The following is a 72,089-nucleotide window of genomic DNA, read 5'->3' on the forward strand; positions in this document are numbered from 1 at the left end:
CATCCTTAATGTACCCTCGTTTAAGCTAAGAAACGTGAGTTACCGTGAGAGGACACATGAGGAGGGCATTCCCTTAACTGCTCGCAACTGCCTTATAGCCCACTAAATGGCATGGAGTCTATGTGATCCATGGGAGCTAGGGGCAGCCACAAGGGTAGCAAAGATATTAGAAAAAGATTATTGGGCCGATGAGGACGGGAACTTTCCTTGAAGGTTCCGCCGGAAAATAACAGCTTCCGTTGTCTCCTATGGTGCGGCCCACGCACTCCTAGATGCTATAGATATGTCATAATCAAAAATATGAATGGGTATCAAACGATACATGTCCTGTGTTCCAAAAAACCAACAATACATGTTCTGTAATGCCCATGCATTATCTTGGTTGATGGCCGTCCATCTCTTGATGGCATCCATCGACGATAAAGCTGCACATGTCATCAATAGAGGATCCATTCTCTCTATTATTCGGTGCATGACCATCCGTATACTGCGGAGGATCCATGCTCTCTGTTATTTCGTGCTTGACTTTATCCCCATCCAGCCTTGTTGCCATTGGCTTTACCCTTTCACTGAAGTAGTGCTTTTCCTAATTAATATAAAAAAAAATTATTTAAATAAATAATTTAATTTTTAATTTATTTATCAAATTGATAAAAAATAATAAAACATCATTTTGAATGGCGTTTTATCATCGCCACATCACCCCCCATTTTCAACGTAGACAGCGTTAAAAAAAAAATAAAAAAATAAAATCGTCAAATAATATGGTATTTTTAAAAACATCATTTGAAATGGCATTTTTAAAAACGCTATTCCATATGGTGTTTTTAAAAACGTCATATTATTTGACGATTTTAATTTTTTTCTCAAAATAAAAAGAAAAAACAGTAAAAAATAGGAAAAAATAAAAATAAAAATTTTAAATTTATAAAAAATTAAAATTTTAATTTTGATAAAAATAAAAATTATCATTTAAAATTAGTATCCTCATTAATTTATTTTTAATTTACACAAATAACCTAATTTCAAAAACGCCATTCCCTTTAGCGTTTTCTTCCATTTTTTTCTTTTTTCTCCTTTTTTATGGTTTTTTTTAATTTTTTTAATTTTCTTTAATTATTTTTATATGATTTTTTAATAAATAAAATTAATTTAAAATGGGGATAGCAATTTGAAATGATAATTTATTATTTGAATTAAAGTTAATTTTTTTTTAAATTTCTAATTACAATTTTTATTTTTTTACCATTTTTATTTGAATTATAATTAAAATTTTTATTTTTTAAATTTAAAATTATAATTTTTATTTTTGAATTAGAATTAGAATTTCTATTTTTTTTCAATTCAATTTTTTTCCCTTTTTTCTTTTTTTATGGTATTTTTTATTTTTTTTACACCAATTTTTTTCTTTTTTTAGATATTTTTTTTAAAAAATAATTTGAAATGGGGAAAGTAATTTGAAATGATATTTTTTATTTGAATTAAAGTTAAAATTTTTATTTTTATATTTTTTTTCCTTTTTTTCACTTTTTTCATGGTATTTTTTCTTTTATTTTTCTTGAATTCAAATTAAAATTTTAATTTTTTTATAATTTAAAATTATAATTTTATTTTTTTTCCATTTTTATCATTTTTTCTGTTTTTATGAATTTTTTTAAGGTATTTTTTTCATTTGTTTGAAATATTTTTTAAATAAATTAATTTGAAATGGGGAAAGTAATTTGAAATGTTGTTTTTTATTTTAATTAAAATTAAAAATTTTATTCTTTTTAAATTTAAAATTATAATTTTTATTTTTTTATTTTTTTTAATTTTTAACTTTTTATGGCACTTTTTATTTTTTTATTTTTTTGAATATTTTTTTTTTAAAAATTAATTTGAAATGGAAAAAGTAATTTGAAATGATATTTTTTATTTGAATTAAAATTAAAATTATTATTTTTTTAAATTCAAAATTATAATTTTTATTTTTTTTCTCATTCTTTCTCATTTTTTATGGTATTTTTTATTTTTTTAATTTTAAAGATTTTTTTAGATATTTTTTTTAAAAATTAATTTTAAATGGAGAAAATAATTTAAAATTATCTTTTTTATTTGAATTAAAATTTGAATTTTTATTTTTTAAAATTCATTCAAAATTGTAATTTTTATTTTTTTTCTCATTTTTTTTTCTTTTATGATTTTTTTAAAAAAAATTAATTTGAAAAGGAGATTTTAATTTGAAATGATGATTTTTATTTGAATTAAAATTAAAATTTTTATTTTCTTAAAATTTAGAATTATAATTTCTATTTCTTTTTAATTCTTTTTTATGGTATTTTTATTATTTTTTTTACAACAATTTTTTTCAGATATTTTTTAAAAAGATAATTTGAAATGATAATTTTTATTTTTATCAAAATTATAATTTTTATTTTTTTATAAATTTAAAATTATAATTTTTATATATTTTTTAAATTTTTTTTGAAAAAAAATTAAAATCGTCAAATAATATGACGTTTTTAAAAACACCATTTCAAATGACGTTTATTTATTTATTTATTTATTTATTTGACGTCGTCTATATGAAAAATGAAAAAAAAGATTGGTGACGTGACGATGATAAAACGTTATTTAAAATGATGTTTCATCTTTTTTTATCAATCTGATAAATAAATTAAATATTAAATTATTTTTATAAATAATTTTTTTTATAAATTAATTAGGTAAAGCACTCTTCACTGAAGGATCCTTCGAACGATATGAGACATTTGTGTAACAGAGGATACGGAGGAGTCCGTCGTTAATACACAAACATCCAAGGGAGACCATGTGGAGGAGACTCTCTACCTCTCCTTTTAGCGGTTACGGATTTTTTTTTCGAATTCTTCGTCGTTACCGCACAAACATCCAGGGGAGGCCATGTGGAGGAGAGACTCTTCACCCTCCTTCTAGCCGTTGCCGATTTTTTTTCTTTTCATTTTCTTTTTTTTTTAAACCTTAATTAGTTTGGTTTTACCTGAGAGTACAACCTTATAACCTTTCTTTGGCACAGGAAAAAGGGCTCATAAGATGTGCACTATATTATCAAATGGGTAAACTTGCTTCAGTGGTCCTTGTGGTGGAGATGTGGTACCCCCTAGAATTCCAAGGATTTGAGACATTGAGGAGGAGGCTTACTTTTTTTTTTGTGCAGCCTACAAGGCTACAACCTAAAGCTCCCTTCTACGTTCTAAATGTAAAAGGTAGAAAAAAGAAACGGTAGATTTTGCATCCAGACATGCGTTATTATCCACAAAATAGGCTAATAGCGGTGGCGCCTTGTCTCATGTGTTCCGAAGAAAACCACGCCTCCATCAATTTTGGCCCACAAAGCCTCTTTGGGTCTCAAACGTGGCAATGATGCTTTTCTTTAGGCTTGTCTATGCGAGTTGAAGATGACAGCTAGATGGGCTGGGGTGTAGCAACACAATCTTGGGCCCGGATCAGGCCGGGCCTGTAGAGTTTTCGTGCTCCGCCTGGCTTAGCCTACTGAATCGCTATCCGGCTACCGCATTACATTACATTGAGCTATCGAAACGTCCAAGGACTTACCAAAAAAACAAAACGTCCAAGGATATCATATTAATCGCCCTCAAATTTTCAAAGCTTGTGCAGCTCTTCACCCTTGGAAATCTATGGTCTGGACTTCTTCTGCTTCTCCTCCTCTCTTATCAGTGGATATTAATGTTTTCGCTTCTCCTCCTCTCTTATCAGTGGATATTAATGTTTTTGTGTGCAAGATCTACTCTGATTTCTTCCCAGTGTATTATTAGTTACTATACGGTTCTCTTTCACACAAGGAAGCAAATCTAAATCTCTGCATGTTCTTTGCTATTGCACTATTGCAGAGTTCGGATAGCTGGACAGCAAACTTGACTAGGACCCATGTTTTAGGCTTAGCAGATCGGACCAGCTCGTAAGTGTGGATGCAAAGATTTTCTGGGTCAGATGTGGGTTAGGCCCATCCTGGTCTTCTATGTAGCATTTGGATAACTTACCCAAAAAAGTAAGCCAGAATGGGGGGATTTAATTATTAAGTGATCAAGTTTCCTGCGTTGGTATAAGTGGTCTCTGCTCGATCCACTCTCCTTTTAGAATCATGAATAGAGATATACAAACAATGTACTCAAGATCATGTATCTATGCCACGATCTCACAGACAAACAGCCACATAACAAACATGGTTACGGGAGTTTACGCTTTAAAAATATGGTTTATATATTTTGTTAATATCTTTACTTGATCATAATTCTCATGAAAATGTTCATTTTTGTATTCCATAATTTATAAAAGTAACATATCAAAGTTCCCTGAAACTCTGTATAGCTGATATAATGGTTATGACTTGGTTGCTGAAACTCCATGATAATTCATTCTCTTACTTGCCACTTTACTTTCGGAAAAGAGGAAGGATTTTTGCCACATTTTTTTTCCACTTTAACAAAAAAACAAAAAAGCATTTTTGTTTAAAATATTACTTTTCCACGTGTTCTGCTTTCTTTCATTTTTTGGTGTTTGTCCCTCGATCTCTCTGTTGAGTGAAAAATTCTTAGATAGACTTAGTCTACTATATGTATTGTAGATAAATCCAGTAAAAACTTTCTATATTAGTGTTTTGAATTTACAAATTTATAACTATTTCAACACATCAATATTTAACTTTATAATTATCTCAACGCACTATTTTTTAACCACTCAACATATCGCTATATGCTGTTGTGGCATCTTTTAATTGGCTTTATCTATATATGGTAGACTAAGTCTATCCAAGAATTTCTCTTATGTGGACAGTGTGGCCTGTGGCAAGGAAAATCAGCAAATGGAGAAATGATGAGGGGTGCTGTGCATGATGGCAAATTTATGCAGGACAAGATAAAAAATGCTCTGAGTTATAGACCAAAGAAACTTAACTTTATTAACTATCTGAATAGCAATCAATACTAGCCTATGAATTGTACCAATGGCCTCTTTCTTCCTGTTGTTTCAAAAACCTAAAAGATCAAAGCAAGACTGCAAATAACAAATTTCTGGACTTCTGATCACACTTTGATGTGTCAAAATACATGGCATAGCAATGGCATGGTGCACATGTTATGGTTTTTGCTACTGTATTTAAACAATTACTACCTTGATTCTTGATCAATTTGTGAGTCTAGCTCCTATCAAAACATTAACAAGGGATCCAGCTCTGTGAAAAAAGTTATTACAAGGAGGCACATGGCGTGCAATTCTAAAGCATTTTAAGGATAGATGTAGAAACTCCAAAAAAAAAAGGGATACTAGAAATTTCTTCTTTTTGGCAAAATTCCTCACATGCGTCACATGTTCATATTACAAGAACAAACATGAGCCAGGACAGAAGGAAGATCTATTTGGTTTTATACCTTTCTAGAGAGAGAAAAGCAAATGAAAATGTTGACTCATGGGCAAGGTTGGTAACTAGCCATATCTGCATTTACTAATGGTGCTAGCCTACAACATGAGTTATAGGAGACTTTACAACCATGGTAGATGGCAAATTTTATTAGTTGCACAATTCTAGACGTCGTTGATTCATCATGATAGATTATTTCTGTAGATTATTTGACATAATGGCCAATTAAAATGTCCAATGCAGTCAAGTTGAAGGAGGGAAAAAAAAAAAAAAATCTTATAGTTGACATCATAGGTCCTCCACTCTTGTTGGAAATTTATACCACAGGACTTTATCTACACAAACCTTTCTAGTAATTTTATACCATGGGACTTTTGTCTTATCTACACAAACCTTTTAAGTAAATATCTTATCCTGGACAATCATTCTACTTAATTGGAAGCATGGTCGCTTTCACTTTCTTAACTGATCACAAACTGTTAGTTTTACGAGCTGACGTCGAATCAAACTTTGTCTGCTTGGTATCTGTAAAGGCCCTCCCTTACAACTCTGCTTGCACACATCTTCTTCTACTCTCTCAGCATCACCTTCCACACTCTTAGCTTATCAATCTTGTAAATTTATTTCATTTTGTGAGCAATTTCCAATATCAAAATGGTCTTGACCTTCTTAATGGATGATATTCTGTTCACCGTCTCCCCACAAAGATCCTGGAATCCAGTGTTCTTGACATTGTCAATTTGATGCCTAAACTTTCACCGGAGTACAAAGGAAGCATTGAGATCGTTCAAGGAGATGAAGGAGTTGGCACCATAAAAGTTTTTTCGTCTTCCCGTAGGTAAAAATCCTCTGTTTGGCTTTGAATTACAGCCCTTATATATTTTCCAAAATTATTACAACTATCATATTAATAACTTTTGGAATGATGTTTGAGAGGCCATTGGGTGTTATAGACAGTTAACTAACTCCCATTGTTGAGCACTTTTTTAGTTCATGAATGCCGTCAAGAAAATAGAAATTATGTCTTTCATCTAAATTTTCTCTTGCATACGATAGTATTCTTATGTGCATTGGGGTCTTAATTTTTTCGAATAATATTGCTATCTTTGAGTAATAACATGGTATTTTAGCTACTTTTGTCCTTTATTTTCCGTTATAATGACCAATGATGACTATTATAATAGCTTTAATTTTATTCTCAAATATCTAGTCTAAGACAAGATTAGGTAAATGAAGTATATATAACTATTCTAAAGATTCCAATTTACCTGTCCCTTTTTTTCTTGCTTTTGAACCAAATACATTTTAGATGGAATTATATCCCATACTTTCATTTAGAAAAAAAAATCGTATCTTACATTGGGTGCCAACACGATGCAGTGTAGGAACAATCCAATATCAAATGAGAGGAATTTGAGACGAGCCGCATGATGAAAAGAACTCATAGGAAAAATAATAATAATAATAATTAGCATAGTACACCACCGATGTAAGTCCTGTAAGATACAACTTCTCTTATTTTAAGAGTAGTTACGAAACCTACTTGTAGGAGGAGAGGAGATATACATCATCCTTTCAAATAATTGGTTTTGCAGTTCATCCGGGCAAGATCCGATTGGTTATAAGACGCATTAGCCCCTTAGCCTTTTTATACTAATTTGATTTTTGTTCCGAGAAATCTAAAGGCTCGCGTGAGTCCCATCAGCCTCGTCTTACGTGAGAGCACGAGTGGCGCGCAGAAACCTCAGGAATTGGCGTCCATTGCCATTCGTAACCGTATTTATCTTTCTTTTTAAAAAAAAAGTCCCGATTTTTCCTCCCAACACCTGCCCCAAATCTATCCACTTCCTCCTCACATCCTCTTTAGCTCCTCACTCCATTTTTACGGTTTATCGCTCCCGAAACCTAACCCTAACGCTAGAGCAGAGCACCACCATGGGGTGCGATCGCCGCTCCGGCGTCTCCTCCTCTCCTCCATCCTCTCGCAAGAAGAAGTTCCACTGCTCGCCCTTCTTCTCCTTCTGCTTCGGCGGCGCCGGCGGCCCCCCGAAGGAGGCGCGGCCGGCGTCGCTGCTCCGATCATCGTCGACGTGGCTCCGATCGAAGGCGAAGGAGCTCCCGGAGCTCCGGGAGAGGTGCCGGCACCTCCTGTCCCGGATCGGGGGGCACCGCCGCCGCGCCGGTGGGTTCCGGTACGACCCTCTCAGCTACGCCCTCAACTTCGATGAGGGCGACGACAGCAGAGGATATTTCGAGGCGTTCCGGTACAGGAAGCCCTCTGGGCGGCTCTCTGTTTCGCCGGCGCCGGCGCCGTCCGGGACGAGGTAGGGTATGTAGTCGGAAATTTCTTAAAACCATACGGACTGACTTGCATGTATTGAGTATGGTGGCTGCAATGGGAGTTAGGGTTATTCGGTGTTGCCTGTTGGGCTAAGAGTATCAAAAATGCGAGCTACCGCCGGCTTTAGATGCTGCGCTGCCGTATTTTTCCTTAAATTCTGAAGTCGTCCGAGTTCATTACGGTTATGTTTTTTAAGTCTTTTTTCTGATTCTTTTCTTCCTTTTTTTTGTTTTTTTTCCCCTGCAGACTAGCACACGAAACCATTAAAGAAATAATGCAGGTGAGATCAAAAGGCACAAGCATGGATAATAGGTTTCAGTATGGACAAAATTAAAAAAAAAAAAATTTTTTTGCCTGTGAAAAGATAGTAATAATCCCCCGGTAGAAATTAAGTGGAACAAGCGAAGAATCCTATGATTGCAAATCTTGTGGATAGATTACTTTCACAGCTGCTATCTCTAGAGTCACTTTTATTTTCTGTTTTTATTTTTAGGAAGTGAGCTAGGTGAAGTGCATCTTTGTAGAATTTTTTAGTATGTGGACGTAAATAATTATCGTTTGAAACGTCAAATTAAATATGGGATTACGAGAAGTTTTGGGTGAAGGTTATCTCCATGGCCCACTCTTTGATGGAAATTATTATAAGAAAATTGATTAATTTTTTTATTGATTAATTTATTCATGTTTTTTTATTTTTTAAGATGAATAAATAAATTTTTTGTGCATAATATTTATTCATAAAATAAAAAAAAATTATCTATTTAAAAATTAATTAAATTATTTTTTTAATTATTAAAATAATATTTAATTTTATTTTTAAAATATCTCGTCATTATTTTTAATGCATTCATCATTCAATGAATATTAATAACTCAGTTTTTTATTTTCTTTAAAACTAAATATAGATAAATTTTTATAAATTTATTTAAAAAGTATAATATAAAAAATATAGATAATATATTTCAAAAAAAATTTTATTTATAAAAAAATATAAATAAATAATTTTTTATTTAAATATTATTTAAAAAATATTTAATTAGAAAAATATAGATTTTTAAATAATTTTATTATTCAAAAAAACAGACTCTCAACATCAATCTATAAATATGCTATTTCATTAATTTATTTAAAAATAAAATCAATAATAATACTAAACGGATCCTAAATTTCTCGTGTTATTGTAATCTATTTGCATTATTATTATGATATAGAAAAGGTGATTTTAGATGATGCCCACTCAAATGTGCCATCTTTTCTGTAATAGAAGAAAATATTCCTCCACCAGCTACCATTCTATAGCTTCTTAAATTCACTCTGCTAAGTGAGATAAGATTCTATCTGAAATTGGGTATGTATCGGATTTCTCCCATTCTCCTCGCTGCACCATCATGTGTCCTCCAACTGACCGTTCCAATGTCTCTGATCGTACAGCTCGATTCATCCGGCAGATATACAGTACCCTCACTGTCCTTGAAGGAGTCAAACTGCTCCTCTCTGCAACATACATGATAGGAGCATGCAGAATTTAATATCCACTACTGGGAAGAAGTAGATACCTTCTCAGATATCTTCGGAACATCTCCATCTGAATCGCTGTCGGCCGTTGCTACAGCAGTCACCGTCCAATTTTTGAGTTGAGGGCAATCTCTAGCTAGATGCTCTGACTCCTCTCACCGGTAATACCTGGTTTTGTTCAAATCCCTCCTAGACTTGGATCGCCCTCGTCGCGATCTCTTGTCGCTACGTCTACCACTTCCTGCTCCTCCAGAAGCCACCAAAACTAAGCTACCGTCATTTGAGCTTGAAGTCGGGTTCTCTCTTCTGAGAATCTCGGTCTGGAATATTGCCACGGTGATCTCGTCCATTTTGATAGTGCTATTCTCCACTAGAAGAACAGTCACTAAGGACTCGTATAAAGGTGGAAGTGATATTAGCAAAACCAGCGTCCTGATCTTCTCCTCAACATTCTCGCCAACGCTGAGGAAGTCGGTGAGGATCTTCTGGAAGTGGCTTAGGTGCTCCTGCACGTTTTGTCCCTCAGTCATCCGCAGTTGGTAAAACTGCCTCCAGAGGAAAAGAGTGTTGGTGATAGACTTCATCATGTACAACTCCTCGAGCTTTGACCACAGCATCATCGGAGAAGTCTCCCTTAGCACATGGAGCACCATCTCATCCGCTAGGTATATGCGGATGGTACTCACCGTCTGCATCTGTAGCCGTTTTCAATCCCGCATCTCCATATTGGTTGGCTTCTCATCGCACAAGAGAGCATCGATCAATCCCCATTGGATGAGCACGTCCTTCATCCTTGCTTGCCACAAGGAGAAATTGCTCTTACCATCAAATTTGTTGATCTCCATCTTGATTGATCATGTCTTCTCCATCTTCAATTTTGCTCATCACCGCTGCAATCTGCGTCCTTGTACCGCCTCGCTCTGATACCACTTGTTGGGTGGATGTCTGGCCAGGATACTACCTCTCAGAATTTTTTTAGTACCACACGATGCAGCAGGAAGAAAGAAGAAATAAAATAAAAACAATCAAAATACGTGGATCAGCCACAAAAGGGCTCGTCTCCACGGGGCATGCAAACTTCACCATGAAAATTTTTTTTTACAAAAGTAGATCTCTCCCTCAACCCTTGTACACTCAATTTTTTTCTAACTAGAAGTTCTCCTCACATAAGCTCTCTTTTTTGGAAGACCCCTCTGAACCTCTGAAACGACCGGCGTCTGCTGTCCAGGAGTCTTCTGTTCTTTCTCTCTCAGCGATGCGGTCTCTCTCTCTTCTCATGGGGTTTGAGCTTCTCGGTTCACGCACAGAACTTTCTATGCGTCCACAGGAATAGCCGAACCACTCACACCTTCTCTGTTGGCACAGGTCTTTTAAAGGTCTTAAACTGAGTTAGATTAGGATTCCCAATCCGAATCAAGCCCAAACATAGCTCAAATAACCCGGATCAAGGCTCCAGACCATCGGATCAAGATTGAAAACTCCCTGGGCCGTCCGATCACGATCGATCCACGAAATAGTACCATGGATCGCGAGAAATACCTGGGAAACATCCAGGCGGTCCACGCGGTCCGCCATGGACCGCCCGGTCCACACGGTCCACCATGGACCGTCCGGTCCACCGTGGACCGAGGTACAGGCCCAAGCGCAGTGCTTGGGCCGGCCCTCGCATGCGAGCCTGGGCCGCGCCCATGCTGGGCACTTGGGCCCTGACCACGTCCCATGGGCCCACACGTGGGCTGGGCTGCGTGCCTGGGTTGCGCGTCCCACATGTTGGCCCCGCCTAAGGTCAGACCGCTGCCGCTCCGCCGGCGGTCTTCTACCATCTCGGATCTCGTGCCGACTTCACAAGCTCGTATCTCCTTCATCCGAGCTCCATTTGGGGTGATCTTGATCTCGTTGGACTCTGTTTTTCGCCGCGGACCTCGCTGTGGGCTCAACGTGAACTTAATCTTGAGGCATCAAATCCTAACAAAGATGGATCTTACTGTGGGCTCAACGTGAACTGAATCTCGAGGTATCAAATCCTAACAAAGACATTAAGGAGGAGGCTTACCCTCCTCCTCCTCCTTCTTCTTCTTGTTTTTTTTTTTTTTTTTTTTGTGCAGCCTACAAGGCTACAACCTAAAGCTAGAAAAAAGAAACGGTAGATTTTGCGTCCAGACATGCGTTATTATCCACGACATAGGCTAATAGCGGTGGCGCCTTGTCTCTCGTGTGTTCCGAAGCAAACGACGCCTCCATCAATTTTGGCCCACAAAGCGTCTTTGGGCCTCAAAAGTGGGAATGATGCTTTTATTTAGGCCTTGTCTATGCTAGTTGAAGATGACAGCTGGGGTCCGGCAATACAATCTTGGGCCGAGGTCAGGCCAGGCCAGTCTAGAGTTTTCGTGCTCCGCCTGGCTTAGCCTATTGAATCCCTATCCGGCTACCACATTACATTGAGCTATCGAAACGTCCAAGGACTTAACCAAAAAAACAAAACGTCCAAGGATATCATATTAATCGCCCTCAAATTTTCAAAGCTTGTGCAGCTCTTCACCCTTGGAAATCTATGGTCCGGACTTCTTCTGCTTCTTCTCCTCTCTTATCAGTGGATATTAATGTTTTTGCTTCTCCTCCTCTCTTATCAGTGGATATTAATGTTTTTGTGTGCAAGATCTACTCTGATTTCTTCCCAGTGTATTATTAGTTACTATACGGTTCTCTTTCACACAAGGAAGCAAATCTAAATCTCTGCATGTTCTTTGCTATTGCACTATTGCAGAGTTCGGACAGCTGGACAGCGAACTTGACTAGGACCCATGTTTTAGGCTTAGCAGATCGGACCAGCTCATAAGTGTGGATGCAAAGATTTTCTGGGTCAGATGTGGGTTAGGCCCATCCTTCGCCTGGTCTTCTATGTAGCATTTGGATAACTCACCCAAAAAAGTAAGCCAGAATGGGGGGATTTAATTATTAAGTGATCAAGTTTCCTGCGTTGGTACAAGTGGTCTCTGCTCGATCCACTCTCCTTTTAGAATCATGAATAGATATACAAACAATGTACTAAAGATCATGTATCTGTGCCACGATCTCACAGACAAACAGCCACGTAACAAACATGGTTACGGGAGTTGACGCTTTAAAAATATGGTTTATATATTTTATTAATATCTTTACTTGATCATAATTCTCATGAAAATGTTCATATTTGTATTCCATAATTTATAAAAGTAACATATCAAAGTTCCCTGAAACTCTCTATAGCTGATATAATGGTTATGACTTGGTTGCTGAAACTCCTTGATACTTCGTTCTCTTACCTGCCGCTTTACTTTTGGAAAAGAGGAAGGATTTTTGCCACATTTTTTTTCCACTTTAACAAAAAAAAAAAAGACATTTTTGTTTAAGAATACTATTTTTCCACGTGTTTTGCTTTCTCTCATTTTTTTGTGTTTGTCCCTCGATCTATCTGTTGAGTGAAAAATTTTTAGATAGACTTAGTCTACTATATGTATTGTAGACAAATCCAATAAAAACTTGCTTTATTAGTGTTTTGAATTTACAAATTTATAACTATTTCAACATATCAATATTTAACTTTGTAATTATCTCAACGCACTGCTTTTTAACCACTCAACATACCGCTATATGCTGTTGTGGCATCTTTTAATTGGCTTTATCTATAGCACATATGGTAGACTAAGTCTATCCAAAAATTTCTCCCATGTAGATAGTATGGTCTATGGCAAGGAGAATCAGCAAAAGGAGAAATGATGAGGGGTGCTGTGCATGATGGCAAATTTATGCAGGACAAGGTAAAAAATGCTCTGAGTTATAGACCAAAGAAACTTAACTTTATTAACTATTTGAATAGCAATCAATACTAACCTATGAATTGTACAAATGGCCTCTTTCTTTCTATTGTTTCAAAAACCTAAAAGATCAAAGCAAGACTGCAAATAACAAATTTCTGGACTTCTGATCACACTTTGATGTGTCAAAATACATGGCATAGCAAGGGCACGGTGCACATGTTATGGTTTTTGCTACTGTATTTAAACAATTACTATCTTGATTCTTGATCAATTTGTGAGACTCGCGCCTATCAAAACATTAACAAGGGATCCAGCTCTGTGAAAAAAGTTATTACAAGGAGGCACATGGCGTGCAATTCTAAAGCATTTTAAGGATAGATGTAGAAACTCCAAAAAAAAAGGGATACTAGAAATTTCTTCTTTTTGGCAAAATTCCTCACATGCGTCTCATGTTCATATTACAAGAACAAACATGAGCCAGGACAGAAGGAAGATATTTTTGGTTTTATACCTTTCTAGAGACAGAAAAGCAAATGAAAATGTTGACTCATGGGCAAGGTTGGTAACTAGCCATATCTGCATTTACTAATGGTGCTAGCCTACAACATGAGTTATAGGAACTTTATAACCATGGTAGATGGCAAATTTTATTAGTTGCACAATTCTAGACGTCGTTGATTCATCATGATAGATTATTTCTGTAGATTATTTGACATAATGGCCAATTAAAATGTCCAATGCAGTCAAGTTGAAGGAGGAAAAAAAAAAATCTTATAGTTGACATCATAGACCCTCCACTCTTGTTGGAAATTTATACCACAGGACTTACTTTATCTACACAAACCTTTTTAGTAATTTTATACCATGGGACTTTTTCTTATCTACACAAACCTTTTAAGTAAATATCTTATCCTACCATGGACAATCATTCTACTTAATTTGAAGCATGGTCGCTTTCACTTTCTTAACTGATCACAAACTGTTAGTTTTACGAGCTGACGTCGAACCAAAGTTTGTCTGCTTGGTATCTGTAAAGGCCCTCCCTTACCACTCTGCTTGCACACATCTTCTTCTACTCTCTCAGCATCACCTTCCACACTCTTAGCTTATCAATCTTGTAAATTTATTTCATTTTGTGAGCAATTTCCAATATCAAAATGGTCTTGACCTTCTTAATGGATGATATTATGTTCACCATCTCCCCACAAAGATCCTGGAATCCAGTGTTCTTGACATTGTCAATTTGATGCCTAAACTTTCACCGGAGTACAAAGGAAGCATTGAGATCGTTCAAGGAGATGAAGGAGTTGGCACCATAAAAGTTTTTTCATCTTCCCGTAGGTAAAAATCCCCTGTTTGGTTTCGAATTACAGCCCTTATATATTTTCCAAAATTATTACAACTATTAGTAACTTTTGGAATGATGTTTGAGAGGCCATTGGGTGTTATAGACAGTTAACTAACTCCCATTGCTGAGCACTTTTTTAGTTCATGAATGCCGTCAAGAAAATAGAAATTATGTCTTTCATCTAAATTTTCTCTTGCATACGATAGTATTCTTATGTGCATTGGGGTCTTAATTTTTTCGAATAATATTGCTATCTTTGAGTAATAACATGGTATTTTAGCTACTTTTGTCCTCTATTTTCCGTTATAATGACCAATGATGACTATTATAATAGCTTTAATTTTATTCTCAAATATCTAGTCTAAGACAAGATTAGGTAAATGAAGTATATATAACTATTCTAAAGATTCCAATTTACCTGTCCCTTTTTTCTTGCTTTTGAACCAAATACATTTTAGATGGAATTATATCCCATACTTTCATTTAGAAAAAAAAAATCGTATCTTACATTGGGTGCCAACACGATGCAGTGTAGGAACAATCCAATATCAAATGAGAGGAATTTGAGATGAGCCGCATGATGAAAAGAACTCATAGGAATAATAATAATAATAATAATAATTAGCATAGTACACCACTGATGTAAGTCCTGTAAGATACAACTTCTCTTATTTTAAGAGTAGTTACGAAACCTACTTGTAGGAGGAGATACACATCATCCTTTCAAATAATTGGTTTTGCAGTTCATCCGGGCAAGATCCGCTTGGTTATAAGACGGATTAGCCTCTGAGCCTTTTTATACTAATTTGATTTTTGTCGCACATCCGAGAAATCTAAGTGCTCGCGTGAGTCGCATCAGCCTCGTCTTACGTGAGAGCACGAGTGGCGCGCAGAAACCTCAGGAATCCATTGCCATTCGTAACCGTATTTATCTTTCTTTTTAAAAAAAAAAGTCCCGATTTTTCCTTCCAACACCTGCCCCAAACCGATCCACTTCCTCGTCACATCCTCTTTAGCTCCTCACTCCATTTTTACGGTTTATCGCTCCCGAAACCTAACCCTAACGCTAGAGCAGAGCACCACCATGGGGTGCGATCGCCGCTCCGGCGTCTCCTCCTCTCCTCCATCCTCTCGCAAGAAGAAGTTCCACTGCTCGCCCTTCTTCTCCTTCTGCTTCGGCGGCGCCGGCGGCCCCCCGAAGGAGGCGCGGCCGGCGTCGCTGCTCCGATCATCGTCGACGTGGCTCCGCTCGAAGGCGAAGGAGCTCCCGGAGCTCCGGGAGAGGTGCCGGCACCTCCTGTCCCGGATCGGGGGGCACCGCCGCCCCGCCGGTGGGTTCCGGTACGACCCTCTCAGCTACGCCCTCAACTTCGACGAGGGCGACGACAGCAGAGGAGATTCTGAGGCGTTCCGGTACAGGAAGGCCTCTGGGCGGCTCTCTGTTTCGCCGGCGCCGGCGCCGTCCGGGACGAGGTAGGGTATGTAGTCGGAAATTTCTTAAAACCATACGGACTGACTTGCATGTATTGAGTATGGTGGCTGCAATGGGAGTTAGGGTTATTCGGTGTTGCCTGTTGGGCTAGGAGTATCAAAAATGCAAGCGACCGCCGGCTTTAGATGCTGCGCTGCCGTATTTTTCCTTAAATTCTGAAGTCGTCCGAGTTCATTGCGATTATGTTTCTTAAGTCTTTTTTCTGATTCTTTTCTTCTTTTTTTTGTTTTTTTTCCCCTGCACACTAGCACACGAAACCATTAAAGAAATAATGCAGGTGAGATCAAAAGGCATCAGTATGGACAAAATTAAAAAAAAATTTTTTTTTTTGCCTGTCAAAAGATAGTAATAATCCCCCGGTAGAAATTAAGTGGAACAAGCGAAGAATCCTATTATTGCAAATCTTGTGGATAGATTACTTTCACAGCTGCTATCTCTAGAGTCACTTTTATTTTCTGTTTTTATTTTTAGGAAGTGAGCTAGGTGAAGTGCATCTTTGTAGAATTTTTTAGTATGTGGACGTAAATAATTATTGTTTGAAACGTCAAATTAAATATGGGATTACGAGAAGTTTTGGGTGAAGGCTATCTCCATGGCCCACTCTTTGATGGAAACTATTATAAGAAAATTGATTAATTTTTTATTAATTAATTTATTCATATATTTTTTTTAAGATGATTAAATAATTTTTTTATACATAATATTTATTCATAAATAAAAAAATTATCTATTTAAAAATTAATTAAATTATTTTTTTAATTATTATATTTAATTTTATTTTTAAAATATCTCATCATTATTTTTAATGCATTCATCGTTCAATGAATATTAATAACTCAGTCTTTTATTTTTTTTTAAACTAAATATAGATAAATTTTTATAAATTTATTAAAAAAATAGTAATATAAAAAAATATGAATAATATATTTTGAAATTTTTTCATCAATAAAGAAATATAAATAAATAATTTTTAAAAAAAAAATATTTTAAAAATATTTAGTTAGAAAAATATAGATTTTTAGATAATTATATTACTCAAAAAAACAGACTCTCAACGTCAATCTATAAATATGCTATTTTATTAATTTATAAAAAAATAAAATCAATAATAATACTATACGGATCTTAAATTTTTCGTGTTATTGTAATCTACTTGCATTATTATTATGATATGAAAAAGAAGATTTTAGATGATGCCCACTCAAATGTGCCATCTTATCTGTAACGAAGAAAATGTTCTCATCCATCCCTTTGCGGAGGGGTACGAAAATGGGATGCTAGCCACCACACGGCAATGCACGGAACGTTTGGCTACGACGGCATTTAGTGTCCCTCTCGTTGCAGATAAAAGGTTAAAAAGAGTTAATCCATGTCCGCTTTCGCCTTTTTGGTGTCACGTTAAACCCCTCGTTGTGAGAGCGGAGTTTCGCCAACAAAAATCGGCAAACTGTGTCGTGTGCAAGCAACAAATCAAGGATGGCAATTAGATCAGAACGGACAAGATATGGATTGGGTCGTATATATGATAGATCAAAAGATCTATCAACTTAAATCTGCTTCATTTTATCCGGTCAATTTATTTAACAGATAATCTAATTTGAGCTACAGAAGATTGAAACAAATTAAATAAATTAAACGATTATGTATTACCATCCCTGGATGGAACACATTCAAACGCGGCACTCTTGGAAATCTAGCCATTGGGATAGACATGTGTTGCCGCTAATCTCCAGTGAATTGGTCGGCTAAGAATTGAAATGTTGCGTCCTTTGATACTTAAGTTAGTCGGAGAAAAAAAATCTCCAATAAATTGATCGGCTAAGAATCGAAATGTTGCGTCCTTCGATGCTTCAGTTAACCAAAGAAAAGGAACAGTTGAAAAGATTAAAATGCAAGAGTCAAAAATTTTGGAATCAGAAAACTTACCTAATCCTCCTATTTACCACTTTATATAGGGTGGAGAGTGTTTCTTTTTGCTTCTTTTTCTTTTTATAGGACATGTATTAAGCACCAAAGAAAAAAAAATAAAAGAAAAATGGGCAAGATCCAATACTAAATGTATAGCAGTATGGAGCCATCGTCGCGTCGTTAGCATGCTAATGATCCAGTCCCACCCTTTGGGAAAGGAGGATCGACAAGTGACCTCTGTAGTTTCTGTCTCTCAGCTCAAAGGCAAAGGCATGCCAACAGACTTGCAGACATCAATATCCGCTGTCTTGTACAGTCATGATCGAGTTAAGCCTAAAACATAGACACTTTATATGAGGTGAAGAATGTCGTTATTGTGTAATTTGTGTCCCTTAAAATTTGGAACGTAGCGATTATTGCATTTACTAAGCGGTTATCTCATTGATCATTATTAAAATCGAATAACAGATTATTAGTGGGTGATTATTGCATCCCATGACCGCACATAGATAATACCTATGCTGAATAACTGTCGTCCGATCCCTATTTTTTCAAGTTCAAGAGAATCGGCAAAACATCGAGAAATTCATCAGTCGAACCTTGACAGCATGTCGAACTACCTTGACAGCATATTGAATTTAGTCAGCTAAATCCTGACTTAGTTTTATTTCATCGATCTAATCTCGAGATATATCGTCGATCGAAAACTCAGTCAGATCAACCCGTTAAGTTGTACATTTAGTCAGTAAGAAGACGAGGATAAATATTAGTCGGATAAGCAATGAGAATCTATCCCAACAATATGAGTTTTAGTTCAGTGGAAATGGTGACACGGATGGCTATTTTTTTGACAATTGGTAAGTTGTTGCCTCGCTATTTTGGAGGCTACAAAAGATATACAAGGTTTGGAAAGCTTTAAAATTATTTGCGTACCACCCTTAATTAAACATTTTAGAGTAAGTGTCTAAGGCATATTTGTAGATTATAAATACGAGTAATACTCCAAACAATTACCTTGCCCTATATTTATATTATTCCTTTTGTAATTCAGATTGTTTGATTTATTAATTCATATGGTCATTATAGCAACATTATTTTTCATTATACCAAGGTGTTACCAACAGTTGGAGAGAATTGTTCTAAAGTTAAAATTACAATTATTTCTTTTTTTTCTTTTTGGAGAAATTACAACTTTTCAATTCAAAAACTACGATGCCTGATATTGCTCGAAAGACATGTTGTTAAAAGGGATGCAAATGGGTCAGGTTGATCCATGATCTGATCCAACCCAATCCACATAGATCCGATCCGAATCATTTTAAAAGACTCATGGAGTCGGGTTAGGTTTTAAAATTAGATATGTTTGATTTTTTTGAACCAAGTCTAGGTTTACATAATTCTGACTCGATCCGATCCGATCCGATCCATGAAGACTCTTATTCCCAAATATTTTCTTATGCTAAAACCTCAATTTAAGTACCGAGCCAAAACACTTATGAAAAAATGGCTGAGGCTCATACTGAACTAAAAAAATCACTGTCACCTTAAGACAACTCTATGTTGATCCGATTTTATCCGATTCGAACCGAATCCACATTTTATGGATTGGCACCAGATTATATATGGATTCAATCTGACCCAAATGATTTGTTGGATCAAAAAATTTGATAATGAATCCGATCCAACCTAATCTGATCTTCTATTGAGCTGGGTTTGGATCCAATATTCAATTCCGATTAAGAAATCGGATCAAGTCAGGCTCACTCATGAGTCAGTCCGATCCGATCCATTTGCACCCCCTGGTTGTTAACAGCCTACCCAACCCAGCTTCTGAGAAAAAAACTTGCACGGCCCAAGTTTATAAACTTGGCCGACTCTTAATATTTCTTGGTCGGCGACAATAGATTGTGGGGTATACTTGGATCAAAAGATGTCCTGTTCACAAAACATGATGGGCCTCAGATCAGCAACTGAGATTAGGGTTGTCGCTCCAACTAAACAGCTCGATGCTAAACTTGGACTTGACCTAAAATCAGACGGTGAACAGGTTGGTTATGGAATCAAAGTCAAATCCATTCAAATTTTTGGATTGAATTTGGGTTTAGATTTTCTGTACCCAGTCCAACCTTAACCCCACATGTACACATAAATTACTCCATTTATTACATAGAGACATGCATCATGTATATGCAGACACATATATATATATATATACAGATATTATATATAATATTATATTTACTTATATATCCTTAATTTTAAAAATAAAAATTAATGACATCTAAGAGCATGTCCAAGTATTTTTCTCAGTAAAATATTCTTTTTTTAAATTTTAGTCCATTATTATTATATAGTTAGCCATCAAGAACTCGCTGTTCATGATCTAATTACGGTAGTATTTACTGAATGTGACATTAATGAAATTTTTAAAGCATTGTTTCAGAGTTTCATTAACTCTTTAAAATGTAAAATTAATACTCAATGGATATCCCAACAGGACTTCCACCCAACACAAACCCGACAAACCTTTTTATTGCCCGAACTCGGATCTGACCCAATCTTTCAATAGTCCAGGTATGGAAACAAAAGTTACAGCCGGAACCTTAACATGCATGTGTCTAAGTTTAATAAAACTCGAACCCAACCCAACCGGACAGCACCCCTAATTGCGACAAGTAGGTCATCATCTTATAATATGCTAATGACCATTTCTTCAGTGAGGTGAGAGAGGGAACCGATATGTTGCTAAAGGATCGTAAGTTTTTATTGTATTTGAAGCCGATCTTTCTTTAGCAGTAGAAGTTAACCTCGTTTTGGGAGATATATAGGACTCAAAATTGCATCTTCAAGCGAAGTACCAGCGCTGGCAATTTATGTTTACGGATCGTAAGTGAGTCGTATCGATTTGGAGGTATAATATAGATTAATTTAATTTAAATATGATCTATTTAATTAAAGAGATCGATTTGTAGAATATGAATACGATCCGAATATACATGGATTGACATGACACGATCCGTCTGACACGATTAATAATTATATTGACGGATCAAATAGATACACAACCTGTCTAATAATCTATTTAACTATTTAATTTATTTACAAAATTTAATAAAAATAATAAAAATTTAATCAAAAAATTAAAATAATATAAAAATAATTTAATTACCTGCTATGCTAATTCACAGTTCTGAATTTCATCGTTATTTATTTTAGATTAGGATTATAATTTTTTGATTTTTCTCATTTGCTCTCAAATAATTTTAAAATAAATATATTAAATATGTTTAAATGTATCTTGAAATTTATTAATTTATTTTAACTCATTTAGTTAAACGGATCAAAATGAATTATACGGATCAACCCGTTTAAGACACGAATTTATTGTATCATAAATGGATCGATCCATTTATGATCCGAATCTATTTATTCTAAATCCGAACCCACTTAAGTACGTATCATATCATATCCATATCGATAGATCATATCGAAAATTACCAGCCCTATAAAGTGCCAAGCTTACGTTGAACAGCATAGTTAATCCTCTCCCAACTAGATTTGAGCCTCTAAGTTGATGGACGGGCTGGACTTCATTTCACTTACTGAGAGGCGTGGACGTGCACCAGACCGAGGCTCCAGGCTCTAGGCTGAACCTGAATTTAAACGGCTTGCATATCAGAATCACTCAATTCAAAGTTTCTGATTAGAAACAGGTTGCAAATGAGATCGTTAAAATCTTGGCTTGGATGTAAATTCTGTCTCCACCGTAAACATCCGACCAATTCTACAAAGAAATTATGGTGTAATTAAAATCTTGATATGAGGAGACATAGCTTAATTGGATGTCAGTTTTTGTTGTCTACTAGTTTTAAGCCCGCACGTTATGTTGTGTGCAGATTCTAGATTATATCATTGATTATTTTTTAAAATTAATTATTTTTTAAATTAATAAATTAATATGGTAAAATAATGTCTATCTAAATTCTTGATATCAATCCATATTTTTGGTTACATACATGAGTGAATTTTAATTACAAAAATATAATAATATCATGCTTTAATCACACCATTTAATTCGCATACATGGACTTCAATTCAATCATTTAATATTATAATATTTTTTTATTTAATTTAATAATATTTTGTAATTTTTTTTTAATCCACATGGTATTCATAGATGATAAGTTGATGTTTACGTAGACAGCTTAACTTGCTAACATACCTTCTCTCAATTTTTATTTTCATATATATATATATATATATATATATATATATATATATATATATATATATATATATATATTAGATTACAGCTATCCTATGATTTTGAGCCTTGTTCGATATGAAGTATGGATTTGACACTAATGTATCAACACCCATATTTATTTTGTTTAATTAATATGAGTACAGATATGACATTAGTTAGATAAAAAAATTCATATCCATATATATTTTAAATAGATATGAATATAAATCGATTATTGTAAGTGTTGCTTCTGATCTCCCCATCTGAGGTCGGTCGTCGAGGTGGAGATGGCCGAGGTGAGACTGCTGGTGAAGCTCCGATCGAATATCTGTAAAAAGTTCTCACTGGGATATTCTTCGATGAAGATCCTCCGACGCTCAAGCTAGGAGATAAAGAACAATGACAAGAGGAGAACAAAGAGTGGAGAACTTACTTTGAGGGTTCCGGAGCTCTTTTATTTATAGGAAAGGAGTTGGAGTCGTATCCGTCTTGGAGTCTGGATAACTTTTTGGATTTGGCTTGTAGATTGATTTGGAAAAGTTATATCATTTTACGGAGGATTCAAACACGGAAGAATTGTTCTTTATTTGGACTTTCCCAATTTAGAACAGAGAGAGACGAATCTAGTGGCAAGGAGCTTGGCTCGGCTACGAATGAGCTATAATAGATTGTCTGGGGTTGAGGTTTTGGAGACCACGAAGCATGCATTGACCTTAAGTAATCTGGGATTGGTTGGTCATATCCGATCTATAGTGGGTTATCCAAAGACAATGTGAACTAGGATCGAACCGAAGAGGGCTACGGCTAACTTAATAGGTCATTCTTAGTGATCTTCATATCTGTCGTATATCCGTAATCTGATAAGCATCAATCTTCCATAACTCGGCTGGAGCCGAAGATGTGGCAGCTGAGGTCGAGGTACAGATCCACAATAAATATCTCCTACTCTCAAGGTTGAACTTATATAAGATCAGCTGAAGGGAATATCAATCCGAGGTCGAGGCTGACTTTGTCGAATTGTCTTCTATTGACACGTGTCGAAGGTCGATTTCTTAAGGCGAAATATCTTCAAATTTGGACCGTCGATTCATCATATCCACGGGAGCCATACTCTGACCAATCACAGGTTGCCATTTGGCGAACATCGATCGAGGAAGATAAATCGATAGTAGATCAAAGCCGTTCAGGCTTTCTATAAATAGGGGCCACTGTAACCTCATATTTACTACTTCCACTATTTAGAGGAGAAACTCTGTCACATTACTTTCTTGAAGATTTTGCTCGATTGAAGCCGAGCTATCGTCGACCCTGTCATTGCCCCTCGTTTGCTCGGCCATGTCATTTTCTTAGGTCAGTTTCCTATCATCCCACCATGAGTGCATCAAGTTCGTCCCTATCCACCTGAACTCTGTCCTCACCTCGGAGGATTTGGAGATCATTAGGTTAAAGTATCAAATCCCTACCAAGTTTAGACTGGAGGTCGCTGTTCTCAGGGAGCGGATAGCTCTTCCTCATCAGGGTCAGGTAGGCTTTTATGAGAAATCCCTAAAGATCGGTCTTCATCTGTCCTACCATTATTTAGTTGTAGAATTTCTTAACTTGTATAGAATAAGTCCCTGTGGTATAGCACCAAACTCATGACGTTAAATTTTTGCTTTTTTCATCCATTGTCTTCTCCTCGAGATTGAACCAACCTCTCGGCTCTTTAGGACTTGCTTCACATTGAAGGAGTACTCTACAGAGGTCGGATGGTGGTACATCTCTCTTCGAAAAGGACGACGTCTCTTCTGAGGTGTTCCTTTCTCGGTCCATAAATGGAAGGAGCAGTTTTTCTTCATCTCGACTGAGCAACCCAGGAACTTCAATATGTCATGGGGTCGACCTCATAGGTCGGCAGTCAGAGCTCCAACACTCTCAAATGCCGAGAAGATATTGGCGCAGATCTTCAGTCTCACTCCCCCTTCATTGTCCAAGCTTCTTATCGAGGAGAGCTTGTTCAAAATCAGATTAAGCCTGGCTGACCCTAAGAGTAAGTATTTTTGCATCTCTTTTAGTTTGGAGTTCATTTCTTTTGACTACCTCATCTTCTGTGCAGCAATGAGGTCTGAGGAGATCAAAGCTCTTCATTGGGCCTCCAAAAAAAAGAAGGTGAGCGCAGCCCCAGCTCTCAAATGTGGCCAAACCAAGGCCATTCTTGTCCAACCTGTGGCTGAGGGTTCCAGGGGGCCAAGCGGTGCTCCTCCGAGGAAAGAGTCCTCGGCACCAGCAAAGGCGGTGGTGCTGCTCCGATCTACTGTGCTGGGGGATGCAGCCCCCTGACCTTCTGCCTACTCATCTCAGTGGAGTTCGAGCGGCCCCTGAATTTTTGGTATGTATGTCATCGTGGCCGAATGACGTACCAGCTGAGATCTCTCCTCCAATGGATCTCCATTGGACGTTGAAGCCCAGGACACCAGGAAGGGCATCGGTGATTACTGGGTAGCCCGATCTCTTCTTAGGTCGACCATCTTATCGGCCGACGTCGAAGCCTTCGATGTCGAAGGCGATGCTTTTCGAGTCCAAGACTCATATGATTTGTTACTCCGGGTGAGTGACGACCTCCCATCATTCCTCAGTTTATTTCGATCTCACCGTTTAGTACTTATTGATCTCTCTTCTTTTTTTTTCTTCAGCTCGTCCACCACATAGACCACTTCGTGGAGACGATCTGGGAAGCTCAATGGATCTTGAGAGAAGCTGAGAATAAGGTCGCTTAGGCCATCCGAAGGACGGATGATGCCCAACTTTCAAAGCTCAAGGCAAAAGATGAGAACAAGTTGCTGAAAGTCGAGGTGAAGTGGCTTGAGTCTGAGCTCGCCAAGGCCCGGACTGATGCAGAAGCTCATCTGTTCATGGAAAATAACAAGCAAAAGGAGAAGCTGGAGGCTGTCGAAGTTGCTGCGATCACAGCCTTTCGTACCTCGAGCAAATTCCTGGACATCCGGACAGAGTTCGGATCAGTCTCATACCAACAGAGGATCGAGGACTTCAAGGAGAGGGTCAAAAATTATTTTCCTAACCTCAACCTTGGGCCCCTGGAGTCAGATGGTGAGCAGGAAGAAGTCGGTGAGGTCGGGGATGATGAAGTGCAGGCTGAGGACCTCTTCAGTCCGATTCGTGAAGATCGGGCAGCCAAGGATGCAGCATTGGTTTAGCCTCTCATGGTGATCGTACTCTCCAACCATGGCGATGTCGGTGAGTCCCGTGCTCCTGGGGGAGCTTAAGAAAAACTGTAGTTCAGCCCGAGCATTTTCGGGCTTAATCATTGGTCGATCAATTTTTGTGAACCTTGACATTTGTCGAGGTATTTTATGCTGGACCGACCAATATTTTGTAAAAACTTTTCTTCAAAAAAGTTTTTTCATTTTTCACATGTTACGGCATCAAATGGGGAGGTCAACTGAGAGTAAGTAGATGAATTCGATGTCCGACTTTCGCTAGATGTGGCCAGCCATAAGTAGTCATTAGATCGATATATGATCTTTTGGTCATCTTTTGAGCTGCAAAGAGTAGAAACTGACGATCCCGAATAAATCCTTTTATGTTGCAGTTCGGTAGATAAAAGAAGACTGGGTCATTCTAGATGGGTCATTTAGCTCATAGGAAGATGAGGAATCTGTAGGAGATCATAAAGATGCGCTTCGCTCAGATTGGCCAGATTGAGAAGCATGCATTGGAGAACTGTTTGGAGATGCTTTTTCCTTCTCGATCATGGTCGAGGAGCGCGCATCGAAGAATCGAGTCCTCATGGAGATGCATTTTGCTCTTCGATCGTGGTTGAGGAGTGCGCAATGGTGACCCATGAAGATGCATTTCGCTCCTCGATCGTGATCGAGGAGCGCATGATGGAGACCCACATGGTGATGTGTTCTGCTCCTTGATCGTGGTCGAGGAGCGCACGATAAAGATCGATTGAAGATGCATTTCACTCTTCGATCGTGGCTGAGGAGTGCACGATGGAGAGCCATATGGAGATCCATTCTGCTCCTCAATCATGATTGAGGAGTGCATGATGGAGATCGATTGGAGATGCATTTCGCTCCTCAATCATGGTTGAGGAGCACGCGATGGAGACCCATGGAGATATATACCGATCGAGGAGCATGCAATGGAGATCGATTGGAGATGCATTCCACTCCTCGACCATAGCTGAGGAGTGCACGATAGAGACCCATAGAGATGCTTTCTGCTCCTTGGCCGTGGCCAAGGAGCACACTGTTGGGAATAGTATCCCAAAGCCAATCGTCAGCCTGTTGACGGTTGTGCTCCTTTTGTATTAGTACATGAATTATAAATAAATAAAAGTTATTTTGGTATTTTTCATCACAAATATTTCATCTTCTAATGAACTCCTGTATTGTGATGAAGTCCTTAGGACTATTTAGACTCGACAAAGGAGGATTTGTCACTTAGTCCTTAAACCTGTTCTCGAATAAATGATACGTTGTTACCAAGGACGACAACGTTTATCGAGCATAGGTCGTTGTGTGCCATATGAGTTGGTTATCCTCATAACCAAGGAGTGTGGAGACACTGGTATGGCATACAGGTGAGATGTAATGGTACATCTGCACTGAACGTGACCGACTCCGGAGCTATTTTTGCTGTCAAGATTTGCTCCGATGGGATATGGGTATAAATGTCCCTCCGACCTGAGACCGCCACGATGACTTGCAAGTAACTCACTGCACTTAGGCACTGGACTACCTGAATTTTTAATTCAGTGACGGAAGGCTGCTGGGTGTAGTCAAGTACTTGACTTGTCGGTGCGTGTGTCAAGATGGGATTGACCACTCCAGTTTAGGAACTGTGTACAGTCGTGTTTCAATTTAGTAAAATCTTGACCAGGGTAGTCCTAGTGAGGAGTCACAGGACTAATTGAGTTGAGCACGATTCGGATGATCTCATCAGGGTTGACAGTTTAACCCTGAGTTGTCCTAAACACATGGATCAAAAGGGATGAATTATACGGTAACCATATTCACGTAGGTTCTGAATGTTGTGATTACAACTATTCGACCTATCCGATCGTCGGGTACCATTGCTAGATAGTCACTTCGATTAGTACAGGAATTGGTTCCTATGCTACCGGCTTAGGTTCGAACCTGCAGGGTCACACACATTAGAGGTTCCTTTCTGATCTGATGGCTGATTATGAGTCTTATGTGTCTGGGACTCTATGATTGAGAATTAGGATTCTCTGATCATGAGTTCCACACATTTTGGGTACCGGGGTCAAAATTTTGAATTTCAAATTTTGAATTTGAAATTTGAACTCTTTGATCAGGATTTCATATCGATGGTCTTTGATACCTAATTGCCCATCGGATTTGGACTCAATATTTATGAGAGGTTTAATTAGTGATTTGATCGCTAATTAACTCAATTTGATTGAGTAATTATTTTTAGATCAAGTCCAATTGAATTGGATTCAATTTGGATTGACCCGATTAGGTTAAGTGTTGATCTAATCGCTAAGGTGGTTTAGTCCCTGATTTGATCAGGGGTTAGGCTTAGTTAATTTCTGATTTGATTAGGATTTTATTGAGCTTAATTAAGCCTAATTATGTTGGATTTAATCTAGTCTAATTGTGCTTAACCTATTTTAATTAGGTTGGCTCAATTTGAATCAAACCACCTTATTTTAAATTCCCTGCGCCACCCAACTTCCTTGCGCCCATTTGAATTCACGAGAAGAAATTTTTTCATGAATTTTCTCCCACGCAAAGCTGTCTCACGCCCATATTTCTATGCACCAATTATTTGAATTAACTTGATTTGTTATCCATCCAAATTCAAAGGGGTTTTGAATTTGAATAGATAACCAAATAACCATGCGCCAGCTTATCCTCTTTTGTGCGCCCCATATTCCACACGAGAAATGATTTCTCGTGAAAGTCTCCACGCACAAAAAAAAGAAAAAAGAAGGCCACGCCATCTCTTCTTTCTCGCACAAATGGATGAGGATAAGATTGGTTGGCACTTGAATTCAAATTTGATTTGAATTCAAGTGAGCAACCACCTCTTCTTATCCACTCACACGCTTTCAACATCTCTTGCGATGGTTTATAAAATGAGAAAGGGAGGGGGCATGGGCAATGAAAGAAAGAAGAGATAAGGGGCGTGGGGAGGTTCTGAAAAAATTTTGAAGTGTTCAAAATTTACCGAGAGGAGAGAAAAAGAAGAGAGAAGTGGGTGCAGGGTTTTTGGTGTGTACCCTAGGGTTTCTACCTAGAGTTCGGGAAGTGAGATTGGTGTACCACGAGTGTCGTGAGTCCACCAAATTTTAGGAAGAGATCCATCAGCCTCTCAACCAATCGTGCAGACGATCCAGAGCATCCGAGGAGTCGACACACATCGATCGAAGGAGTTCGATCAACATCAGCCATCAAAAGGGTGAAATCACGAACTAGCATTCGTGAGGAGCCGATCAGACGGAAGCTTCGTGTGGATGATCCGCAGAGGTTAGACACTTGTGTGGCTGCGACGTGACGATCAGAGCCCTCCGACGATGATCAGATTGCGGTGATCGACTACTCACAAAAGGTGATGTGTTCTAAACACAGTACAGTAAAAAGTTTACTGTTTTAAATTTGAATTTCAAATTTAAATGCATGCTGTTGTATCATATTTAGATCCTAGTGTAGAGTTAATTAGTATTAATTAATGAGATTAATTAATAATTTTGCTGTAAAATAGTAATTTTGAAAAAATTTTAAAATTATCATTTTGCCCCTGCATTGAATTTTCACTTCAAATGGTATCAGAGCATGGTTCTAGAATATGATATACATATGCATGCATAGATTAAGGTGTAATCTATAAGTTTAAATTTAAAATTCAAAATTTGAAATTTGAAATTTGAAATTTGAAATTTGTTAGAAGTTTCAAATTTGAAATTCAAAATTTGAAATTTGAATTTTAAAATTTGAATTTTGAAATTTGAAATTTATTTGAAATTTTAAATTTAAAATTTAAAATTCAAAATTTGAAATTTAAAATTCAAAATTTAAAATTCAAAGATTGAAAATTCAAAATTTGGTTGAAATCTCAAATTTGAAATTTGAAATTTGAAATTTGAAATTTAAATTTTGAAATTGGTATATTTAGATATACTTGATCCAAGTAGCAAGTAATCTAATTGGGTTGGTTGCCATGGCCTTCCGGTCATAGGAGAAAAGTAGGGTTTAAAGGCCCTCTCTTCCCATTCGATGGGGTTTCCTATGGCGGTAGGGGTGCCGATGCAATTATATCCCATACTGGTGAAGCAGTGAAATAACTTAATTATAAGATTTATCATGAATATATTAGATTAGATCTAAAAAAAAATTTATGATTTATTTTGAGTTATTTTCTGTTATGAAATGAGCAATAGGATTGCTGTTTATGAAATGTGCTGACCTGTTTGTGAAATGAGTCAACACATTTGGTGAACAAAAAATAAAATCTTTCAAAATTTAAAAATTATTTTCAAAATGCCAAATCCTGACCCATCAGCCCAAGTACTTAATTAAAAGAATTAAGTATTATCTAGTAGGTCTAGAATTGTGAATTAAGACCTAAGACAATTGTATAAACTTGTGGGTCAATGGGTTAGATGAATTAGGTCCATAATTGGATTAGACCTAAGGTTAGCTTAGAAAATAGACTAAATAGAGTAATTGATCAAATCTAATCAAAAGTTGAATTAGATTAGGTCAAGGATACTCTAGACTCAACTTCAATAGTTGTAGTTGAATGGGTCCATGTCTTTAACTAGACCAAGATGGACTTAATTCATGGCTACGCGGTGGAACCCTATTTACTAAGTTGATCAAAATTAAAACTAATAAACCGATTGGTGTCTAAGGTAAGTTTGGCAGTTTTGACCAGTGGTTCTTAAGCGGGAGCTACTCGCATTGATTCGATCATTGACGAGTTAATGGCAAATCTCCACCATTGATCTCACTTACCTGGCCAATCTGGTAAGTTAGATTTTGATTAGATCACTTGATGATTAGAGCTCACCCATGTCATTAGGTAAATCAGTGTGACTGATTTAGGTGCTCCTAATGCCAGCTTTAATTAAATCTTTTTTAATCTGACTTGGTGAAGTCAGTGGGAGGATTGAAATTGGCTGGATGATTTCTTCTCTATTATCCTTTAATAAAATTTTCAAAAATTATTAGGTCTCTAAAATGATTAAGTTATAATGATAACTAAGTCAATGCCTCCCATTAAGTGAGTGATAATGAGTCCATTAGTTCAATGATCATTGGAGGCCCAAAGGCCTGGTGCTCATTGGCTAATGGAATTATCATTCATAATATGATAATTTGGTTGAGTCTTTCTGATGGTGGTTAGGTTGGCCAGCCAAAGTCGGGCCTGATCATTTATTAGTCTGATTCACCAAATTAAGTCATGTTAATGGTTGGACCTAACCAGATCTTTTCAGTGGAGGCCAAAGCCTACTGATTAGGTTCTGGGGCAAAATCAATTACTAGAAGTTGTTTAGAGAAACAACTGGTTAAGAACCTACCCATAGATGCACATGGGTTGACCAACCAAAGTTGGGCTCGTGTGTAGTCTGTGTGGATTCTAGTACCCATTAAGGAATTAAAGTAATTCCTCGAATTGGAGGTTGAGGCTACCAGTTCGTAAAATATTGGAAAAAATTTTAGACTAAAGTCCAAGTCTTTAGTATTAATTTATGTACTAATAGAGGTCTGATTTTTCTTTATACAGCTATGGCCACTACCCTGTCGCTTCGATCATTATTAGATAATGACAAGCTCATGGGACCTAATTTCGATAGCTGGTATCGAAAATTGAAAATCATCCTTGAGCATGAGCGGATCCTTTATGTAGTAACGGATCCAGCACCTGAGGAGCCAGCTCCGAACGCTAGTAAGGCGATCCGAGATACTTACCAGAAGTGATTTAATGACCGCACTACCGTCCGATGTATTATGCTGGCAGCAATGAATGACGAGTTCAGCCACAGGTTTGAGAACGCCCAGCCACAGGAGATGCTTCAAATGTTGAATGACTCCTTTGGCACGCTTGACGACGTTGAAAGGCACAAAACTAGTTGTGCCATTTTTAATGCTCGGATGAGGGATAGGGCCTCAGTCACTGATCATGTACTGTACATGATCGAGATGATTGAGTGCTTAAGCAAATTGAGTTTTCCTCTGCACGAGCAGCTCGGTAAGGATGCAATCCTTAATTCCTTGCCCAAGTCCTTCTTCCCATTCCTTACTCATTTTCGAATGACAAAGCCTACAGTAAACGACCACGGGTTGTTGGGGTTGCTGCAGAACTTTGAGAAGGATCACCAGCTCCATAAAGAGTCGGTGAATGTAGTGGGAGGGTCTTCTTCTCGTCGTCGACCCTTTGGGAAGGGGAAGAAGAACAAGAAGAAGAAGAACAAGAAGGTGCAGCCTCATGCTGGAACGGTTGCACAGGGTCAGACCAAGAAGTGCAAGCCCGACCAGAGCCAGGCGGAGTGCTTCTTTTGCAAGAAGCAGGGGCATTGGAAGAGGAACTGTCCTCAATACATTGCCTCCCTGGACCCGAACTGATCGAAGAAGAAGCAAGGTAATTATATGATAACTCCTTGCAACTTTTTTATTTGTGATACTACTGCCTGGATATTGGATACCGGAAGCTCTTATCATATTTGTAATTCGATGCAGGGTCTGCAGGTCAGTAGGAGATTTGATGAAGGCGAGAGGTTCCTAAACGTTGGAGATGGAAGCAAAGTTCCAGTTCTAGCTTTAAGAATCATGAGTCTTGTAATCAATTCTTGTAATATAATTCTGAGTGAATGTCACTATTGTCCAAGCTTTTTATTAAATATTATTTTTGTAGACCTTTTGGCCATGTACGGTTATGATTTTTTAATAAAAAAAATATTTGCAATATCATTTTGAATGGTGTTACAATGTTTGTTGGATAATTAAATAATAAAATTTACTTACTATCACAGCCTGTTAATGTGGTTCAAAACTTCGGTAAATGTCCTAGAATAGATAATGTGTCAGAAGTCTACCTTTGGCACTGTAGGCTAGGTCATATCAATAAGAACAGGATAAACAGGTTGGCTCAAGAAGAAATTCTTGAACTTGGTGATTGTGAATCACTTCCAACCTGTGAGTCTTGTCTTCTTGGAAAGATGACCAAGTCATCTTTTACTGAAAAAGGTGAGCGAGCCAGTGAACTCTTGGGTCTGGTACATTCTGATGTATGTGGATCTATGAGCTCAAGTGCAAGAGGTGGATATTTCTACTTCATAACCTTCACAGACGACCTATCGAGGTATGGGTATGTCTACTTAATGAAGCATAAGTTGGAGTCTTTTGAAATGCTCAAACTATTTCAAAATGAGGTAGAAAAATAAACTGAGAAGTGTATTAAAATTTTTTGATCTGATCGAGGAGGTGAACACCTTTTCAATGAGTTTCTAACGTATCTAGGGGAGAATGGGATTCTCTCTCAGTGGACTCTTCCTGGAACACCACAGCATAATGGTGTGTCTGAAAGGAGGAATCGGACCTTATTGGATATGGTTCGATCTATGATGGGGTTTGCTAGTCTGTCGATCTCTCTCTGGGGATATGCGCTCGAATCGACTTGTTACCTTCTAAATAGAGTTTCGAGTAAGTCTGTAGCCAAAATACCATATGAGATATGGATAGGACGTAAGCCAGTATTCTCGCACCTTAGGGTTTGGGGGTGTCCGACTTATGTTAAACGTTTAATTACAGACAAGCTTGGACCTAGGTCTGACAAGTGTAATTTTATAAGGTGCCCAAAAGAGACCAAAGGATATTATTTCTACCTTGCTGATGAGCAAAAGGTGTTTGTCAGTCTTAAGGCAATCTTTTTAGAAAAGGAGTTTCTTAGTGAAGGAACTGTTGCCTCTAAGGTCGAACTTGACAAAGTTCGACAGGTGGAAAAATCGACACATGTTACTGAACCTGAACCAGATTTGATTAGATCAGATCCGGAGCCCATTGATTATGCACCCTTAAGGCGGTCTGGTAGAGTACCACATCAACCGAACAGAAACTATGATTTCTTGATCCGAGATGGCGATCCTGTCGAACTTGATAAAAATGATGAGGATCCGATCACCTACATGGATGCAATGCAGAGACCTGACTCTGAGAAATGGCTAGAGGCCATGAAATCTGAAATGGAGTCCATGAAGGTCAACGATGTGTGGACATTGGTTGACTCACCCGAAGGAGTGAAACCCATAGGGTGTAAGTGGATCTTCAAGAGGAAGAGGGGCGCAGACGGAAAGGTGGAGACCTATAAAGTCCGTCTGGTTGCCAAGGGATATCGTCAACGTTATGGTATAGACTATGATGAGACATTTTCTCCTATGACAATGCTCAAATCCATTCGGATTATGCTTGTGATAGCTGTCCATCTAGACTATGAAATCTGACAGATGGATGTGAAGACAGCTTTTCTAAACGGAGAGCTGGACGAAGAGGTGTATATGATACAACCTGAAGGGTTCACATCCACAGATGAGTCTAAGGTATGCAAGCTACAAAGGTCCATTTATGGACTTAAGCAGGCATCTCAGAGTTGGAACATACGTTTTGATAGGACGATCAAAATGTATGGCTTCGTTAAGAACGGAGAAGAGCCCTACATTTATAAGTGGGCTAATGGTCCAGTAGTAGTATTTCTTGTATTGTATGTGGATGACATTCTCTTAATCGGGAATGATGTCCCTGCATTACAGGGAATAAAGATTTGGCTATTGTCACAGTTCTCCATAAAGGATCTGGGAGAAGCTTCCTACATCCTAGGGATGAGGATCTATAGGGATAGATCCAAAAGGTTGCTTGGCTTATCCCAGTCTACGTACATTGATACTATGCTGAAAAGATTCAGCATGGAGAATTCCAAGAAAGGCTATCTACCGATAGGCCATGGAATTTCTCTCTCGAAAAGGGATTGTCCGACAACACCTCAAGAGAGAGAGCGTATGGGTAGGATTTCATATACTTCGACAGTGGGATCTATCATGTACGCCATGACATGTACACGACCAGATGTGGCATACTCACTAGGGGTAGTGAGTAGATACCAATCTGATCCAGGGGAGAATCACTGGAAGGTTGTTAAAACCATCCTGAAGTATTTAAGAAATACTAAGGACCAGTGGCTTATATATGGTGAATCGGACTTGAGTCTTATAGGGTTTACAGACTTTAGTTTCCAGTTTGATCGCGATGACAGCAAGAGTGTGTCAGGATTTATTTTTACCCTTAATGGTGGGGCTGTCTGCTGGAAGAGTTCCAAGTAGCACATTGTGGCTGATTCAGTATACGAGGCGGAGTATATTGCTGCATCAGATGCTGCCAAAGAAACGGTGTGGCTGTGAAAATTCATCATCGAGCTCGGAGTAGCACCCTCCCTTGTTGGTCCAGTTTTGCTCTACTGTGACAGCTCTGGAGCCATTGCTCAGGTGAAGGAACCGAAGGCACACCAGCAGACGAAGCATATTCTGTGCCGCTACTATCTCATCCGAAAGATCGTGGATCGAGGTGACGTCGACCTTCAGAAGATCGACGGAAAGGAGAACCTGGCCGACCCATTCACTAAAGCCATTGCGGTGAAGGAGTTCAACAACTACAAGTCGAAGATGGGTATTAGATACTGCACCGATTGGCTTTAGGCCAAGTGGGAGATTGTTGGGAATAGTGTCCCAAAGTCAATCGTCATCCTGTTGACGGTTGTGCTCCTTTTATATTAGTACATGAATTATAAATAAATAAAAGTTATTTTGGTATTTTTTCATCATAAATATTTCATCTTCTAATGAACTCCTGTGTTGTGGTGAAGTCCTTAGGACTATTTAGACACGACAAAGGAGGATTTGTCGCTTAGTCCTTAAACCTGTTCGCGACCAAATGATACGTTGTTACCAAGGACGACAACGTTTATTGAGCATAGGTCGTTGTGTGCCATATGGGTTGGTTGTCCTCATAATCAAGGAGTGTGGAGACACTGGTATGGCATACAGGTGAGATGTAATGGTACATCTATACTGAACGTGACCGACTCCGGAGCTATTTCTGCTGTCAAGATTTGCTCCGATGGGATATGGGTATAAATGTCCCTCCAACCTGAGACCGCCATGGTGATTTGCAAGCAACTCACTGTACTTAGGCACTGGACTACCTGAATTTCTAATTCAGTGATGGAAGGCTGCTGGGTGTAGTCAAGTACTTGACTTGTCGGTGCGTGTGTCAAGATGGGATTGACCACTCCAGTTTAGGAGCTGTGTACAGTCATGTTTCAATTTAGCAAAACCTTGATCAGGGTAGTCCTAATGAGGAGTCACAAGACTAATTGAGTTGAGTATGATTCGGATGATCTCATCAGGATTGACAGTTTAACCCTGAGTCGTCCTAAACACAGGAATCAAAAGGGATGAATTATACGGTAACCATATTCATGTAGGTTTTGAATGTTGCGATTGTGACTATTCGACCTATCCGGTCGTCGGGTATCATTGCTAGATGGTCACTTCGATTAGTACAAGAATTGGTTCCTGTGCTACCGGCTTAGGTTCGAACATGCGGGGTCACACACATTAGAGGTTTCTTTTTGATTTGATGGCTGATTATGAGTCTTATATATCTGAGACTCTATGATTGAGAATTAGGATTCTCTGATCATGAGTTCCACACATTTTGGGTACCGGGGTCAAAATTTTGAATTTCAAATTTTGAATTTGAAATTTGAACTCTTTGATCAGGATTTCATATCGATGGTCTCTGATGCCTAATTGCCCATCAGATTTGGACTCAATATTTATGAGAGGTTTAATTAGTAATTTGATCACTAATTAACTTAATTTGATTGAGTAATTATTTTTAGATCAAGTCCAATTGAATTAGATTCAGTTTGGATTGACCTGATTAGGTTAAGTGTTGATCTAATCGCTAAGGTGATTTAGTCTCTGATTTGATCAGGGGTTAGGCTTAATTAATTTTTGATTTGATTAAAATTTTATTGAGCCTAATTAAGCCTAATTGTGTTGGATTTAATCTGGTCTAATTGTGCTTAACCTATTTTAATTAGGTTGGCTCAATTTGAATCAAACCACCTTGTTTTAAATTCCCTGCGTCATCCAACTTCCTTGCACCCATTTGAATTCATGAGAAGAAATTTTCTCATGAATTTTCTCCCATGCAAAGCTCTCTCACACCCATATTTCTGTGTGCCAATTATTTGGATTAACTTGGTTTGTTACCCATCCAAATTCAAAGGGGTTTTGAATTTGAATGGATAACCAAATAACCATGCGCCAGCTTATCCTCTTTTGTGTGCCCCATATTCCATACGAGAAATGGTTTCTCGTGAAAGTCTCCACGCACAAAAAAAAAAAAAAAGAAAGCCACGCCATCTCTTCTTTCTCGCACAAATGGATGAGTATAAGATTGGTTGGCACTTGAATTCAAATTTGATTTGAATTCAAGTGAGCAACCACCTCTTCTTATCCACTCACACGCTTTCAACATCTCTTGCGATGTTTTATAAAATGAGAAAGGGAGGGGGCATAGGCAATGAAAGAAAGAAGAGATAAGGGGTGTGGGGAGGTTCTAAAAAAATTTTGAAGTGTTCAAAATTTATCGAGAGGAGAGAAAAAGGAGAGAGAAGTGGGTGCAGGGTTTTTGGTGTGTACCTTAGGGTTTTTACCTAGGGTTCGAGAAGTGAGATTGGTGTGCCACGAGTGTCATGAGTCCATCAAATTTTAGGAAGAGATCCATCAGCCTCTCCACCAACCGTACAGACGATCCGGAGCATCCGAGGAGTCGGCACACATCGATCGAAGGAGTTTAATCAACATCAGCCATCAAAAGGGTGAAATCACGAACTAGCATTCATGAGGAGCCGATCAGACGGGAGCTTCGTGTAGATAATCTGCAGAGGCCAGACATTAGTGTGGCTGTGACATGACGATTAGAGCCCCCCGACGGTGATCAGATTGCGGTGATCGACTATCCGTAAAAGGTGATGTGTTCTGAACACAGTACAGTAAAAAGTTTACTATTTCAAATTTAAATTTTAAATTTAAATGCATGCTGTTGTATCATATTTAGATCTTAGTGTAGGGTTAATTAGTATTAATTAATGAGATTAATTAATAATTTCATTGTAAAATAGTAATTTTGAAAAAATTTTAAAATTACCATTTTGCCCCTGCACTGAATTTTCGCTTCACACACACGGTCGAGGAGAGCACGATGGAGATCGATTGGAGATGCATTCCATTCCTCGATTACGATCGAGGAGCATGTGATGGAGATCCGCATGGAGATGTGTTCTGCTTCTCGATCGTGGCTGAGGAGCGCATGATGGAGACCAATTGAAGATGTATTTCGCTCTTCGATCGTGGTCGAGGAGCGCACATCATTTCAAGAAAACACATAGATCTACAAAAATAATTTTTTATTATTTAATTCAATAAAAATTTATAATTTAAGATTGATAAATATGTAAGTTGTCAGAGTTTCAAGTCCTGAGGATTGGAGTTCCATCTAGCCAATAAAGACAATAAACCTCTGATCGAACCACTTCATCAACATGGTATGGGCCTTCCCAGTTTGGTGCGAGCTTTGATCCTTTAGTTGGACGTGAAACTTCGGCTCGATGAATAACTAGTTATCAGTTAAAAAAAAAAATTTTTGACTCGAGAATTGTAGTACTGAGCTTTCTTTGTTGATAGTTGGCCATCTGAATCCATGCTCACTTTCAAATTTCCTCTAGTAAGTTCAAGTTTGCCTTCAGCCCAATAGAGTTGCTATCTTTGTCAAACTCTTCCACTCGCAGCATGGGTAAGCCGATCTCAAGAGGTATGATGGCTTCAGTCCTGAAAGCTAGCTTGAAGGAGGTTTCTTCGGTTAGAAGTCACTGAGTCGTGCGATACGCCCAGAGCATATGGTACAATTCTTCAACCCATAATTCTTTAGCTTTTTCCAGCCAAGCCTTTAGCCCTTGCATCAAAGTTCTGTTCGTCACTTCAGCTTCATCGTTGCTTTGAGGATGAGCTACTGAAGTCAACCTATGGGAGATGCTGAGCTCATTGTAGAATCTTGCGAACTTCGGATTGTCAAACTGACGTCTATTGTCGGTGATAATCATTTGGGGCAAATCAAATCGGTAGATAATTGACTTCCACATGAAGTCACAAATCTTAGACTCAATGATAGTCGTTAGTGCTTTTGTTTCTATTCATTTGGTGAAGTAGTCGATTGTGATGAGCAAAAATTTTTTCTGTGCCACCGTAATGGGAAAGGGCTCGAGGATGTCCATTCTCCGTAGGACGAAGGGCTAAGGCATGGTAATTGGACCTAGAGGGATGGAAGGTCGGCATTGGATGTTTGAGGCCCTCTGGCACTGATCACATTTGCTCACTAAGTCGGCAGCATCCTTCTGCATGGTCAGCCAGAAGTACCCCTATCACAGCATATTATGGGCAAGCGCCTTGCCTCCTAAGTGATTGCCACAAATTCTCTTATAAATTTTTTGCAGGGCATATTCTGCTTCCGAGGGGTGGAGACATCGAAGCAAAGGTAAGTTGAAAGACCTTTTATATAATCTCCCATCGTAGATGAGGTATTGAGGGGCAAGATGCCGAAACCTTTTGGCTTCATCTCGATTAGCTGGTAGCACTCCATCTTGTAAGTATTGGAAGATTGGATCTATCCAATTTGGCTTAGAATCTGTTTGCATCACATGAAATTCTTCAATGCTTGGCTTCTCAAGGATTTCAAGGTATGAATTTTTTTTTAGATCGATCGTACCAAACATCGCTAGCTTTGATAAAAGGTCAGCCTGCACATTCTCCGATCTCAGTATTTGTTGATATTCATAGTGGTAAAATTGGAGGCAAGTCCTTGACTTTTTGTAGATATTTTACCATATTCGACTCCTGTGCTTCATATTCTCCCTGAACCTAGCTGATGATGAGCTGAGAATCACTGTGAACTCTGAGGTGCTAAGCTCTCAATTCCTTCGTCATTCTCAAACCGGCCACCAGTGCCTCATATTCGACTTCATTGTAGGAAGTGGGGAATTCAAAGTATAGCGCGTACTCTGCAACCACTCCATCTGGACTAGTTAGGATCAGCCTAGCCCTTGAGCTCGTGGTATTCGAACCATCTACATGAAGGACCTAACATTCATCAGGTGTAGGAACTATTTTCCCATCATTTTATTCTTCATCCGGAATGGTACACTTTAAGATAAAATTGGCCAATGCTAGAGCTTTATGGACAATCTTGGTAGATATTTTATGTCAAACTCTCCCAGCTCGACGGCCTACTTAGCTAGCCATCCTGAAGTATCTGATCGGTAGATGACAGGCCTGATCAACTGGTCGGTGAGGACAGCAATTGTATGTGCTTGAAAATACGAGCGTAGCTTCTTAGAGGATATCGTGAGAGCGTAGACCATCTTCTCGAGCTTCGTATATCTGGTCTTAGCATCATAGAGAACTTGGTTGACATAATAAACCAATTTCTGCACCTTAGCCTCCTGCTGGACAAGGACCAAACTGATCATCAAGAGTGAAACTATTAGGTACAAGTACAGCACTTCTGCAGACTTTGATTTGCTTAGGAGGGGAGGTAAGCCGAGGTATCTTTTTAGCTCATCAAATTCGGTTTGGCACTCATCCAACCATTGAAAGTTCTTCGACTGTTTGAGAGCTTTGAAGAAGGAGAGACTCTTTTTGATTGATCTTGAGAAAAATCTGTTCAAAGCCGCAATTCTCCCAGTTAGGCGCTACACTTTGTTGATCATCCTCGGAGGCTTCATTTCTTAGAGAGCTTGAATTATTTTTGGATTCACTTCGATCCTCCGTTGTGATACTATGAAACCTACAAATTTATTGGAAGTGACATCGAACGCGCATTTACTGAGGTTGAGCTTTATTTGAAAGCATTGTAGCGTGACGAACATCTCCTCAAGGTTGGTAATATGGTGCTCAGTGGCTTTGCTTTTAACGAGCATATCATCCATATACACTTTCATATTTCTGTCGATTTGCTCCTTGAAGACTTTATTGATGAGCCGTTGATACGTCGCACCTACATTCTTTAGGCCAAACGATATGACCCTGTAGTAGAAACGATCCTGATCAGTAACAAAAGAGATCTTCTTCTCATCTTTAAGGGCCTTTCGAATTTGATTGTATCCAAAGAATGTATCCATGAATGACAATAGTTGATGTCCCGAGGTCGCATCCACCAGCTGATCAATACAAGGTAGAGGATAGCTATCTTTGGGATACGCTTTGTTGAGGTCGGTATAGTTGATGCATGCTCATCACTTCTCATTAACCTTTTTGACTAGAACGACATTAGCTAATCACTCCAGATAATAAACTTCTCGAACGAACCTCACCTTTAGAAACTTGTCCATCTCTTCCTATATGGTCTTTTGTCGCTTAGGAGTGAAGCCGCACTTTTTTTATCCGATCGGGTGGTGCTCAGATCCACATTGAGCCAGTAAACTATAACTTTGAGGTCGATATTGGGCATATCAGAAGCTGACCAAGCAAATACATCTACGTTGGCTTGCAAAAAGGAGGTAAGGTATCGACGATCATCTTCACACAGATTTGAGCCAATCTTAACCACTTTGTTTGGGTCTTCATCAACCGACACTAGGATAAGATCTTCCATCGGATGGTCTCTTTGTTCAGCTAGCTCATCTTGCACGTCAAGCTCATCTGTCGATTGTTCCATGGGTGACGTCCCACGTAAGGTTGCTATGTAACAGTTCCTCATAAGTTGTTGATTTTTTTAGAAGCTCACCGATCCCATGAGTAGAAAATTTTATCATTAAATGATAGATCGACACTATAGCTTGAAAGATATTCAGTTCTGACCGACTTAGAATGACATTGTACACCGAAGGGCTCTTTACTATGAAGTACTTTATTTCCACAACAATCTATCTTGAAGCTTGTCTAGCTATCGTAGTAAGGGAGATAATTTCCTCTATGGGAATCGTGCTATTTGAAAATCCAATCAGAGGTGTGTTTCTTTTCACCAATAGCTCAAGATGCAAATTCATACAAACAAATGCATCGTAAAATAAAATATCAACTGAACTTCCATTATCAACTAGGACTCAATGTACATCGTAATTAGAAATATTCAAAGATACTACTACAGGATCGTCATGTGGAGACTTTATTCTTTTTAGATCGGCCTCAGAGAAGGTAATTTCATCGCTAGTCTCTCTTTTCGACTTCTTTTCTTTAGGTCGGCTCGGTTTAGAGGTCCCATGGTTGACCTGCCCCCCTAGAGATTATACGAATCTCCCCTGCTATTGGCTGATCTCTATGGGTATCTTCTTGCCGAGGAGGCTCACTGCACGGGTTTGTTGGGATCCGTCGTTCATCAACGTAGCGTCGAAGATGTCCACATTGGATAAGCGCTTCTATTTCTTCTCTGAACTGCCAGCATTCCTCCATATCATGTCTGTAGTCTCAATGGTACCTGTAATACTTCCACGGGTTCCTCACTCGTGTTAGAGCGACCATCCTCCTTGGTTGGGGGAGTTCTTCCTGGCATTCTATCTCCATTAATATATGAGCTTGGGAGGTATTCAATAGAGTGAAGTAGTAGAATCTCTGCGAAGGAGTTCTAGATTGACGTGATGCTGCTAGGGATCTAGATCGATTTCCTCGGGGTGGGATCCAAGAGTGACGAGACCTTTACTCCGCATGTCGATGCTGTACTTGCTGATGGTCTTTCTTCTTCTCTTGCCCGGCATTCGACTATGATCCACCGTCGAGATTTTCTCCTTGCCGATCCCAAGCCTCTTTGACTTGAGCATACCTCTCTGCCTGCTCCAGCATTTCAGTGAAATCCTTTGGATAATTTAGGTTGAGCGAGAAAAAGAGGTCATTCTGAAGAAGTCCGACCTTTAGTGCGGTCATTGCCGCAGACTGATCCAAATCTCAAACTTTCAAGGTTGCAGCATTGAAATGATTAATATAATCTCGAAGTGGCTCATTCTCCTGTTGTTTTATGCTGACCAAAAAATTTGAGTTGCGACGCTGCTGGTGGCTGCTGATGAAGTGCGCTACGAACATCTGGCTCAGCTGATGGAAGCAGTTAATGGTGTTCGGTTGCAGATTTGAAAACCAGTGGCAAGCTGTCTTCCTTAAGGTCGAAGAAAAAGCTCAACAAAGAGCCACATCGTTGGCCTCTTGTAAGAGCATAAGAGATCTGAAGTTCTCCAGATGGTCCACTGGGTTGACAGTCTCATCGTAAGGCTCCATCTGAGGCATCTTGAACCTATTAGATGAGTGCCTTAGAAGTCAATTATTGGCTGACATATTTTGTAATTCTAGAACATAACTTTGTACTTGTAATACATTTATTATTAATAAAAGATAATTTTATTTCAATCATGTTTGTGTATCTATGATTTATTCTAGAAATTAATAATGATGATTTTGTATGTTCTCAAGATGTTGAAAATTTGAGACATACATTATTAGTGGTTAGTTTTTAAATACATTCGATCAAAAAATCATCACAGAAGACAGTGATCAATCCATTTAAGATCGATGCATAGATCATCTCCCTTCCGAACAGATAAATCTCAAGTCTGCAGTGTGGAGATACTGAGGTGAGAGTGCAGGTGGTTATTAAAGAATAATTTATACTGAGCGTGATCAACACAAAAAATTATTTGGATGTCTACTCACTCATCAGTGATCTTCTCGATGTTGCAGTGGTGTGAGTGGTCCTTTAATCTGCGGTGCATCCACTATTCACAGTGAGGCTACTGTAGTTTAACTATACGTTTACTTGGTTTCTAACTATTTGGATCCTTATTGTGTATGTTGCCTATGGTGGGTTCAAGTTCGCTATTAGGAGTAGGGTATATCTAGATGAAATCTATCGATCTTGATAGAAAAAAAAATTTATATGATTTATGAGACTGAGTTCAAAAAATCTTTGGCTAAAGCAAGTGTGAATACTGAAAAAAAAAATTTACAAAATTCACAAGTGAACTTGAGTTGAGCCAATTTGGTATATAACTGAATTGGGATTTGACGAGTTCTCTATGACCTCTGTCAAGTCGAAACTCATGATAGAAGGACTGAATCACACAGTAACTATACCTAGAGGTTCATTACTTTCATTCTGTTACATTGCCACTACATACTGCAAGGTGTCATTGATAGATTGTGGGACTCATCGAACGTCATCTTGATGATTGACGATCCTCAAAAGACAGAGTTGGAATTACTCCAACCCATCGAAAGAAGTTTCGATGATTTTATGATAGGGATCATAATATATCTCACTACCAGATAGAATGGAACCTATGGAATCACACACAAAAGAGATTCTTGTCTAATCATATGGTTGATTAATGATTATGAATCGTTGAAGAATAAAATCATCAATGTGATTGATGATTAACCTTATGCAAAAATTATTATTAAGTAATTCATTGTGTTAATGAATTACAGAAAGATTAATTAACAATTGGATTGCTAATTGGCTTAATTTGATTGAGCAATGAGGTTTGGATCAAGTCTAATTGAATTGGATTCAGTTTAATTTAGATTGGATTTGATTGGATCAAGCCTGATTGCGAGGGAGACTAATTCTTGATTTGATCAAAACTTGAGTGTAACTAATTAATTAGATTAAGATTTGATTGAGGAGATTGGATTTCTAATTTGATTAGATTCTATTCTCGCCTTGGATCCAACCAAATATGATTTGGATTGAACCAAAATAAGAAACCCTAGAGTTCCAAATCCCTGAGACTCTCTCCCCTTGCATGTGCCCCTATCTCCATGAGAAATATTTCATACTAAAATAAGTTGGCGTGAGGAATATTGGCATGAGAGAGGAGGGCACAGAGAAAGGTGGGTAACTATTTTTGATGAGTCATCATCCTTATCCCTTCTTAATTTGAATTTGATTCAAATCAAGAGATAAGGATTAGATGGAAAGGGATCAAGGCTTTGTTGGAACGTCTTGGTGTGAAAAAAAATCAATCTGATTTTTTTCTTATGCGTTCCTCTTTTGGATGTTAGAAATATGGGAAGCCCCATATTTTATGGCGTGAAAAAGAGGTGTGGCACCTCCAAACCCTAATCCCCTATGCCTCCCTATAAAAAGGCTCCAATAGTTGGATGCCCAAGTATTAAAAGATCAATTCTTCTTTAAGCCGAGCCTCCTTTCTCATCCTCTTCTCTCTTCCTCCAGTTCTTCTTGATTCCATAAAATGTCTGTGAGATTTGAAAAAGAAGCCACTTCAACCACCAAAGAGGAGATCTCTGTAAGAAAGCTAGCAGCTCAGAGAGATCATCTCACCTCTGATCGAAACGAGTCTTCATGTAGATATCTGTGGAGGTCGGACACATGCACAGCTAAAAGAACCATTCAAATCCATGATCATCGACTGTGGTGTATCACGACCCATGCAAGGTATTGAGATCTAATCTCAATATTTATTTTTATTTTCAGATTATATGCATGTTATAGATTCGGACACGGATACATATAGGTCTGATCTATTGCATGTGGGGTTAAAGAATTTAATCTAGATTTGTTTCTGCTATATTTCAAAATCGATTTTGAAATACATACATGCAACCTATCCGTTTTCTAACCGAGGTGGCAGGGGCTCGTTCATAATCCTCTCGGTGAATGGCAAATCGGGGTTGAAACCCAGATTGTCATCCAATTGCTGTGGGGCTTGCAGCGCATCGATCTATTGTTACATAACCTAGAGCCTCTTTTCCAAGTCATCTTCTCGGGTTGGATGGTGATGAGGGGAGAGATGGCCCGGTGTCGAGTTCCTCTTCAAGATCGAGGTAGGTGATCACCTTCACTTGTGCCGAGATGGATTGTCAGAATGGTTAAGACAGCTGGCTCCTACCCTTGGACTGTGGGGAGGTCGGTCTGTCGACCTTCCTCTAGTCGGCTGTGGATTCTCCATGGAGAGATGAGTCTTTGTGTTCCACTGCATCCCTCTCACCGCGGCTGACAAAGCCTATATTTATTGGACAAGGCTGTTATATTAGTCCTGAGAGACCGCCGATGCTGCTGGTGGGGGGCTCTCCTCGATCGACGGCGGTGGTGCATTGATCGACTGGGTGTTGTTGGCCTGCCTGCCGTTGGAGTTTTGCGACGCATTTGATGCATCCCTTCGTGTCTTCATGATGGTTAGTGGTGAGCTCTCTCCTTTCAAAATAGGATCTCGAAATAAGTTAAAGCCCCTTTCTCTATCGCCAATCTATTATGATCAAAATCCAAGCCAGTGAGGTCAGGCTTTGTTACCCCAAAAAAAGATGCGGCGAAGGGATCTTTGTAAGAAAATGTGGAGTCTTTGGCTAGAGATGAGATGAAAGTGTCCTTGAATGGAGATGAGGTGAAAGGGTGCTCGATTGGAGATGAGATGGAAATATCCTCATCTGGGGATGAGGTAGAGCCCTTGGCTAGATATGAGATAGAAATATCCTCATCTGGGGATGAGATGGAACTGTCCTCATTTGGGGATGAGGTGGAACTATCCTCATCTAGGGATGAGGTAAAAGGATCTTCAGCTGGAGATGAGGTGAAGTCCTCCTGAGTGCCAAAGTTGGACCTACAAAATAAGTCTCCGACCAGAAGATTTTCTGGTGGGGACCCTCTAATGCTCAAGTTAGCATGAAATTGAAGAATAACAGTAAAAGAGAGTGTTTCGAGGCTTTTCGAGAGCTTATCTTGGGGGTTCCTGTTTTCCTGTATTTATAGAGGAGTTAGAGTCGTACATGCAATGGAGTCTGACCAGTTTTTGATTATTACGTATAGATTAGACTGACAGAGAGTTATTTCTATTTGGGGCATGATTCGATTATAGAGATATTCTTCCTTATCTGAATTTTTCTGAATTGAAGAAGGCGCGAGATCAGTCAACGAAGACTACTATGCATCATAGACGGAGGTCGGCTCGGGCCAACCTGAGAGTACCACGATTCTGATCGAGGTCCGAGCTGAGTCTTAAAGGTGATTATGGCTGACTCTTGCTTACCTCGACCATATAGTCAGCCGAGACCGAGATGACGATCTACAACAGTAAATATAGATATAAATACAAATATAAACTGGATAATTAAATTTCATGATCATAGATCAATGATATTACTAAATGGATGATAAATTAAATTAAATAGTATATTAATATAATTATATATTTTTTAAAAGTCCAATGATGTTATATAAAATTATATAAGATTATAAATAGTATTGTGGTGGTGGGAAGGCATCTTTAGTCTCACATTGATTATGAATCAAGAGAGAATATGGCTTACATAGTTTAGAATCTTCTCTCTCACGTGAGGTATCTTTTAAAAGGTAAAACTATAAAGTTCTAAATGATCAAGGGCTATTGAAGTTTAAATATATAAGCCAAAGCAGATAATACCTCACGTATGCAAATGCGAAGTCAATCCAATCATCTGAGTCCTTGGCACTTGACCGTAATAAATAGTTCTCTCTCTATGTCTATCTTTTTGTATTTAAATTTTTATTAACATATTGTTAGATTTGAATATAAAAATCAATACGAATCGGAAATTGTCCGATCTACTTTCATTCCCGGATATTGGTCACGGTCGAGTTGGGCCCAGGACGATGTTTCCTTTGGGTCGTTGTCTCCACTTTTGTAGCTTCAGAAGGAGCCTGTTTTGACCAGCAAGCGGAGTCGGTGCTTAGAATCGAGAATGTCCGTCCCCGGCCGTGACCCCACAAAGTGACCTTTCTCCCTTTTCTGAAGTTAGACTGCCGACCTCCTTGACACTGATGGATGGGAGCGGGCTTGAGTCAAGAGTCAGCATCCCAAGCACACGGGAAAAACCGCGTGTGATGCTTTTGTTCCTCTCTCCCCCCGGAGCCCTGGATCCGTGTGATTAGTATCCGGATCGAGGTAGGATTATTTTAACCAAAAAACGCAAGATAGTATTTGTCCCTTCATATACATCCAGAAATGGGTCCGGTTGTATCTTTTGCGCAAAAAGAATGATCCATTTCCTTTCACATGGCCAACCACTGCGTTATGATTTGCATGATTTTTAAAGTATAAAATCAGTTTTGTGATCTATGCTACACATGGAAGCTTTGAAAGCCCTACACAATATGATCCAATGACTCGCCATGGAAAAAAAATCAATCATTCTTTCATGCGAAAGATGCATCCCATACCCCAAATTATCCAAAATTGATGCTTCTACTTGCAATTTAGAAAACACAAAAGTAGTTCACATTGAACCATTGCTTTTGTGACCTTCCATGTTCCATTTGATGGGGAGTAACAAACAAAATCATGCCATCTACATCAAATTTGCTGTACATGTGCATGAATCGGTTACATTAGCTTGGCTTCAATTGGGTCTGAACACGAATAGAGGAATCTAGGTTCGTAAGAAGGGCCAGAACATCACTATCAAAGTGATGAAGGGCCTATTCCAATCCTGGGAGTTCTTATTAGCCCGGAAAGATCTTCCCAATATATGTTATTTTGGAAAATATGATAAAGTGGAGAGCTTAGAGAGCTTAGGACCGCCAATAGACAGCTACTTGATTTTTTTTAGGGACTCATTTCCAAATGATTTAAATTATTCAGAAAAATTAAGGATTGGTTATATCATCAAGGATCTTCCATCATAAATTTTAGAATGAAAGCATCCCACACAAAGTATCAAGAAAATCTTATCAAATAACAAGATCTTTCATAATCAAGCATAAAATGCATGTACTAATCTTGGTTGATTGTCATTTATCAAAAAAAAAAAAAATGGTAGGTTGTCCAAATGACAGCAAAACTTCATACACTTACCAGACGCTACTCATAGCATTTAGTTCTACACCCTTCTAGCGAGCATTAGCTAAGCAGCTAGATTGGAACAACAATAAAGATGCAATAAAATTTGTTAAGTTCAAATATCTATGGAATGTACTATATTTCTATAGATCAATGCTTGTGGTGCATTAGCTTAACAAGATACAAATTTTATCTAAGAAAATCTCTATGAAGGGGGGAAAAAATGTTACATGAACCATTTGAATCATTTTAAACACCATGTTGTTATTGCTATTCTCTTAGAAAGGTGTCTTTGCATTTTGAATGAAACATTTTGATTTCATTAAATATGGAACTCAGGGATGTGGTTGTGATTGAATAGCCCTTAAACGTGGCCACCACCTGAGTACTTTCTATAACCTCATTCACCTTTTATTCCCCTACAGTTTCACGTCCCCATTCAATAGGAGTTCCATGTAGATTGTTTCTTTTTTCTTTTTTGTACCTGACTTTGAGGTCCAACTAGTGTCACTGTTTCAGGAATAGCAACGAGGCGATAATTATTGGAAAAGATAACCTTCCAACAAAAAATGCAACTTCGAGGAGCGCTCTCACAGGATCCGTGCTCTACTCTCCCGCCTTTGTCATCGGAACACGCGTCAGATGGTGGTTCATGGAGACGGTGTTTGCTGTATTCACAGTAGCGCGCATGGGGAACCAGCTGTCGCGCAATTCAGGAGCACCAAATCCTCCGATAGATCCCATGCTTCGACCGGTATTTATCTCCCGTACTCCACTTCACCAAACCTGATAATATTCGACCCCGCCAAAGGCTGGCCACAATTGTAGCTCTCTTTACACAAGCTCATGACCTCACGGTGGTATTCATAGTGCACTACTCAGTTATGAACTATCCTTAATCCGCAGCAAAAGTTTCAACCAATTGGCAATGGAAGTATAAGATAAGCAAAAATTAGGTGAGGACGTTTGGTCAATTTCAGATAAGACATTAAGATAAAGCGGTCTGGGCCAGATCTCTCTCTCTCTCTCTCTCTCTCTCTCTCTCTGTGTGTGTGAAAAGAAAACGACAAGTTTAAGCCATTTAAATAACTATAGCATAGTCTAAGGTCGGTCGAACCTTGATTTCTTTTTCTTCTTTAGTTTGAATTTTTGCTTAAAAAAAAGAAAAATCTAACCCCTTTTCTTTTTAAAGAATAATGTACTTTAAATTTTATGAATGGGTACGCCATCACTTCCTATAAATGCACGACACATACATGTAGGCATGCATGCAAGGATTGTGATGGAGGAGCTCTGTTTTCGGTCAATGGGGTGGAATGGATCAAAGCTCATACCAGGTGAGACGGATACAACTATATTTTGAAAAGATGAAATAAATTATAACCATCATCAGTAGGCATCTGACCGTAGCCACCTATCGTCTGAAAGCTCTAGCTCTTACTTCGGTATGGGCTTTTGATTCTAGGACAACCAACAATTGACGTAGTCACCATCAATACTGGAAACGATGGCACCATGTGTCAAGGATTCCAACAATGTACAGGCCACTGTTAGAATATAAATTCTTCTTGAAGACCAAGAGCAATGAGATTGCTTAATTTAGTTAGCTTAGAGTTGTTTTTCTTATTCTTTCCAAATTTTGAGAGTACCTCTTGGTAGTGCGGTGAAAAGCTAGTAGTTATCTCTCTTCTTTAATTTCGTTTATACACTTAGTTTCTTCTCCTTCTTTTTTACGATCAATTTTTCATCATCTATTATTGGTGAAGAGCACCTGCAAGACAAAATTCTCACGGACCGAAGTTGTATCTGACGAAAACTCTCCGATGCTTAAGTCAGAAAAAGGGTTGGTGAATAGCTAAGAACGTTGAAAGTGACAGTCTTGACCTAAAATTATCTTACCCGTGCTGCTTATTTACCTCCTCTTTTATAGAAGATTCTAATGTAACCATCGAACACATGATCTCATTTTTTATGACGCTAGATTATCGGACCATAATCGTAGAGTTAGTGAACTATTTATTTTCATTAATGGTCATGACACATAGTCGATAAACGTTCATAATGGTTAGAATATATTGAGCAGATAGATCGACTATATGTCGGTAATACTGATACACCGGTAGAGATAAGTCGGTAGAAGATCCGAATGACCATCGACTGATAATTTTGATATGCCGATGGTCTTCGATCGGAGGTTGATCAAGTCATTTATTGTAGGTCGATAATAACCGACTGTCTGTCGGTCAACCGATTATGAGTTGGAGTAATATGTTCGTTCGGTCGATATAGAGTCAGAATCGAAAATTGATTGATTTATCTTAATATTTTTAATTTTAAAATTGATAGTTGGTTTCAAAATTTTTTATTTGAATTTATGTTTCTTGCATATTTATTTTTATACTGGGTGACTCTGAAACTTGTGTTAGGCGTTCCAAGTCTGCATCTTCTTTTCTTTAATGTCCCTCTCTTCTTCTCTCTCTCTCTCTCTCTCTCTCTCGCTACTGTACACTAATGACCCAGCTCCATATTCCAATATTCCAGTTTAAATAATCGAAGGTGTCAAAATTCACTGATCCTCCCTTTTGTTTCACTTCTCTTTCCTTTTCTTCTTATCGCTCTCTTTCTCTTACCACTGGTACACCAATCACCAAGCTCCATAATTCAATTGCTAATCAAAGGTGTCAAGTATAAATTGGATGTCTGATCAAAACATCATCTTTCAGGATCTTTTTGATACTATATGATATGATAAAAAAAAAAATAAAAATAAAAAATAATCAAATACGTAGATCAACTAAAAAAGAATCCGCCTCCACAGAGCATGCAAATTTCATTATGAGAAAAAATAATATTACAAGGAGAGATCTCACCCTCAACCCTTATACACCCAATTTCTCCCTTTCAGGAAGTTCTCTCTCACAAAAATTCTCTCTCTAAGAAGACCCCTTTGAACCTCTGAAGTAACCACTGTCCGCTGTTCAAGAACCTCTCTGCTCTGTCTCCTCTCAGCGTCTCTGCCTCTCTCCCACTCCATGGGTTGGGTTTGCACGAAGCCATCCACACCACACAGGTCCTCACATCCTGTTGTTCACAGATCAGGCCCTTTTAAAGGGTTTAAGATGAGTTAGATCATGATTAGGATTTTTAACAGCACCTAAACAAAGCCCCTGGACCATTGGATCTCGACCGAAAAAAATCCACGCCCTCCGATCACGCATCGGTCCATGAAATAGTCCGTAGACTGCGAGAAACGCGTGAAAAACGGCATGCGGTCCATGGTAGACTACGAGAAATTGAAGGGTAATGCCCCCTTGATCCACAGAACCCCCTGTGCACCGCCCGATCCACTGTGGATCGGGCTACGGGCTCCCAAGGACGCGCATGGGCTTGGGCCGCGCCCGCACCCGTGCGCCTGGGCCTGGCACTGCACGCTGGGCCGTGCCCTACCACGCCCAGCCTACGCTCTGCTGCGCCTGGGCCGCACCCTACCGCATGTGGCTGCACCGCCGCCGGCGGTCCTCCGCCACTCCGAATTTCATGCCGACTTCTTTCGTGCGTATCTTCTCCGTCCGAACTTTGTTTGAGGTGATCTTGATCTCGTTGGACTCTGTTTTTCATCGCGGACCTCGTTGTGGGCTCAATGTAGATCGAATCTTGAGACATCAAATTCTAACATCAAGTTCACCAATCTTTTGCCCCAATTTTACTAGTTGCATATGCTTGGTATATTAGTTTAGTAAAAACCATTTTACAAATCATGTGCTTCAAGTTACTAGTTTTAGGTATGAAATTCACCCGATGTTCACTCCAAAAGCCAATCCCATGCACAATTGGGATTTTATCAATATCAAGTGCAAAGTTTGCCGATTCTTTCTCTAAATTTCTACCAGCTAAGGATACAAAGTTGGTAGTTTCATTGTCACGAAAAAACTAGTCTAGGAAACCATTGTTATCAATTGTGTGTTCCAAATTTATTAATCCCATATATGAATTTTACTATTTATGCACTCCAAGCTACAACCTCAATACTATTTATTAATCCTCCCAGATTTAACCACAACAAACCGATCCGTGCCCAAGCTGATAAGCCAATCAGACATTGACAAATGGCATACTCTTATTTGATATTTTCAAACCATCCGTCCAAACAATGATGGTAGAAAATCTGACAGATCATTTTTTGAAAGGTCAAGTCTCTTCATTTTCGATCAAATAATTAATTTTTATGCTTTTGAAGTATGGCACATTTATTTCAGGCGGCAGCAACACTAGTCCGAAAAGTTTCGAGGTAAAATACGGAGATAAGATCTTTTGGTCGGTGAATGATTGAGCCAAAATTCGAATGTGAAGATAAGATCTCCTGATCGGTGAAAAGCGAATCGAAAATTCAAGTGCGTAAATAAAATTATTTGATCAATGAACGATCAAGTCAAAAAATAAGTATGGAGATAAGATCTTCTGATCGATAAAAATCGAATCGAAAATTCAAGTGCGGAGATAGGTTCTTCTGATTGGTGAAAAATCAAACCAAAAGTCAAGTACGAAGATAAGATCTCTTGACTAGTAAAAATTGAGTCAAAAAATAAGTATAGAGATAAGATCTCCTGATCAATAAAAATTGAATTAAAAATTTAAATAAAGATAAGATCTCCTGATCGGTGAAAACTGAATCGAAAATTCAAATGTAAAGATAAGATCTCCTGGTCGGCAAGAAATCAGGCCAAAAATTATAATTCAGAAATAAGATATCTTGATTGGTAAAATCCAATCTCTATAACAAATGCCTCCCAAATTGGTGAAAATCCAACTTTATGAAAATATTTTTACTTCCTAGTCCGATCAGAGAATTATCACCTCAGATATAGGAAGTGGAGGGTAAAGTGTTGGTATATTAAATCAGCTTCAAGACACATAACATCATTATACGAGATCAAATAGATGTCAATCTGAAAGCGTCAGGTCCTAGCAAACAATTCAGCTCGATATTTTACTGACTTGAATAAAAGATATCCTTGTATTCTCTCCGGATGTCATCTCAGCTAACAAAGAAATGTTCAGATTATGTATTTACTGACCTGAAACTCCGATGCCTCTTTATCCAGGATGAATGTTTTGACATCTCTATTTTATCCCGGTCATCTATCGAGGTGAACTATTATAGTGACAGACTTAATCGCTCTATGAATGCCCTTGGTGATTTTCTCATGTCTAGCTTATATACATAGTTATCCACCAACTCACTTACAAGTGGCTTTCTAACTGCCTAACAAGTGGCTCTCTAATCGCCCAACAGATTCCTCTAACTACCTAACATACTCTGGAATGACCTTCTCAATTTTTCTATAAATAGAGGGTTAAGAATCCTCCATCAATAAGTTCTGCTCTCTAAAACTAGGAGAGACTCTGTCGGTAGAAAATTAGATCAGACTCTTGGCTTCATCCAGTTCTCCTCCAGTCCACACAATCTCTCTTGCTTTTTCATGCTTTTCTATCCTTGTTCTCAAAGTTCGAACTGACTTAAGCATCGGAGAGTCAAGAATTGGAGGATCTCCACTCAGTTTCTTGACTGATTTTATAGATTGAAAGATTTCTCATCAGACCGTAAAGATCATTCCAGTCTAGTCTCATCTAGTTGATCAACTCTACTTCAGATTTTAAGTCTTGCAGCAATACTAATTATTTAATATTTATATTAATCTATATAGAAATATAAAAATAATAATTGTTTCATCCCAACAAAAATAATAATAACATAAGCCTTGAAAATAATTTTTTAATCATTAGTTAAGCTAAGCATGACTACTTTATAAAAAGGCAAGATACGTTTCCATAGCACTCTCTCGATGGTGGCTAGATCATAAAAGAGGAAACATCTTAGGTTATGCAATCGAGGAGCAATGTACCTTAATTCCCCACAACTAACTCGTCTCTCCTTCTGGATTCGGGTTGTGTACTGTGCATCAAAAAAATGATTGATTTTCTTTTATGAGTTCAACCATTGGATCGCACCTTTTGAAATCATTCAATCCCTTTCTTCCCTCCATTAGTATAAATCATAAGATATATATTGTATTTTAAAAATTATATAAAATATGATCCAATAATACCATAAAAGCAATCGATTTTTCATACGAAGATGCAACTACAACCTCTCCTTCCATCATTCCTCTCAATTTTCACTAGATATGAAAGATAGATTGAAGGAAGAATAGATAGAGGAGAAATGATTGATAAAAAGAGAAAATAGGTGAATCTTTCATCAATTTTTTTTTGTATATTTGATACAATATAAAAGGATTGATAGAAATAATTTTTCTCTCTATTTGATATATGAAAAATGAAAGAAAGAATGGATGATATCACTATGATATTTTTATTAAGTCACCCTTTGATGAAAAAAATATTATTATTATCAATTTATAATACTTATTTATACTAAAAAGATGGGATAATATATAAGCTTATAATATTTATAATTTATAATTATATAAAAATTATGTAAATAGTTAGTTTAAATTTAATTTAATTAAATAATTTTATAAATTATTTATATATAAATAAATTTATTTATATATACTAATTATATAAATTAATGATTAGTTTATAATTTAATTTAAATAATTAATTAAGTTTATACAAATATTTAACTAAAAATAGTGAATAAAAATAAAAATAGTTGAATAGTAGATAATTTTAATTATTTATGTATAGATATAAAAATTATATATTAAATTTAAATAATTATTAATAAAATTTGATAGTATAAAATAAATAATATATAAATAAAATAAATATAAATATAAATAAAATGAATGAAAAAATAAAAAAATATTAAATTTTGTTAGAAAAATATAATTTTATCGATGTATAAATTTATTCCTCATATATTATAGCCATCCTCGTGTACTTTCACAGGTAATCTCTACTTTTCATCTATTCTTTTTATTATAATTTATTTTTTTTTAAAATTTTTATAAAAGAAATTTTGGTTTTCTGTATTCATGTTCCTCGGCGGATCAACAAACTCTCACCCCTCAGATCTACCATCCCAACGTGGGTCCCGCGTTAAAGTCACGATCGGAGTTTCCATATTCTAGGGTCACTAACACTAATAGTACCAAGAACGGATTAAAATAAATAGACCTTCTTCTTCTGCTGTATTCGGCGGTAGTGATGGAAGTAGCCTCGACTCCAAATGGATACCTCGGTTTCTACCTGTCTCTTTCCTGCTGTCTTCCTAGATGTCCAAAACTGGGAAAGAATACAAGGAAAACGAGAAAGCAGAATCCATTCCACCGCCCTTCCCATCCTCCCTATCCAATTCTTCCTTCGCCTGAAAACAACCAAAGTTTGCCCCTTTTCCTTCTTCCTTAAGATTTAAAAAAAAATAAGATAAGGAAAAAAACCCTTAAAAAAAAAAAATTGCCCAAAACGCCTTCCTCTCCACCTCGCCTCCTCCTCTACGTTTCTAGTTTTTTCCCCAACCCCAAGAACCCTTGCTCTCTTCTCCCTTCCACCATGGACGTCGACCAGAACTCCATCCCCAAAGATCTCCGCTCCCTACCCCTCAATCGCGCGGCCAATCCCCCCAGTCCCCCCTCCCGCCTCCTCTTCTCCCCCCACTCCGACCCCTTCCCCAACCCTCCTCCTACCTGGGCCCCCACCTCCGCCCCCAATCCCCCATCCTCCGCCGCCGCCGCCGTCCCTCCCACTATTTCCTCCCCTCCTTCCTCCTCCGCCGTCTCCGCCGGTTCCCCTGAAGGTAACTCCTACTCCAACAAAAAGCTCAAGTTTTTATGCAGCTTTGGGGGCAAGATCCTCCTCCGGCCCAGCGACGGCTCCTTCCGCTACGTTGGCGGTCACACCCGCATCATCTCCGTCCGAAAGGATGTATCTCTCGCCGAACTTACGAGCAAGATGTCCGAGGTCTTCGGTGGTCCCGCTGTCGTCAAGTACCAGCTTCCCGGTGAGGATCTTGATGCCCTTATCTCCGTCTCCTGCCCTGAGGACCTTGTTAATATGATGGAGGAGTATGACAAGCTCGCCTCCATCTCGCCACACGGCTCCGCGAAGCTCCGTGTCTTCCTCTTCTCCCCGTCTGAGTCCGCGGACCTCTCTGCAAACCTCGCCGCTGATGACGCTGGACAGGGGTACGTCGAGGCAGTCAATGGGGTCACTGCCGATGGCGGTGGCAGCGGCGGCGGAAGCGGAATGTGGAGAAAAGGGAGTGTCGCGAGTGCTGCTTCCTCCACCCAGAATTCGGACGGCACCATTGGGGGCGAGGCTGGGGAGAGCGCTAATGAAGGTACGTCGCCCTCGCTTCTTTCCCCTACTGTTCGTGCATCTAATGATGCTTCGAGATCAGTGTATGTGGGTGAAACCCATCCCGCTGTGTTTCCGGATTCCCCGGGGCTTCCGGGGGTCAATGTCTCAGCTCTGGGATTGGGCGTTTCTACTCAAAATCCAACCTTGGTTCGGCCGGAGCAATCTCCTTTGGAACCTTATGTGCCGCAGTCAGCTTACTTAGAATCTCACCAAGTCCAATACATAAATCCTCAGCAATTGGGAATGATGGGAGTTCAGCAATCGATAAATTTAGCTCCTTTCCTGATGCATCCTTATGCGCCTGGTGTGCCCATCACCACAACCCCTCCGGCTTCTCAAGTTGGTAGCTTGAAGCCAATCCAAGCAATGGTCGGGCCTAGCTTGGAGAACCCATATGGAGGAAGAGCCGTGCAGCTTCCTTGTGATCAGAATTATAAGGCTTTCCAGCCTCTATCAAAGTTCCCACCTTTGCCCCCTTCATACCTGCCGGCACAGAATACTGATATGTATGGGCAGGCAGTGTCTCCTCCACTGCAGTCTCCGGCATTGAGATCAGAAGATTGCTATACGTGCCAGAAATCTCTGCCCCATGTCCATTCAGATACAGTAATACAGGACCGTGGGAATGGGTCCCAAGGAAGCACTCCTGAGAGTGGCCCTATGTTTTACAGTCAACCATCGGAGGATGCAATGAGGCAATGGGCTCTGCATTCAGCTATTGGAGCTTCAGGTGACAATTTGGTGGAACCCAAAACAGAGAGGTCGGCTGCCACAGCTCAATTAGGGGGTTATGGGTTCCCTCAGATTACTGAGGCACAATTTGCTAGTGAGAAGTCAGGTGTTCAGAAAGCAGATAATCTTGATCCTATGCGAATTTTGCGTAATACTGGTGCAATTGGCTTATCAGGTGATACACAAGCATCCAGTGGAATGTATTTGGGCACTCCTTCCCAATCTCATATCGAGGACCACTTTCAGTGGTGGCAGCAGCAGCAGCAGCAGCAGTCATGGCAGACTTTGCAACCACCTCAGTATCCGGTCAAGCATGAAGTCATCACCAGTCCTGGTGTTGATGCTAATGCTGTTAAAAATGTAAATGTTTGGGCAGCAGAACCTGTGATGCAGGACTATGTGACTGGACACTCACATGACTATGTTAGACCTATTGATGGGAGGATGGAAGCCCTTTATTTAAGTCCGTCCAAGAAATCAGAAACTAATGATCAGGGAAAAGCCTTTGTAGACTCTAGTGATGCAAGAATTGATGGCCCACCACTGAATGGTTGTAAAGTCAGACCTCAACCAGGAGGGAATGCTTTATTTTTTGGTAAGGACTTTGTGAATTCTGGATTTGTTTCCAAGGGGAATTGTGTTAAACCAAGTGAGCAACTGCCATTTACCCCTTTGGATTTGACTTACTTGGACAATCATCAACCTGTTGGCACTAGCCAAGCGCCAAACATCATAGGAAACCACGGGCCCTTCCCTCACAATCTTGGAGTAGGGATTGAGCATCCAATATCTAATGGACAGTTCCGTGGGATGCCTGCATACTCTTCTGGTATCACCCTTGCTTATGGTGATAATAACATTATCCCTTTGGCTGATAGGAAATATGAGGCCATTCAGCCGCACTCCAAGGATATGCCCAATTGCTTTGCTCCTCCTCCGATTGGTAATATACCATTTCCATCATTAAATGCAACTAGCCACACTGAACATGTGGAAGCTTTTAAAGAACCATCTTCGTCAGATTCACTTTTCAGCAACCAGGATCCTTGGAAAGTACTAGGAGGTGCACTGCCTCCAAGACCCAGCAAGGTAGCCAGTAGGGAGTCTCTTGTCCCAAAGGATCCATCCTTTGAAAACCATCTGGGAAAGAGCAATGGGTCAAATGTTGTGGCATTACTGGACGAAGGTAATCTTCACCACCCACCAGATTTGCCGAACAAGGACTTGTGCCAAGAGCCTGTTCGACTCGCAAAAGGTTAGAATTTATGAAACCCCCACCCCCTTCCACATACACACACAAAAAGAAAAAAAGAGAAGCAAAAAGATACAATTTTCTTTTTATTACTGGGACTTATGTACAATTGTCTGATTTGTTGATATTTGGTCGCATGTTAGCCTATGAATACTCCTTGCAAGTTTATTTCGTTATTTTGTTGCAAAAGGCTCAGGAGAAGAGCACATAAAGCAACAGCTCCAAACTGTTGCTGAGGGTGTAGCAGCATCTGTTCTCCAGTCATCTTCACCTCCTGTTTCTGGTTTCCTTGCTTGTGAAATGAAGGAATCAACACCTGAATTTGACAAAGGAGAGACTGTTGAGGATGACGTACGATCACAGGGAGCAGCAGTTGATCAAAAACTTGAGGTGGCCAAGTTACTGTCCTTGTCCTTTTAACATTCATAAGTTAACCTAGGCTCTGAAATCTATCTTGAATCAGGATGTCAAGGACATGAAGGTGGATAAAATAAATCCTGTTGTTCAGATTACAGAGGACATCGGGCACCTGCAGGTTGTTATCTAGTTTGTTATAATATTTTGTGTATCAGACTTATATGTTTAAATTAGAGGAATTTATCCTTGGTTGTTTTTTGCTTCCTTTGCAGATAATTAAAAATAGTGACCTTGAAGAGCTGAGAGAACTTGGTTCTGGAACTTTTGGTACAGTGTATCATGGAAAATGGAGGGGATCAGATGTTGCAATTAAAAGAATTAATGACAGGTGTTTTGCTGGAAAGCCCTCAGAGGAAGAACGCATGGTCTGGATCTGGAAGTGATTTGGTGCTACTGTTTTTTCCCCTTTCTTTCTCATGTCTTTTTAATCTTCCGGGTTTTCTTATGCATCTCCAGAGGGCTGATTTTTGGAATGAAGCCCGCAAGCTTGCTGATCTGCACCACCCAAATGTTTTAGCATTTTATGGCGTTGTTCTGGATGGCCCTGGGGGATCTGTTGCAACTGTAACAGAATACATGGTTAATGGTTCTCTTCGACAAGCTTTGCAAAGAAACGACAAGTATGTCTGCGCTTTCATGCCTCTTCTTCTTGTGATCTTGTCCTCCAGGTGTCATCATTTCTCATCATAAGACCTGCCATGCTTTTATTGCCGTGATCTTCTTCCTCAAATGTCATCATGTATTATTATAGACCTTCTGTTTAAACCAAGATGATTTATTACTATTGCCAGCAGGACACTTGACCAACGTAAACGTCTTCTAATTGCGATGGATGTGGCATTTGGGATGGAATACTTGCACGGAAAAAACATCGTGCACTTCGACTTGAAAAGTGACAATTTACTTGTCAACTTGAGGGATCCTCAACGTCCAATCTGCAAGGTATTTATTTATGTTGTATGGAAATTGTTGTTTATACAAAATTCCTATGACATGAGGACCTCTTACTTTCTATGGTTGTAATGTCTTGATCTCATAAAAATGGAAATGCCATTGTCTTCTACATTTTTAGTCATGATGAGGTTGTAGATATTGCTTTTGTTATTGTTTTTTTTTTTCTAAAAATAATGAACAGTGTTGGGTAAATAATATTTAGATAGCCAATCATAGACAACTATTGATGCAAGTTTTCTCAGGGGCATACATCTTATTAATTAGAACATATTGCAGTCTTACCTTTGATGCAAAGAGCTATCTGTTCAAACTTTTGATGGTACATATGGATGTGTACTAATATAAATGCCTACTTCACTGCTGATATTACAAAACTAAGACAGACTTTTGTGCTATGCAAGTTTAATTTTTCACTAAAGTGTTGTACTCTTTGCATTTTGTGAAAGATAAACTTAGTCCAGGATGGGTGGCGCCTCAGGGTGCTAATTGTCAAACTACAGAACCTGGTGGGATATCAGTCCCTGTTTGATGAAGGTTGACTATAAACAAGAGATTCCGTCTATGGGAGGCCTTAATTAAATAGGATAGACAATGAAAAATGTTGATGCAGAAATTTGTCTCGAGGTCGGGATGGCTGGAGCGATCACAAGTCGGTGACATGGGGCGGTGGCAGCAGGACCTACAAGAAACATTTTCAATCAGAGTTGGCTCCGGCGGGGATCTTCCGACTCTCAAGTCATATTTCTATTCAACAGAGGGAGGAGCGAACGTTTCGAGAGAGAAGAGATCATGTACCTTGAGGGTCCCTCTTAGCCCTTATTTACGGGCGGTGGTTGAAGAGCCGTGAGAGGGAGGATTAGGCGGTTAGGTTTGCCTTGTTGGGCGAGATACGTCTGTTATCCTTTCCCTATCTGAAAGAATTTATTTATTTTTTACTTCTTATCTATTTTTCTGTGATCCTCATTGAGTATCCTCGAAGATCGTGCCTGTCCTTCTGATCTTCTCAAGTTGGGTGGGTAACATCTCCTCATGATATGTGGGGGCCACATCCGTTAATGGCATGAGTTGACAACCAGCTGTTTTGAGAATGGACGGCCCTTCTTTTACTCATGATTATAAGCATATTTTAATGGGATGATGTGACGGAATCAAATCTCAGGCCAAACCTGATATAGCTTCATGTCCTCATATCCCTTACGTCTTCGGCTAGTATGAAATTACCCCCCAACGCTAGCCCTCCACTCCCGAATCCGAGTCATAATTGGGTCGGGCGAAGAGAGTATTTCTGGATGGCCGAAGACATGCCAAGATCATCTTTTTAGCCAAGGCGATGTGCTTGCAGCTCCCGATAAGGTGAAGAGTCATATCATCCTGGTGATTTGTAACATTTTGGTTCGTCGAAATCTTTATCGACTCCGCTTGCTGCAAAGCAAGGCACCTTCTGTGCAGTGGGGTTGATTTTTGAGGGTCCTCACATGTTAGCCTTTGTTTCTTGTATAACTGTCTTCATTGGCTCTGCTTGTTGAAGAGCGAGGGGCCTTGGCTCTGTCTTCGTCAACTCTGCTCGCTTAAGAATGAGGGACCTTGGATCTTCGTCGGCTCTGTTCATTGAAGAGTGAAGGACCATTGGTGCTATTCGCTGAAGAGCGAAGGGCCATTGACTCTGTTCGCTGAAAAGCGAAGGGTCGTTCTTCGTTGGTGTTGTTCGCTGAAGAGCGAAGGGCCATTGGCTCTGTCTTCGTCAGCTCTGCTCGCTTAAGAGCGAGGGGCCTTTCTTCATTAGGCACTGTTCGCTGAAGAGAGAAGGGTCGTTGGGGGTCCTTATGGGTTAGCCCTCAGTTTACCTTGGTTCAGTTTTGGCTTAGGGGCCTGTGGTCCTGTAAGAAAAAAGAAGAAAACAGAATAATGGATGAGGGCTTAAGGGCCTTCTACTGTGGGGACTTTGTTTGAGAATCCTTTGGTCTAGCTTTTTATTTCCTTTAGTTTGATGCACTCTTCACCTCGGCTTGATCTTGATTTTGACCTCGGCTTGGCCCTGATTTTGACTTCGGTTCGGCCTTAATTATGACCTCGGCTTCGGCCTTTATTTTGACCTCAGCTTCGGCCTTCATTTTAACTTCGGATTAGACTAACTTTGACTTCAAATCTGCTTTAATTTGGATCTCAGATCAGATTTGGATCTGACTTCGGATTGGTTATGAGCTTCACCTCGGATCGACCTTGGATTAGCCTCGGATCTGCATGACCTCACCTCGGATCTGCTTTGACCTCACCTCGAATCTACTTTGACCTCGGCTCAGCCTTGATTTGGCTTCAGATCAGTTTGGCTCAGGAGGAAGGTTGAGCTCCACTTGGGATTTTTGGACCCATTCTGCATCAGTTTGGGACATAGTGCGAACGACCCGATCCGGGTTTTCACATGGGACTGCTAATGCATGGAGGTCCTGATCCTTGATGATCTGAATGAAGAGCTCAGCTGCCCCGATGCGTGACATCGATTTCCACTGGCCATACCTCGGATGATGCTGGTTATGAAGCTGGAATGGGCTTGGTATGTGTTTGGTCAAATTAGCCCTTGAGTTCGGATCGACTTTGATCTTCAAGGGATCCTCCTGCTTCCCATTATTGTACCTCAGCTGAGTTGCCAGCCCTCTGACTCGAATCTCCATCCCGAGCATTGCTGCAGTTGATCTTCATTAGCCCCTTCCGTCCTCCAGAACTCCAAGCTAAAGTCCGGGAAACATCCTATCTAGGTGGCGGGGACAAAGTTCGGATGTCCATATCTAAGAAGGATCAATGCTATGTGGAGGAAATCCTTTACGATCCAGGCTTAGGGTTTGGTTGTGTCTCAGACAACCAAAAGGTCAGTTGATGAGATCTTGCCACTGAGAAAGAAGGGGAGGATGAGTTACAATGGTTGCCGAATTCTCTGGAAGGGTGCAGTGAGGTCTGCATCCCCCGATTGCGTCCCCAGTGGATCGAGAGTCCCGAGGCCCAAGGGTGTGCCATCATTTTTGTAGCCAAATTCTTTGGCCATGCCAGCCTGATGTCTTTCATTTTTGACATCTCCGAGCCCTTACACCCTGGTTAACTAGTTCATAAGCTTTCCCCAAGCTCTGATCAGTTTGATGTTGAGTTGTTTCTAACCATTTCTTTCCGATCTTTAATTTTGCCCCAGTCACTACTGTTTGCATGCGGGCGAACGATCAAGCAGGTGAACGGTGTGGTGGGGTTGCTGTGGAGTGGGAATTGGCACCTCAGCCGTGTAATGGCTCACTTCAGTTAGATCCGCTTCGGTCGGACGCATAAGAGGAGCACAGAGGCTATGCTAATATTCGCTAAGCTTTCTTATTTGGTCGCCATAGCAAACATCCCACTTAATTGAGTCTCCCGAGGATGGAAAAGATAGAGGAAAAATAGGGAAAAACATCGAAATAAAATCGATGAAAACAAAGAAGAGATCGGAAGGTTCACTTTGGTTGCCAGGGGGCTTCGACGCGAAGGAGGCTTCGGTGCTTGCAGAGGCTCATGTATGCATAGAGAGCACGGCCAGTAATGGGGGGACTTGCTTTAGCTGGACTAGCTTTGGGGCACTGTGGATGGCATCGTCTGAGGTCAGCCGGGGGGGACTTTGGCTCCTTTGAGGGAGTACTTCGGGGCTGCTCTGGAGTAGCCTCTCAGTATAGCTGAAGGTCGAATGCATGCGTAGTGAGTACCGGGCCGCCCATAGGTCTCTTTGGCATGGAGATCTGCTTCGGCCGGAGTTGCTTCGGTTGGGCATGCAGGAGAGGCATGGAGGCTTGCTGGGTTAGGATCGGTGGCGACAACTTACAGAGGGATCGACCGCAGCAAGCACGTAAAAGCTTTAAAGCTGCTCGAACCCAGTAGCCGCTTGCGGGCAGCTTTAGTATCAGCAAAGGGTGTGATGCATGTGCGGGGGAGACTTCGGGTGTTGCTCAGGGGCGACACCATTGCTGTTGAGGATCGGATCTGCCTTTGGGTAGTTTCGGCGTGGTGGGAAGCGGGACGCATGTGCGGAGGCTTCGGAGTCCCCCATAGGTGGTTTCGATGCCGATGGATGCTTGGCGCACAAGGGAGACTTCGGTCGGACTTGCTTCGGGGTCACCGTGGGCAGCCTCGACGTCACTTGGAATTGGATGCATGTGCAGGAAGTGCGGCACCATTTGCGGGTGGTTTTAACGTCGGATGGGATGCATGCGGAAAGGATGCAGTTTTGTCTAGAACTTTGGTAGGAGATGGGTGTGCGTGTGGGGACTTCGAAGTTCTCGACGAATGACCTCAACGTCGATGGAGGTGAGACACGAGCATGGTGACTTCAGAGCCTCTGGCCGACGAGGCTCGGAATCGGAGATGCGTGCGGGGGAGGCTTCAGAGCCTCCGATCTTGGCCCCGATGTCGGTAGGAGTTCGTGTGCCACGGATGCGCGCACTGAGGGCTCCGGGGGCCTCCGATCTTATCGGATACATGCGTAACGACATGGGGGGGCTTCATGGCCCCTGCTTCGTTGGCTTTGGGGGCGCCGGGTGGGTAGGCATGCAGGAGAGGCATCGAGCTCTGTCGAAAAAGCCTCGGGGGCATCGATCCGATAGGGCTTGGTGCCGGAGATGCTCGGGCGTGCGGGAGGAGCTGGGACCGTCGATCTGGCAAGGTTCGGCTTCGAAGACGCGCGCGGGCGTGAGGGAGTTGGGACCGTCGATTCGGCTGGTCTTTGATGTCGGAGATGCGTGTAGGGGAGGCCGATGACCACCGATGCCCTTTTTTCCTTTTTCCCCCGTACTCTTTCCCTCTTTCCTCTTTCTTTTCTTCTTTCTTTCTCTTCTTTTTTTTTCTCTTTTTTTTAATGGCTGTGCATGAGGCCTCACACGAATGATCTCAGTGCCCCGTCTAAGGTCGAGCGTATACGGCTTCGACATTGGGAGGCCTCTGCGCATGGGACGATGTGGACAAAGAGCTTTCATTGGGTATTGGGTTTGCTCTCATTCATGAGGCTCTCAAACTGGCTCTTGTACCGCAGATTGAAGGTATTGCTGATGAGCTTGCAAAGAAAGATCTTCCTCCTAATTTTTGATCCTGCTCAAAATTCAAAAGTACAGATGACAAAACAAGAAACTAATATGACTAAAAAATTTTCATAATTTTATTTCTTTTCTGGATCCTGCGACGTCCTTCTTGGTTTGGATCCTTCTTTTCGGATGTTGTGATCCCTTTCCTTATCTGGATCTTCCTTTTTGATTGAGATTTTTTTCCTCATTCGAAACCCCCTAGCTTGAGCCTGGCCAGGATGGCTCGAGGACGTTAGTCGACGTCAATCGATTCATGGATGGTTGGACCATCTAGCTGATTTGGAGATGGACGGTCGGATCTCATCGGCGTTGGAGCAATGCGATGAAGCTCCTCTCATTGAACGCTCACATCTTCTCGTAAATGGGCCTGAACCCTTCCTCTAATGCCATTCTGTTGATGCAGAAATTCATCTCGAGGTCGGGATGGCTGGAGCGATAACAAGTCGGTGATGGTGGGACGGCGGCAGCAGGACTTGCAAGAAAAGTCTCCGATCAGAGTTGGCTCCGACGGAGATCCTTCCATGCTCAAGTCATATTTCAGTTCAACAAAGGGAGGAGCGAGCATTTCGGGAGAGAAGAGATCACGTACCTCGAGGGTCCCTCTTAGCCTTTTATTTATGGGCGGTGGTTGAAGAGTCGTGAGATGGAGGATTAGGCGGTTAGGCTTGCCTTGTTGGGCGAGATACGTCCGTTATCCTTTTCCTAACTGGAGAAATTTATTTATTTTTTATTCCTTATCTATTTTCCTATGATTCTCATTGAGTATCCTCGAAGATCATGCCTGTCCTTCTGATCTTTTCAAGTTGGGTGGGTAACATCTCCTCATGGTATGTGGGGGCCACAGCCGTTAATGACATGAGTTGACAACCAGCTGTTTTGAGAATGGACGGGCCTTCTCTTACTCCTGATTATTCCCATATTTTAATAGGACGATGTGACGGAACCAAATCTCAAGCCAAGCTTGATATGGCTTCATATCTTCATATGCCTTACGTCTTCAGCTAGTACGAAATTATCTCCCAACAGAAAATATAGAAGATAATTAATTGCCTTTGCCTAGATATGCCGAAGAAGAAACTAAGCATACTCTTTTATATTAGTCAATCACTTGAGGTAGAGAGATCTGGACCTTCCATCCGGGTAAATAGGTAAGAGACCCACATGCAAACAATCCATGACCAAGTAGACGTGAAGAAACTTGGAAGAAGTAGATAGTAATAGATTAATTAAATTTTGGAAGATTTTTCTTTTTTTTTTTTTAAATTGCATGCCAAATACTTCTTCTAAAGATTGTACCTAAGAATATTTTGGTTGCAGCAAGATGTGAAAGATAGATGACTACCAGATCCTCCTCGATGCTGAATATATAAGTTACTGAAAACCTTGTGCTATAAAATAATCAACAGAGATGTGGCAATGGACTCAAGCATGAGATTTCTCAAGGGATGGATCCAGTTACAGAGGATTGTGGAAGTTTTATGAGTCAACAAAATGTCATTTTGAGTACAGCTACCTTAGTGCATAAATTTTGGACCTTTGATGAAATTTTTGCAGTTTTAGAGGTACATGAAGTGGCATTTTTAGGCATGTTAAGGAAGACCTTTGAGTTCATTTTCTAAAGAATATGACATAATAAGGAGAAATATGCTGATTGAGATGTGATCCCAAGAGAGCAGATTGCTAGACCTGCATGGAGAAGTCTGAAAAGGACACTTATATAGGACATTCAAACATTAGAATTGATCACCATTCAAGATGCTTTGTGGTAGCACACTAGCTCTGCATACTCTCTCCACCCCTCTTGTGCATAGGTATGGGATTCTCTTAGAGGGCAGGCCTTAGTGCGATGATAAGGTTGCTCCATTGTGACTTGTGTGTCATAGATTTGAAATACAGAAACAGATTCCATGTGGGAGTAAAATCTGCTACATCTGACCATTCTTAGATCTTGTAGCAATGGGAGCCTTGTGCATTGGGATGCTCTTTATTTTATTTGAGTTTCTTTTGGTCTCCACATCCACTCTTCGTCTTTCCAATATATGGAAAGGTTTTGAAATTAAAGGATTGTCTAGAATGTGCTTCTAGTTGAAGATTGACAAGAAGGAAGATTGATAATGAATTGATGTTTATGTAGAAGCCCTAGTCCAAAATTAGCTTAAGGACATGGAACATGTCATTTTGCACTTTAATACTTGCATATTAACCAGGCTTTGAAATAACAAGAGCTGACTCCCTCCTTAATTGGCATTTCATTGTCATTTTTTAGAAAGGTCAATTGTCCATTGACTTCCAAACTATAGTCTTGGAGTTCACCTAAAAAAGCTAGCTGGAAGATTATTTAGGTTCCTTGGCCGGTATAAGTAGTCAATATTTACCTAGTGCGTCGTTAATTTGGACTAAACACGTGCCTGCATGAGTCCTCACCTACTCGCTTCATTGAAGAATTGGTATCCTCGCCAAATTAAGGGTCCGAATCCCATCAAATCCAACCATAAATCCTATCATAAAGATCACGATTAGCCGAGTTCATTGTGATTACATTTGTAGCTACCCAAGATCTTGCCCAAAATGACTATGGAAGGTATTATTTAGGTTTCTTGGCTCTATATAAATACCTAAGATCGACCCAATGCGTAGCCAACATGAGATTGAAAATACACTCACATGCCCTCGCATGCTTCCCAGGTTTAAGCTCTAACATCTTTGCTAGTCTAATGGTCCAAATCCATTCAAATCCAAGCATAAGTACTATAAATTCAATCACAAACATCATGATTTGATTGTGGTCAACCTAAATGGATCTATGCTGGAATGTCCCCAAGTATACATGGGCCATATGTCGAGTTTGCTCTAGTACTATTGGAAATGATCAAAGATCTCACCCAAAAAATACTAACTGGAAGGCATTATTTGGGTTCCTTGGCGTTATATAGGTATCCAAAATCAACCCAATGCATAGCCGATGTGGGACTAAACACATACCCACATGTTTCCCCGCAAATACCTATACCAAAAAATGAGTATCTGATTAAATGAGTATCTGATTTTTTTTTGACACTTGGGTAACACTGGTTATCTCCATCAACGTTATCTTTGGGTTGGATATGGTTTGCTTTTGATTTAATCCTGCCTGGTTTGCACTGCATTTTGACCTAACAATCTTTTCTCCATTTTGGATTTTCCGTTGAATGCTCTGTGGATTAATAAAGGTTGTAGAAGGCATATCAATTTCATATTATTTTGTATTTGTACTAAGTAGATTGTTAATGTCATATATACCTTAACATGTTGTATTCGACTAAATGATGCTAAAATTGGTGATAGGCTCATGTTGCCTTGAGGCCTGTCAGGTTGGGCATAAGTTAATTTGGGCAAAGTAAACTCGAATTTGGGGATGGTTTAGGATTATATTTTGTCTTGATACTGATTGCCACATGCACTGCCCTCAGGTCAACTTTGGTCTAGTCCAAAACTCAATATAATATACTATTTTATGTATGAGATATATATATTTTATTAATAAATATGCTATGCTATGGTTTATATACTGCAACCTAATCCTAACCTAATGCAATCTCAGTTCTTCTTGTCTCTTGCCTCCCCTCTTTCTAGAATACCATAACTGTTGCAGCCTTGATTTATCATGCATTAGTTCTGCACCTCCTGATGATCCCTTCCCCCCGCTTCTCCGCCCTGCCCCCCCTCCTCCCTTTATGTTGTTGGCACTGGTTGGGTATTGGTCCTTAAAATTAAACTTTTGGCCAAGCAGGACCTTCATATTTTGTATTTAACATTGTTTAATCAGTGATCTCATTTGTGTGTGGCTTGCTACCTGCCCTAGAAACCTCAAACCATCTGATTTTAATGGGGGTGTTTAATATTTGAAAAACAATCATGGAAATGTGATCTTAAAGCTTTCCTATGCATGAAGTCATTTGTGAACAATCTCCTTGATGACGATTTCCTTCATCTGTCAACTCTTTCAGGTGCTCTATATCTTTTACAAACTCGACCCAAATCTTGTGTATGGTTGTTGGTTTCTTGCAACGCTCCCTGTTATGAAGTAGTTGTAGCTTGTGATTTGCCCCTCGCGACCATAGGATGTTGCATTCTGCTCTGCCGTGCTTATTTAAGATTTTGTGCTCCTGAATATGGGGTAGATGAATGCTATGATGTATGTGAGACAAACCAAGATATACGATAAAGGGTCTAATACATTAAGCATATTGAATACTAGATGATCTAGAATTTACAGATATAGTTTGGGCATGTCCAACTAGATTTGGGAAGGTTCCAGTAGAAGACGGACTGAGATATCATGCCATAAAGCTGTAAAGGCATATAGAGGAGAGGAAGACCCGAAATGACATGAATGGAAGTTATGAGGCGGGATTTTAAAAATACCTGCTATGAAAGTGCGGATAAAGCCTTGTTGGAAAAGATTAGCAAAGCCGCATTCATGTGATCTTCCCATCTAATTGGGATAGGGCTTTGTAATTCAGCTTATGGTTAACACTATTATTCTCATGTATGGGTTAACCCTTCCAATTCTTTTTCTTGAAAGCACATAATAATAATTTTTTCATGTTGGATCACGTAAAAGATCTTTCTCTGGTCCTTTATCAGAAATTTTTCATGTGTGTATTCACTAGAGACACCATTCCTGGTTCCATCGGAGGTGTACTTTTGCATATGCTGATGCCCCAGTGAATAAGACATTGTTATCTCTTTTAGAATATGGGGCTACATGCAATTTTGCATGAATGGTTTGTTCTTGCACACCAAGCATGTTATATTTAGTGAATTCGTGCAGCATGATCATATTGATGTGTGACAACAATCTGGAGACTTGGAATTTTGGCATGGCTTATGCCACGATCAGCTCACTGCAGTTCTGCATCTTTGCAGGTCGGTGACCTGGGCTTATCAAAGGTGAAATGTCATACCCTAATTTCTGGTGGTGTGCGAGGGACGCTTCCTTGGATGGCTCCAGAACTTCTTAATGGCAGCAGTAGTCGTGTCTCCGAAAAGGTTAGCTGAACCTTCATGAGTCACTGTAACGGCTTTTCTGTTTCCTGGTTTGTTTAATCTTTACCCTAATGAATGACCACAGGTCGACAGCTTTTCTGTTTCCTGGTTTGTTTCATCTTTGTCCTAATGAATGACCACAGGTCGATGTCTTCTCGTTCGGAATTGTCATGTGGGAGCTCCTTACTGGAGAAGAACCATATGCTGATTTGCACTATGGAGTTATCATAGGTGATGTTTTGCCAGCCAATGCATGTTGCCTGACTGCTTGTCTCCATTAATTTCTGGGCAACTCTAATTTATCAATTTTGATTTCCTTCCTGAATAGGTGGGATTGTGAGCAACACGCTGCGCCCTCCAGTACCTGAGACTTGTGATCCTGAGTGGAGAAAACTGATGGAGCAATGCTGGTCGGCTGAACCATCAGAGAGGCTGACCTTCACAGAGATTGCAAACAGGCTGCGTTCTATGGCAGCATCTCTCTCTCACAAAGGATAAAAATGATTTCAGATGCAACTTTTTGTCAATAACCAGTATTTTATGACCTTTGCTTTTGGTTTGTCAATTAATCAGGCAGGTCTTGAGTTTCGGAATTAAAAGGTCGGTATCGCTACACTTTTGAAATGGCCATAATTATTCTGGGTTTTGTAATATAATATCAACAAGGTGTGCTGTTTCCCTTGTAATTCCCATTCCATATATTTTTGTTCATTGGAGCTGGGTCTTTCATGGTTAAAGTGCTTGCTTTAATGGTCCTGACATCAGGGTGTTCTTTGTAAACCATAAGCTTTTGTTACAGAATTGAAACTCGAAATTTACAGATCCGATATGAATGGCCAGTTACATAGGATGGCTTGTCTAAGTTCTGAAAACATTTTTATCCTTGTAGTGGTTGATAACTGATTTCTTGCATCGAGAAGACTTTTTTTGGTCTTCATGGCAGAGTCGTTCTTTATTAATCATGAAGAATAATTCTAACAAAGTAGAAAATGATGCAGTGTTGGAAGACTCTCCCTAGTTAATGATACATTTCTTGATTGGCATTACTTGCTTTTTGATGACAGATGAAATTAGGGGATGCATGTTCCCAATAGGATTATTGTTAAAAGTTTCTGGTATGTTATTTAGTGGTGGTCATTGTGTGCTAAGGGGCGTGTTTTATTGAAGACCTCTCAACGAGGTTCTAGTAACTTTCTGAAACTATATTGTGTTCAGTTTGCTTGAAGAAACTGGATTTTCTGTACCCCAATCATTTGGGCAAGAGTCAAATCTGAGTTATTAACACTGACAGAACGATTCGTAAGAACCAAAGAATCGCTACTGGCTTTCAAATAATAGGAAAACAAATGAATAAATGAATGAATCCTACTTTTATCATCCCCAATCCCATCAAAGAAAAAGAAAAAAAAAAAAATCATCAAGATGCACGACTTCCTTTGGTTCGACCGGCCATCGGTTCTTCGACTCCATGGTCGTCCCCTTCATCAAAATTCAAGGCATAGCTCGTCGAGTCGTAGCGAAACACCGGCTTTCTCTTCTTGACGTTGTTGTGGCACCGAAGCTTGTTCACCAAAGCCCTCCACCTTAGCCTTGCCATGGATTCCAACAGCAGTTCCTTGGCTCTCTTTCCTTTCTCCTCCCACCACTTCTCTTTGTTGCCATCTTCCGTCAGTAGAGACCTATATGCAGTGCTTTTAGCCTTTCCTAACGGGCATCTAAAGCACAAAAACCTAAGGCAATGACCTTCAGTTCCGAAAACCTCCTCGGAGTCGTCTTCTTCTTCGACCCCTTTCATTGGAATTCCTTCATGAAGAGAAGCCATGAGAGAGGGAGAAAAGATGAGTTATGGGCGTATAAAGGGGAACGAGGCTTTTATAAGAATAAAGGAAGTATCGGAGAAGATGAGGTAAAGTTTTAGTCTTTCAAGAAAATCTAGCGAGGGAGGGAAGATAAGGAGGAAACACGGTCTGGGAAGCTCTCCATCCGCGTTTACGACGGCAACGATTTGGACACGGATTTTTGCCGGCGAAGAGTTTCTTTTTTTTCCCGAAAGGGAGGCGAAGTAGCCTTTGAATTGTCCAAGAGTAACAGAGGACGTGGACATTTTCCAAGTCCTAAGAATGGTTGGAGCTGGCAACTCGGTCCGTCTCAAGTTGGCGTTATAAATCCATATAAATAAGAACAAAAATAATATAGAAGACAAGATTGAAATTTAGAAATGTCATAAAATTATGGAAACAAATAAATAGCTACACAAGTATCAACATTATCCAAGAATAAATGTATTAGTCTTCTTGATGCCCCCTAAACACAATCTGAATGGAATAAAAATTCTCGATAGTTCTTGAAA

General features: G+C 39.5%; 5 protein-coding genes across 9 annotated transcripts in view; 3 read left to right on the forward strand and 2 right to left on the reverse strand.

Annotated features, from left to right (window-relative positions):
* Positions 1-122, reverse strand: part of LOC105060246 (uncharacterized) — a 1,162-nt gene extending 1,040 nt beyond the window's left edge. Inside the window, exon 1 of the mRNA XM_073247634.1 lies at positions 1-122. This exon is cut by the window's left edge and continues 213 nt beyond it. The gene's annotated coding sequence lies outside the window, so the exon portion shown is untranslated.
* A 7,004-nt stretch (positions 123-7,126) lies between these two features.
* LOC105060245 (uncharacterized) lies at positions 7,127-13,218 on the forward strand. 4 transcript variants are annotated; one of them, XM_073247645.1, is made up of 3 exons: positions 7,127-7,719; positions 7,983-8,016; positions 12,964-13,218. In XM_073247645.1, exons 1-3 carry the CDS (start codon positions 7,331-7,333, stop codon positions 13,024-13,026), a joined length of 486 nt encoding a protein of 161 aa, XP_073103746.1. In that variant the 5' UTR covers positions 7,127-7,330; the 3' UTR covers positions 13,027-13,218. The 4 variants fall into 4 exon arrangements, with proteins under 4 accessions (XP_073103746.1, XP_073103750.1, XP_010942163.1 ...); XM_073247659.1 differs by lacking the exon at positions 12,964-13,218 and adding an exon at positions 12,016-12,406 and having other exon boundaries at positions 7,146-7,719; XM_073247649.1 differs by lacking the exons at positions 7,983-8,016; positions 12,964-13,218 and adding an exon at positions 12,016-12,403 and having other exon boundaries at positions 7,136-7,719.
* Positions 13,219-15,345: 2,127 nt separating this feature from the next.
* LOC140853263 (uncharacterized) lies at positions 15,346-16,071 on the forward strand. The gene has a single exon (XM_073247666.1). The coding sequence runs from the start codon at positions 15,481-15,483 to the stop codon at positions 15,871-15,873; it is 393 nt and encodes a 130-aa protein (XP_073103767.1). The 5' UTR covers positions 15,346-15,480; the 3' UTR covers positions 15,874-16,071.
* Positions 16,072-55,113: 39,042 nt separating this feature from the next.
* LOC105060244 (RAF-like serine/threonine-protein kinase PRAF) lies at positions 55,114-70,586 on the forward strand. 2 transcript variants are annotated; one of them, XM_010943859.4, is made up of 9 exons: positions 55,114-58,259; positions 58,447-58,646; positions 58,720-58,791; positions 58,886-59,038; positions 59,130-59,293; positions 59,465-59,615; positions 69,620-69,742; positions 69,883-69,970; positions 70,068-70,586. In XM_010943859.4, the coding sequence occupies exons 1-9, from the start codon at positions 55,466-55,468 to the stop codon at positions 70,235-70,237; spliced, it is 3,915 nt and encodes a 1,304-aa protein (XP_010942161.1). In that variant the 5' UTR covers positions 55,114-55,465; the 3' UTR covers positions 70,238-70,586. The 2 variants fall into 2 exon arrangements, with proteins under 2 accessions (XP_010942161.1, XP_010942162.1); XM_010943860.4 differs by having other exon boundaries at positions 59,468-59,615.
* A 570-nt stretch (positions 70,587-71,156) lies between these two features.
* LOC140857113 (uncharacterized) lies at positions 71,157-71,561 on the reverse strand. Its single transcript, XM_073255487.1, has one exon. It carries the CDS (start codon positions 71,559-71,561, stop codon positions 71,157-71,159), a length of 405 nt encoding a protein of 134 aa, XP_073111588.1.
* Positions 71,562-72,089: the final 528 nt, after the last annotated feature.

This window comes from Elaeis guineensis, chromosome 1 (assembly GCF_000442705.2).
Source record: "Elaeis guineensis isolate ETL-2024a chromosome 1, EG11, whole genome shotgun sequence".
NCBI lineage: Eukaryota > Viridiplantae > Streptophyta > Magnoliopsida > Arecales > Arecaceae > Elaeis > Elaeis guineensis.

Excerpts from the sequence above, each read along its gene's own strand:
- LOC105060245 (XM_073247659.1), top strand. The coding sequence starts at position 7,331 with ATGGGGTGCGATCGCCGCTCCGGCGTCTCCTCCTCTCCTCCATCCTCT. Across the intron at positions 7,720-7,982 it reads CCGGCGCCGTCCGGGACGAG|ACTAGCACACGAAACCATTA; the intron begins GTAGGGTATGTA and ends TTTCCCCTGCAG. Across the intron at positions 8,017-12,015 it reads CCATTAAAGAAATAATGCAG|AGTTCGGACAGCTGGACAGC; the intron begins GTGAGATCAAAA and ends GCACTATTGCAG.
- LOC140853263 (XM_073247666.1), top strand. The coding sequence starts at position 15,481 with ATGGGGTGCGATCGCCGCTCCGGCGTCTCCTCCTCTCCTCCATCCTCT.
- LOC105060244 (XM_010943859.4), top strand. The coding sequence starts at position 55,466 with ATGGACGTCGACCAGAACTCCATCCCCAAAGATCTCCGCTCCCTACCC. Across the intron at positions 69,743-69,882 it reads GTAGTCGTGTCTCCGAAAAG|GTCGATGTCTTCTCGTTCGG; the intron begins GTTAGCTGAACC and ends GAATGACCACAG. Across the intron at positions 69,971-70,067 it reads GCACTATGGAGTTATCATAG|GTGGGATTGTGAGCAACACG; the intron begins GTGATGTTTTGC and ends CTTCCTGAATAG.
- LOC140857113 (XM_073255487.1), bottom strand. The coding sequence starts at position 71,561 with ATGGCTTCTCTTCATGAAGGAATTCCAATGAAAGGGGTCGAAGAAGAA.